Raw genomic sequence first — 72,089 nt, forward strand, 5'->3', positions numbered from 1 at the left:
TAAAGAAATGGTTTTAAAAGTTTAGCTGATGCTGGTTAGTAATGCTGGTTTAGGCCACAAGATGGTGACTTGGGACAATATCAATTGCTTGGCATGAGGTGGAGCTGTAAAGAAAATTCAAAGATAAGAAGAGAGTAGAGAGCCATGCCCATGGCAACAATCTAATCAAGGCTTCTAGACTATCCCATTAGTGAAAGTTGGCTTTTGTCAGAAAGGCTATTTATTTAGGAAGGGGGGAAAGATACAGCTAAGTTTATTATAAATTAAGAGTCTATAACACAATTCATGAACAAAAAGCATGAATCATACTAGTGGGAACTTGAACTCTAGGGGAGGCATAGAAGCAAGAAGGGCCTAGTCACAGTCAAGAGTAAATCATAAGACATCCCCTTCACTCACACAGCCATGAGCCTATGTCTACCACAGAGCCAGGCACAAAGATGTTCAATTCATAATCGTGGGATGAACGAATATGTGAATCAGCACCAAAGCAGGTCAACAAGGAGCCAGAACAATTGTGTTTCATGGTGAATTAGCAAGGGCTAGTGAAATTTCAATTAAGTTTAGCCTCCTGATTCCTTTATTTCTGGTTCCTAGATGGGCTGCTGTGATGTGAGCCCAGATGGAAGAGCATATCCTGACATTGGGTTTACCTAGGAAATGTGATCCAGGTTTTTAGATTCTAACTCCCTCTCTAAACTCCTGTCTTGATGCCTTCCTTACGTTTGTTTTGTTTTGTTTTGCTTAGCGTTGCCTTTGTTTGGCTTTGGAATCTAAAACCTGAAATAAGATGTTTAATGATCACAGGATCTGAAAAGAAGTTCTTTAATAAAGTCTAGCTTATCCACAGTATGATTTATCTGGAAATCTTAAATATCCAGGAGCCAGGAAGTAATTAATTAGTGTGTTGAATTAGTATGATTGTCTCAAAATCCATGCCTTAGTGACCATGCACTTAACTTATAAAAATGAATTTAATATTCAGGTTTATTTGCTCTTAAAAATTAAAAGTGGAAATAATATTAATAGTTTTTGAGCATTTACTGGACATAGCCCATTATTCCATGAAAGAGGTATTATTTTCAGTCCTATTCTACAAATAAAAAGAGGATTGAAAAGATTAGAGTCAAATTCATATGTATCTGACTCCAAATCCAGCAATATTAGTTGTGATAATTATGTTATTTCTGTAGCAGATTAGCAGACTATACTGGCAGTGGATAGGAAGGGATAGCTAATGACCCGATGAGCAGTACATGGCACCTGCTTTCTAGTCTGCTCAGGTAAACTAATAACTGTATTATGATATGGTTTACTGCTATAATAGAGACATAAAGTGCAAAGTGAACTTGTGAAGTAGCCAATCCAAACTGAATTTGGAGATGGAGGGAGGTCATCAGTGGATTCTTAGAGAAGGTGGCACCTAGAGAGACTTGAAAGGCAAATTACTTAGGTAAGAAGGGTAGGAGATAGTTACTCCTGGTAGAACAAAAACACTGGCAAAAGAAAAGTTTGTGGCAAAAAAAAAAAAAAAGAAAAGTTTGTGGCATGTTCAAGAACTGCAGTGGAGTAGAAAACACTGTGCGAGAGGTGAGAAAAGAGGCTGGAGAGACGGACCAAGGTCAAGTCATGGTGGCACTTACCTATTAAATTATATGTGATAAAATAAAGGAGCCACAAAAGCATTTAAAGAAAGTCACATGATTAGATTGCTTTTTGGTTTTTTGAGAGAGAGAGAGAGAGAGAGAGAGAGCGACGGTGGGGGGGGTGGTAAAGGGAGAAGGAGAAAGAGAATCTTAAACCCGCTCCACGTCAAGCATAGAGCCTGACATGGGGCTGGATCTCACAAGACCTAAGATCACAACCTGAGCTGATAGCAAGAGTTGGTGCTTAACCAACTAAGCCAGCCAAGAGCCCTGATTACATTGCATTTTTAAAAGATCACTGGCTAGTGTGAGAAATAAGAGAAGAAAGGGAAGGTAAGAGGCAAGAAAATGACAAAAGGAGCTGTGGTGGCAATGCAGGTGAGAAACTGAAGAGCTAAACTAGGACTCTACCAAGAAGAATGGAGAGATGCAGATGGATTTAAACACTACCAAGAAGGTAGAATTCAAAGTTTAGTGCTTATCTGGATATAGGTGATAAGGGAGAAAAAGGTGTCACGCATGATTCTAAGATTTCTGTCCTGGGCAGTTGAGTATATGACAATGTCCTTAACCAGCATAAAGAACACAGAAGGAACAGTCTCAGAGGGAGAGAAACTGGTTCAGTTTTTGACTTGCTGATTTTAAGGTGCTTTAGTGGTATTCAAGAGAAGGTGATGTACCATGAGTTAGACAAATAGCTCTGGAATAAAGATAATAGATCTTAGCTAAAGATGTATTGATTTGGACCTGTCACAAAAAGAAAAAATGCCAATGGATTATCCAAAGAAAATTAAGAAGAAAGGATATCTTGTAAACCAAAGGATTCTCCAGAGATTCTAGAGGCAAAGTAATGGTTTTATTGTACACTGCACTATAAATTTACAGAGTCCTTACATAAATACTGATTCATTTGACTCACAATTATTCCTTGAGAAAAATAGTGTGCCATCATTCTCATATTACAGATTAAAAAACTGAACTTTAATTCAGTGAAGTGACTTTCCAAAAGTCACCAGACTAATGGGTTGTGGATCCAAGTCCAAATCATAATTTTCAGACCCCAAATTGGGGCCTCTTTTTACTAAACCAAATTGCTATTGTTAATATTTGGTGCAAATTCCAATTTAGAAAGAGCATGAATTTTTACTTGAATTGGTGGAGCTGAAACAGGCAAATGAGCCTGAAATGCATCCAAGTCTAGCAAAATTCCAGAGTTTGTAGCTACCTATTATAGGTGTTAAAGACACTTACCTAGACTTTTAACCTTTCCTACCAGCACCAAAAACTAAAAGTGTATCTATTGTCAGGCTGTCCTTCAAATGAATAGGTCAGCCTGGAATAAAAGCCAAAATTAGCAACCTTCCAGGCTTTGTCACTCGAAAGTCTTTAGATCTTTATAACAAAGACCATTAAAAGGATCTTGAGCCCTTGAGGCTGAAAACAAACGTGACATTCTGCTGCATTCAATAATTATTTGCTTCTGAGCATTTGTTTGCCATTATTTTCTGTGGCCCTTTTGTAGGATTTGTGTTGAGATTTCCCATATTGACATACCAAAATGAATTCATTGTAAATTCCTTTGGTGGATGATTAATACCTTTCTGAGTAAAATTCAAAATAGGGTAAGGGTAAAGATAGGCTTGGAAAAAAAAATAGAGAAGTTAAATTCAATTAATCATTTACTTCATCCTTGTGAAATTGGAAGCACAAGATTACTAAAGCAGAGCTGTCCCAGGTTTAAAAAAGAAAGAAAGAAAGAAAGAAAAAGAAAGAAAGAAAGAAAGAAAGAAAGGTCAGAATATCCTTTTGATTGCCTGGACTTCCATTCAAAACAACACAGATGTAGGTAGCACAATGTTCTAAATGTATAAAATCCTTGAATTTATCTTATTAGAAGGTGAGTTACAAAGTAATTTTGGCTGAGCATATATTGTAATTAATATTCAGAAGTGTCCTAAATAACAACCTTAAACAACAAAGTATTGCAAACTTGGCTAAGCAAATTATCCCCACTTTAGAATTTCTCTCTCCCTGAACCTAATGACAACAACAAAAAGATGCTGGATCAGTTAGCTTTTACTATATAACAAATCACCCTCAAAACATAGTGTCTTAAAACAACAACGAGGGTGGAGTGTTGGATGTCACCAAGATGGTCCTGACCTTCACTCCCCTTCACAATAAAAACAACTGTTCAAGAACAAGACGCCACTGAGAGAATCCTAGAACATGGGTGTGAGGCTAAAGTACTCCCTGTAAAACAGACACCAAGACAGACTGCATCAGAAGGGGGAAAAAAAAATGATTATATGTTGACTGTATTGCCCTCCTCCAGGACAGCACAGAACCATGCAGAGAGGTCTCCTGTGAGTCTCCACCTCTTACAGCGGGGAAAAAAGAACCCAAGAGGGACACTCAGCAGCCCCCAGCACTATGGGTCATTTTGCAAGAACCCCTACTGTGATTTCCCACCATGGGGACAGCTGGGAAATCTGTGGGGCTTGACCACTGGAATTAGACTGTGACAGAGAAGTAGGAGGGGGCTTACAATAACCAGCACATGGATCTTGACCGTCTGAACAGATAACCCGCAGCACCCAAGTCGTAATTCCAACCACTGGTTTTGCTCATCTGCAGAACAAGTCAGGGTGCACTCTGACCAAGGAACTTGGTGGGATGCAGATCTACCCAATTCAGATCCCCAAACAAAGAGTTTGCCAGTCCTACAGTCTAGTTTGCCCAGGCAGGGAGCAGAATCACAGCCCCACCCTAGTGGAGAGTGCAGCCCCACCCTTGTGGAGAGTGCCTTCCAGCCCCATCAGACCAGAAGGGTTGGCAAAAAATGCTGGAAGTAGTGTGGTCCAGTGGTGCTCCAGGCAGTCAGGCAGAGCTGATTGCCACAGAGCAAAGCCAGTACTGGATATGGAGCATTCACATGCTAGGCACAAACATGGGATTAATTTACAGCCAAGGTTGAGAATAGCTCCGGGTACCTCCTACGCTGAGAGTCTGTTCAGAAAATTGAGAGTAGCCCAGAGCTACCCCCCTCCTCCTGCCCGGGCAAAGAGCTGAATCATAGCCCCACCAACCATGGAGAGTGTCTTTTGGCCCCATCTGACAAGTAGGGTTGGTGACAATTTCTGGAAGCTGTGCAGTCTGGCAGTGCTTGAGCTAAGAGGCAGAAAAGTGATGTTGACGGTTTGGAGAACAAAGCTAGTGGCTTTGGACAGGGAATTTGGGGTGTAGCTGGCTTGAGTTAAGACAACAAAGAGCTTTATCAGCTTTACAGCTCCTTCTCCTATTGTGCCCAGGCAGGGAACGTAATTCACAGCCCCACTCATTACTAAATACAGCCTCCAGGCTGACCAACCTAGAAACCTAACCAGAGCACACAGGAACCTGCATAGCATTCAACAGCCCCAAGTACAGTGACACATGAACAGCATCATTCTCTGGAACAACCAATGGATCAGAGAAGAAATTAAATGGGAAATAAAGTTTGAGACAACTGAAAATGGAAACACAACTGAAAATGGAAACACTTGTGGGATATAGCAAAAGCAGTTCTAAGAGGAAAGTTCATAGCAATAAATGCCTACATTAAGAAGCAAGAAAGATCCAAAATAAACAATTTAAGTCTATACCTTAAGAAGCTAGAAAAAGAAGAGCAAATAGAGCCCCAAGTAAGCAGAAGAAAAGAAATAATAGAGAATAAAGCAGAAATAAATGAAGTAGAGAACAGAAAAACAAGAGAAAAGATTAACCAAACTAAGAGTTGATTCTTGTAAAGATAAGCCCTTAGCTAGACAAACCAAGGAAGAAACAAAAAGGACCCAAATCAACAAAATTATAGATTAAAAAAAGAAGCATTACAATTACCACAGAAATTCAACAGACTGTAAGAAGTTACTATGAACAATTATACATTAACAAACTGGACAACTGGGGAAAAAATGGAAAATTCTTAGAAACATACAACTTATCTGGACTGAATCAGGAAGAAATAGAAAATCTGGATAGTCTAATTACTAGTAAAGAGATTGAATCAGTAATCAGAAATCTCCCAGTGAAGAAAAGCCCTGGCAGACAGCTGCACAGATGAATTTTATCAAACATTTAAAGAAGAATTAACAGTAATTCTTCTCAAACTCTAAAAAATCAAAGAGGTGGGAACACCCAAACTCATTTTATAAGGTCAACATTATCTCAATAACTAAACCAGAAAAGGACACTACTAGAAAAGAAAACTGTAGGCCAATATCCCTGATGAAACAGATTCAAAAACTCCCAATAAAATACTGGCAAACTGAATTCAGGAGTACACTAAAAGGATCATTCACCATGATCAAGTGAGATCCATCCCAGGTATCCAAGGATGGTTCAACAAATGCGAATCAATCAATGTGATAAATCACATTAATTGAATGAAAGAAAAGAATCATGATCATCTCAATAGATACAGAAAAAGTATTTGACAAAAAACAACATCCATTCATGAAAAAAACCCTAAATTAGGCATAGAAGGAACGTATCTCAACATAATAAAGGTCATATAAGACAAGCCCACAGCTAACATCATAGTCAATGGTGGAAGGTTGAAAGCTTTTCCTCTAAGATCAAGAACAAGATAAGGATGCCTACTCTCACCACTCCTAATCAGCATGGTACTAGAAGTCCTAGCTAGATCAGTCAGGCAAAAGAAAGAGAGAAAGAAAAAAAGAAAGGGAGGGAGGGAGGGAAGGAGGGAGGAAGGAAGGAAGGAAGGAAGGAAGGAAGGAAGGAAGGAAGGAAGGAAGGAAGGAAGGAAGGAAGGAAGGAAGGAAAAGAGAGAGAAAGAGAAAGAAAGAAAGAAAGAAAGAAAGAAAGAAAGAAAGAAAGAAAGAAAGAAAGAAAGAAAGAAAGAAAGAAAGAAAGAAAGAAAGAAAAGGTATCAGAATTGGAAAGGAAAAAGTAAAACTGTCTTTATTTGCACATTGCATGGTTTTGTATAAAGAAAATCCTAAAGACGGAACCAAAAAGCTGTTAGATCAGTAACTTCACTAAAGTTGCAGGATACAAAATTAACATACAAAAATCAGTGGTGTTTCTATACACTAACAATTAATTTTCTTTTTTTTAAAGATTTTATTTATTTATTTATTTATTTATTTATTTATTTGACAGACAGAGAGAGACAGAGAGAGAGGGAACACAAGGGGGAGTGGGAGAGGGAGAAGCAGGCTTCCCACTGAGCAGAGAGCCTAATGTGGGGCATGATGCCAGAACCCCGGGATCATGGTGTGAGCCAAAGTCAGACACTTAACAACTGAGCCACCCAGGCGCCCCACTAACAATTAATTTTCTGAATAAAAAAGAAAGAAAGAAATCCTATTTATAATAACATCAAAAACAATAAAATACTGAGGAATAAATTTAACAAAAGAGATGATCTCAACACTGAAAAATATGAGACTGATGAAATCAAAGATGACACAAATAAATGGAAAGGCAGCTTATATTGTAGATTGGAAGGATCAATACTGTTAAAATGTCAGTACTACCAAAAGCCATTTATAGATTCAATGCAGTCCCTCTCAAGAGTCCAATGGCATTTTTTACACAAGTAGAAAAGCTCTCCTAAAATTTTATGGAACCACAAAAGACCCTAAATAACCAAAGAAATCCTGAGAAAGAGCAAAGCAGAAGACATTATACTTCTGATTTCAAGCTATACTATAAAGCTATGGTCATCAAAACAGAATGGTACTGGCATAAAAACAAACAAAGAGACCAATGGAACAGAATCAAGAGCCCAGAAATAAACCCAAGCATATATGGTCAACTAATATTTGACAAGGGACCCAAGAATACTCAATGGAGAAAAGATAGTCTCTTCAATAAATGGTGCTGAGATAATTGGATATACTCATGTAAAAGAATGAAATAGACCATATCTTATACCACTCATGAAAATTAGCTCAAAATGGATTAAAGACTTAAATGTAATAAGACCTAAAACCATGAAATTCTTGGAAGAAAATATAGGAAAAAAGCTCTTTGGCATGAGTCTTGATTTTTTGGGTACAACACCTAAAGCATAAGTAACAAAATCAAAAATAAACAAATATGACTACATCAAACTAAAAAGCTTCTGCACAGCAAAAGAAACTATCAACAAAGTGAAAAGAAAGTCTATAGAATGAGGAAAAATATTTGCAAATCTTATATCTGGTAAGGGATTAATGTCCAAATATACAAACTCAACTGGGCAAAACACCTGAATATACAAAGAAGATATACAAAAGGCCAACAAGTACATGAGAAGATGCTCAACATCACTAGTCATTAGGGAAATGCAAATTAAAACCACCGTGAGATAAAACTTCACACCTGTTGGAATGGCCATTATGAAAAGGACAAGAGATAAATGCTGGCATGCAGGTGGAGAAAAAGGAACCCTTGTGCACTGTTGGTGGGACTGGAAATTGATATAGTCCCTATGGAAAACAGTATGGAGGATACTCGAAAAATTAAAAATAGTACTACCATGTAATCTGGAAATTTCATTTCTGGGAATATATAAAAAGGAAATGAAAACACTAACTCTAAAAGTTATCTTCACCCCCATGTTCATAGCAGCATTATTTGCAATAGCCAAGACATGGAAATAACCTGAGTGTCCATCGATGGATGAATGGGAAAATAAGTAGTGGTATATATACAATAAATTATTATTCAGCCATTAAAATATAAGGAAATCCTACATCCATGACAACCTGGATGCACATTGAAGGTATTATGCCAAATGAAATAAGTCAGACAAAGATAAATACTGTGTGATCTCACTTACGTGTGGAATCTTAAAAAAAAAAATCACACTCATAGAAAGACATCAGACTTGCATTTTCCAGAGATGGAAGGTGGGGGAGGGGGAATTGGAGGAAGGTGGTCAAAAGGTACAAACTTCCAATTATAAAATAAATAAGTACTGGGGCGCCTGGGTGGCTCAGTCAGTTAAGCATCTGACTCTTGATTTCAGCTCAGGTCATGATCTCAGGGTCATGAGAGAAAGTCCCTCATCAGACTCCTCGCTGGGTATGAAGCCTGCTTAATATTCTCTCTCTCCTGCTCCCTCTGCCCCTCCCCCCCCACTCTCTCTCAATCTCTCTCTTCCTCTCTAAAAAAAAAAAAAGATAAAGATAAATAAGTACTAGGATGTAATATACAACATGATGACTAGCTAACACTGTTGTATGATACACCGGAAAGTTGTTAAGAAAGTCAATCCAGTAAACCTCTCAGCAGAAGGAGAAAAATTTTTTTCTTCTTCTTTCTTTTCTTTTTATTGTATTTATATGAAAAAATAGATTTACCTGGACCTACTGTCATAATCCTTTCACAATATATGTAAATCAAATCACTGTGCTGTACACCTTAAACATATACAGTAGTGTGTATCGGTTTTTTCTCAATAAAACTGGAAAGCAAAAACAAAAACTAAATAACAACCATTTGTTTAGCTCAAGATTCTGTGGGTCTATGTCATTTTTCAAATCTGGGACAGTTTGGCTGATCTCTCTTGGGCTCTTTTGTGAGTTTGTGCTTAGCTGGTGGGTCTGCTGATGGCTGTGTAATCAAAGATATCTGACTATTGGCAATCATCCAGGATATTGTGACGACCAGGACACATGTTGTTCATCCTCTGGCCAGCTAGCTTTGACTTTTACATATAGTGACCACAGAGTATAGAGAACAGCTAGAAAGAACAGACACTGCTGCTCAATGCTTTTCATGCCTCGGCTTACACTGTAAGCCCATTGACCAAAGCAAGCACATGGCAAGACCCAGATTCAAGGGATAGGAAAATAAATGCCACCTTCTTGACAGGAGGAATTGCAAGTCCACATTGAAAAGAGGTGTGCCTACGGAGATGAAAGAATCTGTGGCAGTCTGCCATGAAGGCAAAGCCTAATACAATATCTTCAAAACCCAGGCACCAAGAAAAGAAACAGAAAATCCTGCTGCAGCACTCAGCAACTGAACCCAGCCATGCCTACCCAAATTCATACTGTTGAAAGATAAAGTTTTGTGAATTTTAACTAATGCCCTGAATCTACATAGAAGGATGTTAAATATATATCCTTTTCTTGTTCCTTTTCCTGAGATGTAGTGAACTGTGCAAAAGGTTAAAAAATGGTTTTGACTTTGCCTCACAGAAGTAAGAGTTCTGCCACTACTCCCAGGTGAGTAGTAATCTGGAAGTTGAGAATATTTCAGCAGAGGGAAGAGAGCCCAGGTGTTGTAACAAAGAATAAATGTTCCCTCTCCTTTCTTCCTCTCCTCCTCGGCTTTCCCTCTCTTCCCCTAGTAGCTTGTACCTTGGAGAACACAAATAATGTTGGAAGAGAGTCAAGAAGTCACAAACTATATAACAGCAAATTGAATATCTAGACAAAGCCACTCAAGCAGGAACAAAATCCTAAGAAACACAGAGAAATTACTAGAAAGAAAAAAGAAAGAGAGAGAAAGAGAAAGATAGGAAGAAAGAAAGAAACAAAGAAACAAAGAAAGAGGAAGAGAAAGGAAAGGAAAAAGAAGGAAGGAAGGAAGCTTGTAAAAAAAAAAAAAAAAGACCAAGGATGTGGACTAGGAGAAAATAATGCAAGAACAGAAGAAAAATTCTTATAATTTAATAAGAAAATAATTCAATATAATACAAGCTTAAAAAGAAGCGATAAAACAATGGAATGACATATGACCTAGAAAGGGAAATTCAATCATAAATATTAAGGGCCCAAAGAAAATAATTTTAGAATTAAAATATTTCAAAGAGCAATCACTTCCACAGGCACCACTGGAAAACCATTACTGTCACGGGGAAAAAGCTTGAGGTAATCACGGAAGATGCACATGAAAAACGACTTAACAGCATTTAGAGAAAAATTAATAAATGAGAAAAGCAAAGATAATCCAGTGAAGGATACTTGTTATTCACAAAGTATTAAGTCCAATAAAGGGAATAAAATTTCTATTCAATGATGTAATAAAAGAAAAATTTTCTAGAATGAAGAAAAAATTGAATTTGCCATGGGAAAAGTAAACACAATATGTTCCAGAAATTACAACACTGATATATATACTAGCCAATTTTTATACTTTAAGAAGGAATAAGGAAGGAATTCTGAAAGTATCCAGGCTTTAAAACAAATCATTGACAAGGGGAAAAAGTCAGGTTGGTCTCAAGCTTTTGCATAACAATATTCTATGCCAGGGGACAACACAGTAATATCTACAAAATTCTGAGGGGAAGAAAGTTTGACCCAAGAACACTGTGTTCAGTTTAGCATTCAGGTATAAAGGCAATAAATAGATAATCATCCTCAAATATGAAAAAATTTGAGGAATATACAAGCCATGAGTCTTCTTTTTTACTTTTTTTAAATTTACTTAAATTCAATTAATCAACATATAGTGTATTACTAGTTTCAGAGGTAGAGTTCAGCGATTCATCAGTTGCACACAACAGCCAGTGCTCGTTACATCAAGTGCCCTCCTTAATGCCCAACACCCAGTTACCCCATCCCCCACCCACCTTCCCTCCAGCAACCTTCAGTTTATGTCCTATGATTAAGAGTTTCTTATGGTTTGTCTCCCTCTCTGATTTCGTTTTATTTTCTTTTTCCCTCCCTTCCCCTATGATCCTGTTTTGTTTCCTAAATTCCACAGATGAGTGAGATTATATGATAATCTTTCTCTGATTGACTTATTTCGCTCAGCATAATACCCTCTAGCTCCACCCATGTCTTTGCAAATGGTAAGATTTCATTTTTTGGATTCCTGAGTAGTATTCCACTGTATATATACATACCACCCACATCTTCTTTAGCCATTCATCTGTTGATGGACATCTGGGCTCTTTCCATAGTTTGGTTATCGTGGACATTGCTGCTATAAACATTGGGGTGCAGATGCCCCTTCAAATCACTATGTTTGTATCCTTTGGGTCAATACCTACTAGTGCAATTGCTGGGTCATAGGGCAGCTCTATTTTTAACTTTTTGAGGAACCTCCATACTGTTTTCCAGAGTGGCTGTACCAGAGCCATGAGCCTTCCAAAAAAACTACTTGGCAAATAGATCTACTCAAAAGAAAACTCAAAGAACTCAGGAATAACAAAGTCCTGGTAGTCATTTAAAATATAGAATTAATTTTTAAAATACTATGAGAAGTCCAGTTACTGTAATAAGAAAAACTAGGGAAGCTGCAGGATCAGTTAACATCCAGCCCTTGTACTACAGGCACTCAATCACCATGAGCTGAAATTTAACTAAGTGGTTAAAAAAATTTTAAAAACACAATGTCTCTAACTTCATATTTTCCATTATCTATTTTCTTTTTCTTAAAGGATATTTTAGGAAAAATATCTTTTGTAATGGAAATAGATAGATGATAGAAAGATAGATGATAGATGATAGATGTTCTGTACATATATCCATATATATGAAGTTTTATGATCCCTCTATATTTCAATTCAGTTTGATTTTGCTTAATTCAATTCAAATTATAAATTTTTATCAGAAATAGTATCAATAACATGATCTCATTTTTATAAAAGTATATCTCTCCATCTTTCTTCTCTACATTTATGTGAATAAAAAGATGTCTCTAATGATATTTCCTAAATGTTAATGATGTTTGTTTCTGGGTGGTGGGAGTGATTGAATGTTTTCATCTTTTTAATTTTACTTTTTCTGCATTGCCTGGAGTCATAGTGTGAGGACATATCAATTTTATTAAAAATGGTAAAGAGATTATACATTAAAACAGAAAACGGGAAGCAAATGCAACAAAATATCAACAGTGGTACATTCTTGCTGGTGGGAAAATGAATGACTATTACATGACACTTTTTTGTTGTGGTACTCTACTCCAATTCTAAAATTTTGTTTTAATTTGGAGGCAAAATGAATGTCAATAGCAAAAACTGATGCCTACAGGGATGTTTTTTTTAAATATTTTTTGGTCCTCGGCCATGTGGTAGCTTACACCTCCAGTAAGAATCTGAGGTCAATCTTTAGATTGTTGCCTCCTCTTTGTTACCTGATATAAGAATGTGTGAATGAAAGCCTATCTGTGACTCACCACGAATCACATCACGGCCTGGAAAAAATCTGCTAAGTAAGTGAAATATGTTCATGGGACAGTCTGATTAATAGGAAAAATCAGGCTGTTTAGCTCCAAACACTGTTAAAGAGACACCTGTTTGAAGGCTGTGAATGATCAATGCAGTGTGGCATAGTACAGAGAAGAGAAGATGAATAATTATGTAAAAGAACGATAACCATAAACCCAACAGTTATTGGGCTGCTATCGAACTGCAAGCCATGGGCAGTAAGTAAACCTTGGAATGAAGTTGAGAACATGGAGCAATAATGGCTAGCATCAGGAGAAAGAGAGAAAGTAATATGGTAAAGAGGCTGCTATTTAAACTTCCTCAATTCTTTCCTCCTTCTGTCTTTGCCTCCATGCTAAAAATCCTTGTAGAGAATCATTGTCTCTAAGAGACAGAAATGCAAATTCAGCCAAGCTCAGAGGCTGAGTCTATGAAACAAGCAGTGCTCTAGATCTTTGAGGAATTCAGCAATCTCTAAGCAAGTCCTGCCTGAAGAGACTATAAAAATACTATTACAGTGAGAACCTAAAAATGTTAAAATACAAACAACCAAAAACATCTCTGTATTGTCAAAAGAAATTAAAATAACACAACTCCTTCCTTGGTTTTGTGTGGTAATAAATATGCAACTGTGTCCTGATAAATGCTCTCTTCTAAGGAATGTGCCTTATGTAGATGGGTTCATACAATCCTCTGAGACAGAAGTTATTGCTAATCGAATTTAATAGAGAAATTACAGAACTTACAGAGAAACTAAGCAATTTGCTCAAAGCAATGAAGAGTCAAGATTCAAACTGAAGTAGCTCTGATTCCAAAGACCACACTCTTCCTAACACCTAACATTAAAAGCCAATGTTACTTAATGATAAGCATAGAAATTGAATTTATTTTATAATGTGATAAAACTGGAAAACCCCAGGGTGGAACTAAAGAAATGCCAAGGATTCTTTTTATTATAATTAATCTGGAATTAATTCCAATTTTTAAGGTGGGTTTTTTAAAGAGATGGTTCAAAAATAATTAAATTGTGGTTCTGAAAAATATTTAATTTAGCCAAAGCAGGAGCAGATCCTGATGACAAAGGAATGATGTCAATGAAATGAATTTCTGAACTTGAAAACAACCTTGGTGAGATCTAGACCGAGTTTGACAAAAGAACTTTAAACACATCTAATGTTTGTTATAGTAGAGTTAAGTATCAACACATTCCCTTTAAACCTCTTCCAGATAGTCTATTAAAAAATACGTATTTTCAAAAGAAAAAAGATCCATTGTACAGCCAAGCTATAAACGACCACATATTGGTCAAATCTATCATGGAAATACTAGAAATTCTTCTGAAAATCACTCCTTTCTGTAGTTGTAAAAGCAATTCATCTACAAAAACATTGTAGATCATATCCTAAAACAAATTTTTTCACTTTTCAATATTCCATATCTAAAAACATGATTTTTTTCAGTATCTATATAGTTTATAGTGACTCCTCCTTGTCTAGGTAATAGTAGGACACACCTTGGTGTCCTTTTTTCTATGCTTTTTAATTGAGAATGCTTTGCTTGACCACTGACCTCTAATTTTGTCTCATATCCTTCATACTTTGTTCTGCCCACTGAGACTCAGTCACAAGGAGCTTGGGGAATGTAGTAGAAAGACTACAGTGTATGGAATTAAAATGACTGGGCTTAAATTTTAAATTAAATTAGTCAGCAGTCAAATGAACAAAGTTGTGTAAATTCCATGTGTTAAGGACTGTTTCCTACCATAATCTCAGTGCCTAGAAGAGTGAGTAGGCATTAATCAGTAGTTGGTGAAAGTGAAAATGATGTCTTAACCACAGTGAAGGATTACTATTAAGATTAATGGAGGAAGTACCTTTTTGTAAATGAGTAAACTTTATTTTTTAGAGTAGTTTCAGGTTCACAGCAAAATTGAGCAGAAAGTCCAGAAAGGTTCAATATTTTCCCTGTCTCCACACACATACAACCTCCACCACTATTGACAACCTGCACTACATTGATACATCTGTTACAGTCAACGAACCTATACTGACACATCATTATCACCTAAAACCTATAGTTGAGATTAGGGTTCACTCTTGTGTTGTACATTTTATGGGTTTTGGCAAATGTATACTGACGTGTATCCCCCATTACAGAATCTTACAGAATAGTTTCAGTGCCTAGAAATCCTCTGGGCCCCACCTATTATCCCTCCCTACCCTGCCTAAACCAAGGCAAGCACTAATCATTTTATTGTCCCCATAGATTTGTCTTTTTCCAGGATGTCATATAGTTGGAATTCATACCATGTGTAACCCTTTCAGTTTGGCTGCTTTCACCTAGGAATAAGCATTTAAGTTTCCTCCATATCTTGTCATGGCTTGATAGCTCATTTCTTTTTAGAGCTAAATAATACTCCATTGTCTGGATATACAGTTCATTCAGAAGTACTTTTTTTTTTTTTTAAGATTTCTTTTATTTACTTGAAAGAGAGCACAAGCAAGGGGAACAGCAGAGGGAGAGGGAGAAACAGGCTCTCTGCTGAGCAGGGAGCCAGACGCAGGGCTTGATCCCAGGACCCTAGGATCATGACCTGAGCCAAAGGCAGACGCGTAACCTACTGAGCCACGCAGGTGCCCCCAGAAGTACTTTTAAACAATAAAACATAACACTAATTATTATTACCATCATCATGATTGTTGAAGTGACATTTCAACCTTGTCAGCTTGACTATGACTCGACTCTTGGTTTTTGAGTCACAAAAACCTATAAATTTCTCATTTTTTCAGAAACAAAAAGAGGTTATAAACACATGTTCAATACATTGGCTGAGGTGTGGTTAAGTATCATACCCATAAAGCCATCAGCTTGCAATTGTTGCTCCATAGAGTGCTAGTGGGACTTGAATTTGATGTCCAATCAAATTGATGCCCCTCTTCCTTTCATAGAGAGACTATGACTAAGAGAATTTCCAGACAGATAAATATTTCTTTTTTTTCTCACCTCCAAAGACGAATTTCAACATCAAATTCAGCCCTAGTACTAAAAATTTGGAAAAGGAAAAAGGAAGAGTCAATTTAGGTCTTCTCTGTTACGGGTCCAAGCCTAAAACTGAATATATCCTAAATTAGCATCAAATCCAGATTTTGAGCCTAGAGTAAATCCGGTTCCCTATGGTCTGCCAAGCCAAGAATGATTGAACATGAGATAAAGGTTCCTCCTTCCTGGATGGTAGAACAGAACCATAGTGTTTCTGAACACTGAAATAAAATTCATTTGCTAATTCACCCTTTAATGTTTTTGTCTGAAGAATTTCTTTAGGTACCATTTTAATGAAATGGAATTGTTTGATATGTTAAACCATTTCATAAGCCAAATTTAACCTGCAGCTGGCAAGCAATCAGGGCACCCTTATTGGAGTAAGCCCCCACTAATACAGAAAGAGAGCAGAGTGCCTCTCCTGGGAGCATGACCTACACTTTTCAAAATTTGACTATATCCAGTTCAAGAAAAGATACTGACGTAGAAAAGGTCAAGAAAGACAGAGAGGTCTTATAGCAAAGTGAAACATGATCCCTCCATGTTCCCTAGGTCTTTTTTCAATGCAGGTGTGAGCACAACTCGCTTAACAAAAATTATTATAGCCACTCTCTCTTGCTGGGATTGACAGTTGCAGATTCCAAGGAACACAGATTTTTCTTTTTTGCTATATTTTGTGTGGAGAATATTTAAAAGAGCTATTTCAAGTGTAACAGGGTTTTACATCTCTTAACCCAATGTGAAGTTGACAAGTGCACCCACTGGAAATGGAAAATATGATTTATGTTCATAGTGACGTATGTGGTCTATCTCCAGAAAGAAGGAGTTCTAATAATTTTTGGAAATAGGAAAAAGGTCCATGTGTTCTTTCAGGTCCTTTGTTTTAGAGGCACAATCTCACTCATTCTTTATCCAATTTTCTAAATATATATCAGAACTTCACAAGGTGAGGCAGGAGAATGTGGTAACAGCTTAAAACTTAGTTCAATAAAAACTATCCTGGGTTCTAAAATATAAATGGCAAGTATGCCTAAACATCTGGGACATAATCCCCCTATATCTAGCCCTACTACATCAAGAAGCTTATAGCTTTATATGAGGACCACCTCAGATAAGGCTCAGTTAATTCTGGCACAAAATCACTGTCTTAAAAGAATAAAATTTGATTTACCTCGTTCTTATCATCATCATTTTGAACATCCACTATTAACCGATTTTAAATCTACTCGAGACCTAATATTCTGGGATTTATGTGCCAAACATTGATTCTCTTATTCTAGAGTTAAATTTAATTACATCAATCTTTCATTTTTATGCATTCTTATATAGAAAAGTCAGAACTAAATTTGAAAGTATTTTTCTTTGTCCCTAAATGAATGTACCTCAGCAATTTCAATTTTCATTTCAAGAGCTGCACTGCAGAATTACAGACCAAGATAGGATAAATGTAGGAAACAGAGGGCTAATTTTATACAGATTTTGCCTTAGATTTTCGATATACCAACATCTAATTTCCTTACTATGTCAGAAGTCCCAAATATTGTACAAAACAGAAAAATAGAATGAGTCCTAGTGCATTAAAATTTCCTCCATAGTTAATTATTCCTAGAAAACAAAGCCTACCCTTTACTCTTGCTCTTTTCAGTTCTGTTACAGAATCATAAATCTTTTCTACTCCTCACATTGCTCTCAGATCCTGCAAAAACATATTTACATGGCTCTAATTCAGCTAGATACTGAACAGAAGTATCTGTGATGCTTTCTATATTGGAACTGACTTGTTGGAATTAATACTGTTAAGTCATTAAAGCATAGTCCCAGTGAAAGCAATTTAGTGGGGTTTCATTATGTATAAGGAAAGGAATTTCTCATGATTAATTTTTTGGTTGTTTAGGCATTTTTTTATTTAGGCTTCTTAGAGAATTTGTTCTAAGCATTATTTTCACTCTTTTTAATAATTATATAGTCAATGAGTATTTTGCTTGGTCTGAAATGCACCCTTGGTCTACAAGGCAACAATATTTTCTCCACAGTAAATAGTGAAGGTCGTACTTAACAGTTTAAAACAAAAAAAGAGAAATGGGTGGGGGAAAGATTGTGAGTAAATAAAAAGTACTGGATCACTGAAGTTTCTTATTTATGTAACATCGTTTTTCTCAAACAAAAATCAGCATGTATTTACTGATCTCATTTCAATATAATAATTTATTTGCTGAGAACGAACAAAAGCTTCAGAAGTCAAAACCCCTTTCTAATAAATTACCTCCTCTAAAAAAGGAGGGTGTTAATAAGCAGCAGTCACTTCTATTAAAGCACAAAACTGCAAAGGGGTTTGATAGGTACCATTTTCATGATTAATGTTGCTAGGTCTTATAATCGATTTCTCATATAGTTTAGTTCTTTGTTTCTAATTTTCTGGTTCAAAGTAATAAAGCAAGTTAGTAAAAAGCTGGAGAAGTGATTTAAAGGGCAGTCGTACAAACAAAACATTCTTGAATCAAAGGAGTTGATTTTTGCCAACATGAGCCAAAAAGCCAAGAACTGTATCCTTTTACTCTAAGGTGTGTAGTTTACTGTGTTTGTTTTCATTTCTGAAGAAGAGCAAAAAGATTAAAAAAAAAAAAAAGTCAATTGTCACTTCAAGAATTTGGAACCATCCAAAACCTTTTCCTTCTCCCCCAAATGCTTGCAGAACTTGGCTCAGAAACCACTCTATCACTGTAAAAATAAATGAGAAGATTGTTCATAATACCATGGAAATCCAAGTTAGTGGTGTATTGAGAGGGATCTGCTTTCCTATTCCCAGATGATTGAATTAAGGCATGAACTGCAGGGAATGCTTTCAAAATAACTCTGTTCATTATAGAAGCTTTTGGAAGAAGAATCCAAAGTGTTCCAAATCCCAAGAGCTACTCTGCTACACTGAGTGGCCTTTGGATTGACATCCATACTAGTCAACTTATAACAAGCTCAAATCCCACAACAGCTCCGCTGGCCAGAATATTTTTATCGTAGAAAGGATCAAGAAAATGGCCTGAAATAAGTTGATCTTGTATGAGAGCTACATTAAAGATGGGTATTTAAAATCCATGAATTAAGTTTCTGTTCTATCAGGAGTGGAATCGTGTCTTTGTTTATTGAGATGATGAGCGTGGACAAGACAGTAATAAAATGGATATATACTCTAGTTCTAAGCTCAGCCCAGCACATAATAGAAGCACAAAAAATACACAACTATTAAGTGAAAAATAAATCCAAAATTTTGTTTCCAGACAAGAAATCAATCGCAACTGAAGTCACTTGTGAATCGTTTGACTTATTGTATAAGATGCACAGTTGGTTTGTGAAAGAAATTATTTCTTTAATTTCTGCATCAAGATATCAAGATATAAGAAAATATGTTTTGCCACAAAGAGAATTTGGAAGTAATGTAATACCACCTGATGGTACTCTTTCTATTCCAGAAACTCAGAATTCACACTTGGTGTTTTTAGCTGTAACTTCTTATCCCACTGTACCTGCCAATAAACAATTTTGTCTCACTTTGACTCCTATTTCCTGTACCATAATTCTACTTTCCTCTTTCCTCACTCAGTATAATAAACAAATACATATTCATCCTTTCAGATTCAGAATAGCATGTAGACTCAATTAGTTCTCTTCTATGATTCACTGATACTTGTTCCAAGAAATAGTTCCTATCAAAAATCAAATCCTTTTATTGAATTCATCAATCACTTACCACAGACTTGAAGGTGACACATTCTTAAGCTATCCTGCCCCAGGGGAATGTAACAATCTAAAGTTATTTCAAGTTTTTCAAGATTTGTTCACATTTTTACCCTTATATAGCCAACATCTGGGTCATATGAGATTGGAAGAACTTGTGGAGAATTCCCTACACGGCTGTCTAAAAAAGCAAAGGGACTTGTTAACAGGAGAGGTAATCCAGTTAGAATAATTTGCATTTGCAAGGCATGGTTATATTATGAAGATTCAGTTTGGCTCTTACCCAACCTCACCTCCTATTGCATAGGCAAGGAATCTGCACTAATATTGAAGAGCCACAAATCTCCATGGAAATAAAGTAAATCTGGGTCATTTCTGAGTGTTACTCTCTTCTATGCATAAAACAAGCCAAATTACTCTAGCTTACTGCATTGAGGGTGAGAAGAGCCTTTTTTTTCCTTTTGTTATCCAAAGGCAGGCGACTGCTTTTCATCTCAAAAATTGTTGGAACTTCATAACTTTCACTGCTATTAAATCATAATTTCCCCCATTGCATGCGAAGAAATTGTGCCATGGCAGTAAAGCAGCTCATACCTGAGATGTAGCCAACAGAGTATTCCAACCTGCCCTACACTGTCTGGCTGATTCAGACCTTGAACTCAGAAAGTTGAGTCTGTTTCTTCTCCTCACTTAACAGAAAGGCAAACATACTGTCAGCACTTGATTAATAAACAATGATACAAAATCCGGGGAGGCAATTTGTGGTCCACTCCTGGACATCCTTCCCCTTGGCATGGCTCACTCTGCAGTGATAGATCTGGCTGCCATTCCCACTGAAATGATGGAAAATATCTGACACTTTACTCAAGTTGTGTGGGGGGTGGTGGGGATGGTGAGCATAAGACCTCTATGTGAGGAATCACCAACTTACCAAGCAGTTATATAGTGATAAAAACAACTTCTTTTCACTGCTTGTCAGAGATAGTAAAATTGTACATAGCTTTTGATGAAACCTTGAGAGATACATTGAGAAGGATTTATGTCATCAGTATTCAAGTGTGTTTCTCCAAGGAATTAGATGTTCCTTGGAAAATTAGAGACTTAAAATTCAATATGGCATCTCATGGTACCCATCAATTATTAACACCTACAATATGAATTATACTGTAAAATTAAACTTTTTTAAAAATACCAGCCACCAAGTACACCAAGTATTTTCAAATAATAGGCAACAGGGACAACTTTTTCTTTCAGAACAAAGACATTTTATTGCCTCTGTTCTTGTCTTGCTCAATGAGATTTAAGGAGCAGGGCTCTGGAAAAGAAATGTGCAAACTCATTGTCTTTTGTTGTCCACATTTTCACTTAGGAAGCAACAGATCATTCTTCCCAGGATAACATATGGTAAACATAGCCAATAAACTGTTAATTCACCAAGATATGACCATTAATTTACCTAAAGTAAGTACTATTTTAGAGGTACCTGCTTCTTGGCCCAGGCCCTCTCCTTTCCTCTGAACTGTCTCTACAACTATGAGTTCATTTGATAGTGTCTCTTGCTGTCCTCTGACTGTAGCTTGGTGGTCCAAGGGTGAGTACCTGTCCTGTTCAGATTTTCTCTTTCATGAATCAAAATGGGAAATATGGAATTCCAGTCAGTCATTTGTTGGCAGTGAGCACAGAGAACGTATCACTACAAAAGTGGTGAAACCATTTCCTGTCATAAATGAAGAGAGAGAATAAGAAGGAGAAATAGAGAGAAACTGATCACACACACACAAAAAAAAGACACAAGAAACCATGTACCTCCTGAAAAAGAGAAGCAAAACATGGTTGCCTTACTTTCTGATGTCTTTCCTCTTTCTCATTTCATGCCCTTTTAATTTCTTGAGATCTATTTCATTATACTAAACTTTTCTTTTTAGACTCATTTGAATGGTTACCTGACATAACCAAAAGAATTTGTCAAATATATTTTTTGATTATTAAGTAGTCATGCTGAAGGGCATTCTGCAAGGCACTGTGAGACAATTGGTAAATGAAAATTTCTACTCTCAAAGCAAATGTATTTTGAAGGAAAATGCAACACAGTTAGTTCTAAGTGCCATAATAAAAAGCACGTGAGGTGCTTGAGTCATAGATGATAGAAGTATCAGTGCTGGAATGAGAAACACTACAGTTGAATCCTACCACTTATCCACTGTGGGTCTGCTAACAAAAAAGTGGTACAATAGTGCCTATCCAGGAATAAATCCCACTTGATTGTGGGCAATGATTTTTTAATGTATTATTGGATTTGGTTTGCTAATATTTTATTGAGAATTTTTGCATCTATGTTTATCAGGGATATTGACCTGTAGTTCTCTTTTTTAGCAGTGTCTTAATCTGGTTTTGGTATCAGTGCAATGCCGGCCTCTTAGAATGAATTTGGAATTTTCCTTCTTTTTCTATTTTTTGGAATATTTTGAGAATAGGTATTAACTCTTCTTTAAATGTTTGGTAGAATTCTCCTGTGAAGCCATATGATCCTGGACTTTTGTTTGTTGGGAATTTTTTTGATTACTGATTTAATTTCTTTGTGAGTTATGAGTCTGTTCAAGTTTTATCGCTCTTCCTGTTTCAGTTTTGGTAATTTATATGTTTCTAGGAAATATTGTTTCTTTCAGGTTGTTCAATTTATTGGCATATAGTTTATCATAATATTCTCTTATAATTGTATTTCTGTAGTGTTGGTTGTTATTTCTCCTCTCTCATTTGTGATTTTATTTATTTGGGTCTTTTTTCTTTTTGATAAGTCTGGCTAGATGTTTATCAATTTTATTAATTTTTTCAAAGAACCAGCATCTGGTTTCATTGATCTGCTCTACTGGTTTGTTTTTTTTTTAATTTCTATGTCATTTATTCTGTACCTAGTTTTTAGTAAGTGTATAGTAAATGCTAGCTGTTGTAACTCCGAAATAGCCAGAGGAGGTGGTAATTGTGACTTGGAAGGGACTCAGGGTCAGAGTGCACAGAGGGTGACACTGAAGCTGAGTACCGAAAGACATATATTTCATTTCAGAAGTAGAAAAAGATATTCTAGGCAGGGAAGCAGAAGCAGCAAAGACACAGAGATGTGAACATATGTGGGCTTACACACATTACTCACAATAGAGAGTTGTAGGAGATGCAAAGCGTAAAAGGAAACAAGCAGTAAAAGCCTTTTAGTGCCAAGTGATGGGAACTGAATATTATTCTGGAGAAAATATAAGATCATCAAAGACTCACCTTTTAAAGTTAGAAAGAAACACTCATGTGTATGTTTAAAGAAAACAAAAATATTAAAATATGATAATATGAGGACAGGATGAAGACAATGAAATCAGTTAAAAAGCTATTGCCATGGCCCAGGAATTTCCTACTACCTACGTGATGGTTCTTACATCAAGAGGAATAGAAAGGTGATTTCTGCATTTGAGGACCAGATGTTTAAAATACCTAGGCTTACCCAAAGGCCATTTTATTCATGAATTTCTACATCTAAAACATATGTTCCACTCTTTAACACCCAGTTCAAGATACCCAGGGGGAAGAAATCATCCAAAACTGAGCTTCCTATATCCAGGCCCTAATAATAGATAACAGATCTACCTTAATGCCCCATATCCAGGATTTACCAGAAGTTCCTTAAACCACACCTGGCATATCAAAGCCTGGTAACTGGAAGGATATTTTATTTATTTATTATTTATACCCTGCTTTCTCCCAAGATGGTTTTCAAGGCAATGCACCCTGAAGTATAAATAAGTACATCCTATAATCCTTTTGTGAATCCAAGGACTACAGTAAAAAATAAAAACCCATACAGGCCCATCCTAGATTCCTGTACTCAGAATGTCACCCTTTGGGAAATTCATCCAGACCTACATTTGTTTGTTCTTTATAATGAGTAATGGCAAAAGAATAAAATGAAGGATTAGATGGGAGCTCAGCTAAACAAAAGATTAAAGAGATTAAGATGGAGTCCAGTGTCCAAGAAAATAGGGGAAGGAGGGAAACAGAATTGAGTTGGTGATCATTTAAAAAAAAAAATTTACAAAGGGGAACCAGTTGAAACCAGTCAGAAGGGAGAATATAAAAAATATATTTTTATAAAACTATAGGTAATATCAGAAACTCAACACAACAAAATTCCCCACAAGTTTTTATTGTAGAAACTAACAAACGGATTCTAGAATTCTTGGTGAAGTACATAGGACTTAAAGTAGACAAAATAAATAATTTTTTTTAATTTTTTAAAGTTAGAAAATTGAGACTATCTGATTTTAAGATTTATTACTATGCACTGTAGGTAGTGTAATATGATTAAAAGATAGCCAAATCATGTATTTTATGTTTATGTATAGTCAATTGATTTTTAACAAAGATGCAAAAGCAATTCAGTGGAGAAAAAAATGATCTTAATCTTTTTAATCAATAGTTCTGAAACAATTGAACACCCAAATTCAAAGATAATCAAAGAATCTCAAACCATACCATGCATCTTTAAAATCTGAACTCAAAATGAATCATAAACTTAAATATAAAACCTAAACTAAAAAACTTATAGAAGGAAACATAACAGAAAATCTTTAGACCTTGAGTTAGGCAATGATTTCTTAGATATGTCTCCAAAATCAGGATCTATAAAAGAAAACTTGATAAATTATACTTTCTCAAAATTTAAGAACATATGCAGAATATGTAAAGAATTCCCAAAACTCAATAATAAAAAAACAAACAACCCAATATTTCCAAGATCAAAAGATTTGAACAGGCATTTCAACAAAAAAAGATGTATGGATAGCAAAGTGTCCATAACTTCATTAATTCAACTTCATTAATTCATTAGGAAATGCAAATTAAAACCACAATAATAAACTAGTACACACTTTTTGAGATGTTTAAAATTTAAAAGACTGAGTATACCAAATATGGGCAAAGATGCAGAGGAACTGGAATTCTCATGCACTGCTGTTAGGAAGGTGACGTGGTATAGCCACTTTGGGAAATAGTTTGGCAGTTTCTTAAACCATTAAACATATACCTACTGTATGGCTCAGCAATCCAGGTCTACATACTTACCCAACAGAAATAGAAGCATGTCTACAAATAAACTTGTTCCTAAATAGCAGCTTTATTTGTAATAGCCAAAAACTGAAAATACCAAATATTTATCACCAGCTAAGTAGGTAAACAAATTTTAGGACATCTATGTAATGGAACACCACTCAGCAATAAAAAGAATAAACTACTAATACATGTAATAACACAGATGAATCTCAAAATAGTTATGCTGAATGAAAGAAGCCAGAAAAAGTAGAATGCACACTTCATGATTCCATTTGTATAAAATTCCAGAACATCATTATTATATGCCAACTACACTTCAATTTTAAAAAAATAGAAATAAAAATATTAAATAATAAAGTAAAATTCTAGAACATCAAACTAATTTACAGTAACAGAAAGCAGATCAGTAGCTTCCTGAGAATGGAGAGGTAGGAAGAAGGCAGGAGAGAGGAATTACAAAAGTGAATCAGAATAATGGGTACATTCATTATCTTGATTATGGTAATGATTTCACAAGTGTATACCTATGTGCACTTTAAATATGTGCAGTTTATACCAATTATACCTCAAAAAGCTATTTAAAAAAATTAAAAACACAAGATACGACTACAAACACACTAGAATGGTTAACACCAAAAAAGCTCACAATACCAATGTTGACAAGTATTCCGAACAATCTGAATCCTCATCTTTAACTGGTGATGGGTATAACATGGTAACAACTTCTTTGGAAAACTCTTTGGCAGTTTCTTATATAGTTAAAAATGCATCATACTACCTAACAATTTCACACGTAAGCACTTACCCAAGACAAATAAAAACATTCACCCCTCAAAAAAACTTGGTGACATATAGCTGATATAACAGCTCTATTGGAACTAAAAACTAGAAAACAAAACAATGGAATACTACTCAGCAATAAAAAAGAAACAATCTACTGATACATATAACAACACGGGTGATTCTTAAAAACATTTTGTTGATCAAGAGAAGCCAGAAACAAATGGGCACACATTTTTTTTACCCATTTACATTTAGTTCAATAATAAGCAAAACTAATCTATGGTGACAGAAATCAGAATATCTACCTTCAGCAAAGGGAAGGGAAAAAGGCAGGAGGAAAATATCTGGGATGATAAAAATGTTCTATCTTCATTGGTTTGGGTTATATGCATTTGTTAAAGTCATAGAGCTATACACTGAAAATATGAGCACTTCACTGCATGTAAATTATGTATGTAAAAAAGAAACATAATTTTAAAGGACTTGGAATGAACTGTATGCCATAATATTAAATAACAGATGAAATAAAACAGATGAAATAAAAAGTCCTAGACAGACACAAAACTATCAAATTTGAGTCAAGAAGAAATAGAAAATTTGAATAGATCTATAACAAATAAAAGGACAAAATCAGTAATTTTAAAACATTATACAATAAAATCTCAGGCCCAGATGGCTTTACTTTTGAATTTTATCAAGCATTTAAAGAATAATTTATACAAATCCTTCACAAACTTCCAAAATATACAGGAAGAAACACTTCCTAATTCATTTTATGTGACCAGTATTAATCTGATACCATAAGATATCATAAGAAAAGAAAATTATAGGCCAATATCTCTTACAAAAAAGATGTAAAAATCCTCAACAATATACTAGAAACTTAAATCTAACAACATACAAAAAGAATTATACAGCATGATCCAGTGAGATTTACTGTAGGAATACAGGGTTGTTTTAGTGTCTGAAAATTAATTAATGTAATACACCATATTAATAGAATTAAGGACAAAAATCACATGATCATCTCAATACATGAAGAAAAAGCATTTGACAAATGTTTTCATGATAAAAATGCTCAACAAACTAGGAATAGAAGAAAACTTCTTCAGCCTGATAAAACATCTAACCAGAGTTAACATTATAGTTTATAGTGAAGACTGAATCCTTTCCCTCTAAGATCAAGAAGATGAGGATGTCCATTTTACCGGTTCTGTTTAACATTGGAGTAGAAATTCTAGCCAAGTCAATTGAGCAAGGGGGAAAAAAAGGCATCCAGATTGTAAAGGAAAAAAGTAAAACTATTTCAAATTTGCAGATAACATAATCTTATATATAAAACAATCCCATGAAACCCACAGAAAAACCAGTACAACTAATAAAGAAGCTTAGCAACGTTGCAGGATATAAGATCAATATGCAAGCATCAATTGTATTTATATATACTAGCAATGAACAATCCCAAAATGCAATTAAAAAAACAATTCCATTCACCATAGCCTCAAAAAAATAAAGCATTTAGAAATAAGTTTAACAAAATACCACATGTCCAGTCTACTGAAAAGTAAACATACTGTTAAAAGGAAACAAATAAAAATCTAAAATAAATGGAAAGATATTCCATGTTCATGTATCAGTAGACTTAATATTGTTATGATTTATAGATTAAACACAAATTTTTATCAAAATGCCAGCTATTTTTTGTGCAAAATTTCACAAGGTGGTCCTAAAATTCACATGGAAATGTAAAGGACTCAAAATAACCAAAACAATCTTGGGGAAGAAGAACAAAGTTGGATAATTCATACTTCCTGACTTCAAACACTGCAAATCTACAGTAGTCAAGAGAGGTACTGGCCTAAAGATATGTGGCAGACAGAATTGTTACCTCCTCAAATATTTCTGTGTCCTAATCCCTGGGAATATGTTACCGTAAACGGCAAGGAGAATTTATAAATATGATTAAATTAAGGATCTTGTTTTGGGGAGATTATTCGGGGTTATTTGGGTAGGCCCAATGTAATCACAACGGTCCTTATATGTGAAAGAAATGAGCAGAAAAGTAAAAGTCAGAGAAGAAGATGTGATGACAAAAGCAGAGGTCAGAGTAATATGAATATTGACTTTGAAGGTAGAAGATGGCCACACATCAAAGAATAAATGAAGTCTCTAGAAGCTAGAAGAGACAAGGCTTTAGAACCTCCAGAAGAAGCACAGCCCTGCAAACAAGTTGCTTTGCCCTAGTGAGACCATTTCAAATTTCTGACCTTCAGAACTGTAAGAGTATAAATTTGTGTTATTTTAAGACACTAAGTTAGTGGTAATTTTTTACAGAAGCAATAGGAAACTCATAACAAACACACTGATAAATGAATAGAATTGAGAATTCAGAAATAAACCCTTAATATTATTGTTTTTCAACAAGGTACCACGACAATTCAATGGGGAAAGAATAGTATTTTCAAAAAAGTGGTGCTTGGACAACTGGATATACACATGACAAAGAAGAAACTTGGACTTCTACCTCACACCAGACACACAAATTAACTCCCAATATATCATAGACCTAAATGTTAAGAGCTAAAACTACAAAATTCTTAGAAGAACACAAAGGAGTAAATTTTGAGTTAATCAGTAGTTTCCTAGATATGACATCAAAAGCACAAACAACAAAAGAAAAAACAAACTGGATTTTTAAAAGTTAAAAGCTTTTGTACTTCAAAGACCACCATCAAGAATGTAAAAAAATTGAGGCGCCTGGGTGGTTCAGTCGTTAAGCGTCTGCCTTCGGCTCAGGTCATGATCCTGGGATCGAGCCCCACATCGGGCTCCCTGCTCCGCGGGAAGCCTGCTTCTCCCTCTCCCACTCCCCCTGCTTGTGTTCCCTCTCTCGCTGTGTCTCTCTCTGTTGATTAAATAAAATATTTTTTAAAAAGGTAAAAAAAAGACGCTCAAAAATTAAAGAACATATTTGCAAATCATATATCTGACAAAGGACTTGTACCCAGAATAGGTACAGAATTTCTGCAATCAATAATAATAAATGACACAACTTTAAAATAAGCAAAGGAGCCAAACAGACATTTTTTCAAGATATACCAAATGGCAAATATATATACATATATATATGAAATGATTCCATACAATTTTAGGATAGTTTGTTCTAGCTCTATGAAAAATGCTGGTGGTATTTTTGTAGGGATTTCATTAAATGTGTAGCTTGCTTTGGGTAGTATAGATATTTTAACAGTGTTTTTCTTCCAATCCATGCGTATGGAATGCTTTTCCATTTCTATGTGTCCTCTTCAATTTCTTTCATAAATGTTCCGTAGTTTTAAGAGTAGGTTTATTCCTAGGTATCTTACTATTTTTGGTGTAACTGCAAATGGGACTGATTCCTTGATTTCTTTTTCTGCCCCTTCATTATGGGTATATAGGGTGCAACAGATTTTTGCACACTGATTTTATATCTGCAACTTTGCTGAATTCATGTGTGAGTTCTAGCAATTTTTTGGTGGAGTTTTTTGGGTTTTCTACATAGAGTATCATGTCGTCTGCAAAATAGTGAAAGTTTGACTTCTTCCTTAACAATTTGGACACCTTTATTTCTTTCTGTTGTCTTATTGCTGAGGCTAGGATTTCTAGTACTATCTCAAATAGTAATGGTGAGAGTGGACATCCTTGTCTTGTTCCTGACCTTAGGGGAAAGACTCTTAGCTTTTCCCCATTGAGGATGATATTAGCTGTGGGTCTTTTGTATATGGGCTTTATGATGTTGAGGTAAGTTCCAACTATCCCTACTTTGTTGAGGGTTTTTATCAAGACAGGAAGCTGTATTTCGTCAAATGCTTTTTCTGCATCTATCGACAGGATCATATGGCTCGTATCCTTTCTTTTATTAATGTGATGTATCACATTGATTGATTTGCAAATATTGAACCACCCCCGCATCCCAGGAATAAATCCCACTTGATCATGGTGAATAATTCTTTTAATATACTGTTGAATTCAATTTGTCTAGTATTTTATTGGGAATTAATGATGTCAGGCAGGAATGATGTCCAAAATCATTAATCATTCAGGAAATGTAAATAAAAATCACAATGAGATACCACTTCATACCCATTAGGAAGACAGAGAATAACAAATAATCAAAAAGACGGATAATAACAAGTGTTGGTATGGATGGGGAGAAATTGGGACCCTCATACATTGCTGGTGGGATTATAAAACAGTTCCGCTGGTTCCTCAAAATGTTAAACATGGAGTTACCATATAAGCCAGCAGTTCCACTATGTCCTTATCCAGCATTCCACATTTCCTCACTCAGCATTAAAAAGGGATGAAATACTGAGACATGCTATAACACGGATGGACCTTGAAAACATTGTGCTAAGTGAAAGAAGCCACTCACAAAAGACCACATAATTCATGATTCCATTTGGCAAATCTAGAAGGGCTTGAAAAAGAAAGCTAATCGAAGGTATGGGAAAAGATTATGCACAGTTCTAAGTACATAAAAATGAGCAAGACAAAACTGCATGGATGTAGGTCTTGAATTAGTATCCTTCAGCAACCAATGTAGAGGTTTCAAGAAATAGAATTATGGCTCTGATTTTGGATCAAGTTACTAAATGCTACTAGAACAGTGGGAGGATAGGGGTATAAGGGAACCAATCAGGTACTTAGTGGGAAAATAGGTCATATGTTCTTCTCCTATTCTCTCTATGGAATGAGGCTGAGTGAGAAAGGTTAAGTGCCCTGGAGGAAGTTAGATGAAGGGAGAAAATGGGAGAAATTCAAAGACTAGGGTGTTCTAAGAACAGCTATAGTAGTAGCAAGGGTAAAGGGAAGTTTAACAGACAAAAGATTTTGGTCAAAGTAAAATGTATGAAATTATGATTTATGAGAAAAATTCATGGTGTAGCTATGGGAATGGATGGTTCCAAGAAAGTGAACACAAAATTAACTGGAGAAAATAAAGGCTAGAATTTAAAAATGATTGTTTTCTACAGGTACACCGAAACTTTCCTCTGACAGGGAAAGGGTAGGGATGACAGTTGTGAAAGCTGTCTCACAGTTGTCAAAGACTTCAACAAGTGAAGGGAAATGGTTAAGAAGTCAGTAAATGACATCAATAAGAAAAGGGAGGAGAATGGGGTAGCCTAACTGCATGAGACCCCAAAGAGAATGGTTTTTTACCAAAGGCTGGAAGGGGGATGCTCTAAAAGCTGCAGTGGGAAGCCAGGTAGTTTGTAGAGGGCCAGCAAGAGCTCTGTTCTTGGGCATGGCATCCTCATGGTGTTCTGACCCTTGGCAGAGCTTTATTATGAAGAGAGATATCTCAAAATTAAAAAAAAAATCCCTACTTTAATAGTATTTTGATAGGGAAGAGAATGTTATTATATAACCAAAAAAACCCTCAGACTTGAGATGAGAAGCAGGTGGTTTGTTTTTTGTTGTTTTGTCTTAAAAAAATTGTGAGATAAGAAATGTTTAGTCATGTCTTTTGCCCATTTCTTGACTGGATTATTTATTTTTTGGGTGTTGAGTTTGACAAGTTCTTTATAGATTTTGGATACTAGTCCTTTATTTGATAAGACATTTGCAAATATCTTCTCCTATTCTGTTGGTTGTCTTTTGGTTTTGTTGACCGTTTCCTTTGTTGTGCAAAAGCTTTTTATCTTGGTGAAGTCCCAATAGTTCATTTTAGTTTTTGTTTCCTTTGCCTTTGAAGACATGTCTAGCAAGAAGATGCTGCAGCCAAGGTCTCAGAGGTTGTTGCCTATATTCTCCTCTAAGATTTTGATGGATTCCTGTCTCACATTAAGGTCTTTCATCATGTTGAGTCTATTTTTGTGTATGGTATAAGAAAATGGTGCCGTTTCATTCTTCTGCATGTGGCTGTCCAATTTTCCCAACATCATTTGTTGAAGAGACTTTTTTTCATTGGATATTCTTTCCTGCTTTGTTAAAGATTAGTTGACCATAGAGTTGAGGGCCCATTTCTGGGCTCTATTCTGTTCCATTGATCTATGGGTCTGTTTTTGTGCCAGTACCATATTGTCTTGATGACTACAGCTTTGTAGTAGAGCTTGAAGTCTGGAATTGTGATGCCACCAGCTTTGGTTTTCTTTTTCAACATTCTTGGGGCTATTCAGGGTCTTTTCTGGTTCCATACAAAGGAGGTATACAAATGGCCAACAGACAATGAAAAAATGCTCGACATCACTCAGCATCAGGGAAATACAGATCAAAACCACAATGAGATACCATCTCACAGCAGTTAGAATGGCTAAAATTAACAAGTCAGGGAACAACAGATGTTGGCAAGGATGCGGAAAAAGGGGAACCCTCTTACACTGCTGGTGGAAATGCAAGTTGGTACGGCCACACTGGAAAAACATTGCACTGCTAGGTATTTACCCAAAAGATACAAACATAGTGATTCAAAGGGGCACATGTGCCCCAACGTTTATAGCAGCAATGTCCACAATAGCCAAAATATGGAAAGAGCCCAGATGTCCATCAACAGATGAATGGATAAAGAAGATGTGGCATATATATACAATGGAGCATTACTCAGCTTCAAAAAAATGAAATCTTACCATTTACAATGATGTGGATGGAACTAAAGAGTATTACACTACAGGAAGTAAGTCAATCAAAGAAAGACAATTATCATAGGACTTCACTCATATGTGGAAATTAAGAAACAAGATAGAGGATCATAAGGGAAGGGAGGGAAAAAGAAAATAAGACAAAATCAGAGAGAGAGACAAACCGTAAGAGACTCTTAACAATAAGAAACAAACTGAGGGTTGCTGGAGAGGAGGTGGATGGGAGGATGGGTATCTGGGTGATGAGCATTAAGGAGGGCACTTGATGTTAAGGAGCACCAGGTATTATACGCAACTGATGAATCACAAAACTTTACCTCTTAAACTAATAATACACTATATGTTAATTAGTTAGTTAAAAAAAAGAAATATGGTTTCTACACAGACTTGTTTCTTGAAGTTAAGTGTGTAGTACTTTCCTTACGCTTCCACACATACATTTGAAAACACTTCTATATCCATGAAAGAACATGTTAGTTGAAGGATGATTTCTACACAGACTTGCTTCTTTGAGTTAAGTATATGGCAATGTCCTTATGCTTTCACACCTATAATTGAAAATGCTTCTAGCTCCATGAATAAAGATCTTAGTTGAAAAAAAAAATAGTGAAAGGAACAACAAAATCAGAGTGAATCTATTATTAGTGATAAACTTGACTGAATAAACTGAGTAAAGCCAAATTTTGGAAGCTCAGCTTTGAAGGCTAATAAGTTTTATTTTATCCTAAGGTCAATAAACTCACTGAAGATTCTTATCAGATAGGTAATATATTGAAATTAGTGTTTAAACTTCGTTAGAATGGAGAGGAGGAGGTAGCAGCAAATCACTTCTCTAACAGTTTCCAAATGTGTTCTAGCTGAACTGGAACAAATATAAAATATCAAAATATTCAGGGCGCCTGGGTGACTCAGTCGTTAAGCGTCTGCCTTCGGCTCAGGTCCTGAGGATCAAGCCCCGCGTCTGGCTCCCTGCTCGGCGGGAAGCCTGCTTCTCCCTCTGCCGCTCCCCCTGCTTGTGTTCCCTCTCTTGCTGTGTCTCTCTCTGTCAAATAAATAAGTAAAATCTTTAATAAAATCTAAAATATATATCAAAATATTCACTAAAATATACTAACATTGTATTTGATTCATTCATTGATCTAGCTGCCGACTATTCAGTACCTATCATGTGCAAGGCTATCTGCTAGATTCATTTTTCCTTTAGCAGGCAAATTACTGGTGACTTAAAATTCTATCTGTTCCTTAACTGCCTACCAAATCCTAATCTCAAAATCCCAGGAGAGAATTGTGGAGGAAACTTTGTATATTTATGACAATCTTAGAAAAAAATTAAGGAGTAACTATTAATGGGTCATCAATTGCTTTTGTTCATAAGGGGAAAAAAGAAAGATGACAGTAGTATCTCATTGTAGATAATCTTCTTCAGTGCATCTATTTTCCTCACTCAATTTTAATCCCTTGATAAATTGCAGAATTTACTCCAAGAAGTTCTCTCAAAACAAAATTGAAAAGGCAGTCTCAAGAATGTTCTTTTAAACTCTTCTTACTCAAAAACTAGTAGGTCTGTCTTATCAAATAGTTTTGCCTCTAGGGAAAAAGTCACCATTGCTGTGTTCTTTTTCATTAAATCATTCCTCAGTAAATAAAAGAAGTGAAATCAAATTGTTTGTTTTGTAACCAAACAAGAAAAAAACACAATCATTAGAATGAAGAATTTATCTTTTAGAATGGAAACTAATCAAATGATTTAGAAAAATTCTTTTGTATTCTAATCATCAAATACAAAAGATACATATTTACAGAGTCAAAAGGCCTCCAATGACTCTATAAATTGTAAATCTGTCTGTCTTCCGTAATACCCATATTCTATTCATATAAACCTTAAATAAATGCTTTAGTGTAGCAAAACCCACTAGAAAAAATCATAAGCTAAGATTCAATTAGTAAGATGAATTTTGCTTCAAAATGCATTTTCCATCCAGAAAGAGAGAAGTTTTCCTTTCAGGGGTTATCCCCCACCTGGACAGGAGTTGGTATTCTAGGGTAAATCTCTTGCTATAGAAACCTTATGTGCTATTTCTTTCACCTTTACCTCATCCTCAAGCAGGAAAATCTACTCTGAATCCAAAGGCTGAAAATCAGAGTACCACATTGGACTTGAAATCAACTTAATGACTGCATCTGTTAAATAGCTAGTGCTAACTTCATCATCACTCACCGTAATTCTTGACCCTGAATGGCTCTCTAGATGCTCACAATTCTGTTTCTAGTATAATATAATGTTTTAGGTAATGAATGGAAATGACAATGAGCTCTCTATTATATGATATAATAAAGAAATGGGATGGTTCACTGATTAAATGATTTAGCTAACCGAGCATTGCAGTATGTACTAAGAAATGCATTGCCATAAAATCTGTGCTAAAAATTAATATTTCTATAAAGATTTAAAGGGCATTTTAAAATCTTTTAGTACATAATTATCATTATTTTACAAAACAGTCAGTTAAAGATAGGCTGCAAGTTCAAAAGAAACAAAACCATTTACGACAGTGTTTGCCTATTGGGAAAAGGCAAATTCTGAGCAATTAGAACTTGGGAGAGTAGAGAGCAAGCAGTCATAATAGTGTGATCGGAGTAAAGGCCAGAAGACTGGGTATATTGCTGATAAATGATCAAGTATCCACAAAAGTTCATTGTATGGCCTTGCCTATACCTACTTCAAGAGAGATCCTAACTCCTTCCTTCTGGGGTGTCGGGAATAGCCAGCACTCCTGTACATAATGGTGGAAACATGACTCCAAACTTTGCTGTGAAAGAGAGGAGAATGCAAGGGGGTCAACGCTCAGAGACAAGACCTTTTGCTCTTCTTTGCTCCACTTTTATGGGTCCTTCAGGATAATCACAAATCCTTATCACTGTTTCTCAAGCATGTGATGTGTGACAAGGGGTCTTACTGGAACTAGGAGAATCTGTTTATGGGAAAGATATGCTAATCTGCATGTTCTAGGAGTTCTGCTAAACATAGCCTAAGGGACAATGCAGACATCTCTTAGATCACAGGGTGGCTGTTTGGGCTGAGAAAGCTTCAGGACGGCCACTCCCGGCAGCATTCCTACGCCAGAGTTGTCACACAGGCCTCGGCATTCCTAAAGCCTATGCCCTTCTCCGAAACCTTCCCTGCCCCCAGTGGCCTCCGTGTTACATTTTAGCAAGCCAGGTATTATGGCTGGTTTCATGCTCTACATTAAGCCCAACACTGCAGAGCATGCTGGGCCAGGTGATGCACCCAAGCATTATAGGGTGATACTCAATGTCATGACTTCTCTGGTAGTGAGGGTAATCGCATCCCTTACTTTAGGCCTGAGGTTTTTTCCTCTCAACATTTTTCCGGGCTAAGGTGAAGCATGGAGTAATAACTGCTTGATTCCTTTGCCAACTTTCTCTAAGCCTCTAAGAAACTTCCACATTTTATGGGGTAGACTATTTGCAAATGATTTCCAAATCAAACATTGACGATAGCTCGGTTAGTGCTGGGTTTGTGGCCCTCTGCTGCATTGAGTTGGAGCCAGGACTTTATATACGCCTTCTCTAAAGACCTGTGCAGTGAATTTCTCTCACTTGCCAGGTTTCTCATCATCACAAGACAACAAATGCCTTAAGTACTTGGAAACCCCAGTAGTCGAGTTCTAGAATAGGGTCACATTTCAGAAAACTTAGTTCTGACTCTAAGAAATTTAAGAAACTCAAAAATTTTAAAATTAGACTAGATCCAAACATATAATACACTTATTAAAATGCTTTTCACTCTCCTCCTTAATTCTCTGCCCTAAAATCTTCTACGGGCTATAATACCCCAAATAGAGAAAATTTATCTACCCCATTTCTTCACTATCCTGGTCTCTGTCATTCATGCCCAGACAAGGCCTTTATCCAGTATGTACTTACTCAGTGTGGCACTCCCTTCCCATGTAGCCCCTGAAAGCCATATTTGGGCCTCCATGAACAGTTATCTTGAGAATCAGTCACAATTTTAACTGTAGTCAGCCCTCTTTTCTCTCCATTCTGGAGTCTGAATAATCAGAACCTAATAATATTTTTCAGTACCTGGATATATTAGTAATGCATTCAATGGTGGCAGACTTTGGCCACAGTGATGAACATAACCCTTTATACCCATTTCTAAGACTCGAGGTTTTTCCCAAACAATTGAATCAGTAATCGGTGATCACCACATTCAGGAACACCAATGTTATTTGCCTATATCCATTTTACCCCAACTGCTTTTCTCTCTAAGATTTATTTCCTTATTTTTAGAGAGAGAGAGCATGCGCAAGCAGGGAGAGGGACAGAGGGAGAGGAAAAGACAATCCCAAGCAGACTCTGTGCTGAGCCAGAGCCTGACACAGGGCTCAATCTTACAACCCCCAGATCATGACCTGAGCTGAAACCAAGAGTCAGTCGCCCAATTGACTGAGCCACCAAGACACCCCCAAAACTACTCTTTTTAATGCTAACTCAGAGGCCACAGGAAAGGAATTTGAGATCTGCTTCATTTAAAATATCTTTTTTTAGGGGCGCCTGGGTGGCTCAGATGGTTAAGCGTCTGCCTTCAGCTCAGGTCACGATCCCAGGGTCCTGGGAACGAGCCCCACATAGGGTTCCTGGCTCAGCGGGGAGCCTGCCTCTCCCTCTCCCTCTGCCCCTCCCCCTGCCAATGCTCTCTCTCTCTGTATCTGTGTGTCTCAAATGAATAAATAAAAAATCTTTTAAAAAAAATCTTTTTTTAAAAATCTTTAAAACATCCCTTTTATTAAACTATATGGGGAAGGAGGGGTCATTTAATCTGTGGCATGGGGAATCCGTCCTGCCGAGAAAATGAAAACAATCTCTGCTTTTCTCAGTATCATCCACGCATGCTGCTGACTGGCCTTCTTCCTGAAAATCGTTGATTTGCATGATGAAGTACTTACTTGGCTTTGGTGGAGTTTTTTTGAAACTCAAAGGATTTCTTATGTTGAAAAGCTATTTTGTTTGCTTTTGCATGGAATGCATTTATTTGAGAGATGTAAACTTCTGGGACTTGTGGTAAATTTGAAATCTTAATTCTGCTGCATGATCTTCAATGGGTTGTTTGGTTGGAGGATTATATTTAGCTTGAGATGAAATCACCTCGATTATAACAATTTTTGGAGTACTAATTTCACATCTAAACTGAGGATGCAGAGTCCAGGTACGTGGACACCTAGGAGGCTGCACATGGGATAACTGATACAAATTCCTTTTTGGAAATAGAAAAGGTTCTTTCACTTCTTGCTTCGAGCTGTTCATTGGCCGTTGTTAGATCCATGGTAGTGATGTCTCTGTGCACTTTAATTTTTGTCAAGTGCTTTTAAATTATTTTTAGCTAACTCATTTACATTGCTAACAGTGTAATATTTCAATATGCTCGTTCATCCTTTAACGATACCCAAATAGATAGCAGAGTCTTTACTGTGTTACTCAGCAAAAGCAGTTTTATCAATGAGCTAATTTAAGATTTCAAAGAACATCATTTGGATGAGCTCAACTTTATCATTTAACATTTATTTCAAGAGAGTCAGTAATAAAATATTTTGTTTGCTTTGGGAATTCTTTAGTATGATACTTGTTGCACCAGATTGACTTTTAAAAAAAACATCTGATTTTCACTAATAAATGTGAACCTCCATTTAGTCCTGTGCTAAAGGACAGGAGGTATGGGCTGGCATGTTATGGGCACAGAATATTCTGAGCTGAATTCTGAATAAGTTTGTTTAACCAAAGGTTATTGATTCCTTGAGTCTATCAAAACCTTATCATGTGTTTTGCCACCTGTTTGTATCCCTACCTTCCAACTGTACCTGCAGCTCACAAACAAAAAGTCTAAGAAAGAGGGTTCAGAAAAGAAAATAAAGAATTTACCTCCACCTGAACCAGACTTGGACACCAAAGGGCAGCTTCTGTGGCATGGGATAGGCAGATCGGAAACACTGAAACTCATCTGCCACTTTTACATCAATGGCCATAAAAGATCTTCCTGTAATTTCCTTATATCAGCATTTCTTAGTATTGTCTGCCGATTTGAGTTCTCACTGTTAACACATTTTTGGATTATCCCATCACCATTTATTGAACAGTCTACCATTGCTCAGTGATCTGTGATAACCTGTCCCATATGGGCAATAACAGGATGGGATCCTGTAGGAACTCTCTATTCTTTTCAACTGGTTAATTGTTTCTTCCTGGCCAGTGCTACACTACCTTAATTACTATTACTGGATAATAAGTTATGGCACCTGACTGAAGTCCCCTTACCTTGCTGTACTACTTCAGCACTGTCTTGACTATTCCTGAGCCTTTGTTCTTCCATACAAATTATAGAATTAAATTGCAAAGTTCTATAAAAACTTATTTTTATCTGAAATACAATTGCATCTATATATTAATTTAAACCTTTTGACATTGAAATTAAATTGTTCTGACCTACAAAGATGACAATTTCTTATGGTTCTACCTAAAAGACTGAAGGGGAAACAAGTAACTCTAATAATTGAGTCTCTACTCATGAATATCATGTATACTATGGCCTGAAAATTTGTTCCCCCCCCAAAAAAATTCATATGTTGAAATCCTAACTCCCAAAGATGACAGCATTAGAAGGTGGGGCCTTTGGTTGGTGCATAAGTCATAAGGATGGAACATTCATAAATGGGGTTAGTGATTCATAAAAGAGACCCCACCGAAGTCCTTAGCCTCTTCCACCATGTAAGGATACAATGAGAAGGTGAACCGAGAAGAAGATCCTCACCAGAATGCAACAATGCTGGCACTTTGATCTTGGACTCACGGCCTCCAAAGCTGTGAGAAATAAATTTCTATTTTTAAGCTACTCAGTCTATGGGTAAGCTACCCAGTCTATTCTGTTATAGCAGCCCAAATGAACTAAGACAATGTATCTCTCCATTTACTTGGGTTTTCTTCAATATCTTTTTTTTCCACAAGGCAAGTTGTTTGTCTATTCTTTAAAAAATATTACATATTACAAGATACTAATGTCTAAGCGGACCTAACCACATTTACATTTTTAAAAAATATGGCATCTATCTTGTAGCAACACTAGTTGACCCAACCTGCAGAAACCTATAAAAGTTAAGACGAATTCAGTTGATCTGGAGGTGAAGTTGTGAAAGTGCTTCCGTAGGAAACTTACTGCAGAGAGAGAACTGCAGGTGGTTCCATCAGAGACACGTGCATGTACTTTGAAGCCTTATACTTCCCCCTAATTTCTTGCTGTGATCGATGGGCTATATCAAGGCATGCTTTATGCAGCTCGCTCAGGCAAGGCACGATTTCATTTAATGAAGAGCCTGTAAATGCAGCAAGGGTTTCTGGCCAGAAGTGTGTGTTCACAGTAGAGTTGGCCAGGCAATAAGCTGCTGCAGCTATCAATGAAGGAAGATATTTCAAGAATGGGTCAGCTTCAGGAAGACTCAGTTCTGCTACATACTTGGCCAGATTCTCAGTTCTGACGCACACTCCTTGTCTCCTTAAGTACTGAAGGAGAAACTGGTTGGTGGTTGGCACTGTGAGATCGAAAGCCAGGACTTTCAGGATCAGATGTTCCATTCTTAGCAGTTGGCGTTTTGTTTAAGTATCATCAGTTATGTAGACAAACTCGTCTACTTCAGGTGGATATATTTCTTCATATTTCGAAGCCAGAAGAATAGCTGCTGTGCCTACAAGCTGCAATTTCCCTCTCAGAATAGACATGCATGAAAGAAACCTGTCCAGGAAGTTGATAGCCAGGTAGAGAGTCTCTGTTCGAAGCTTATACTCTTCGCCGACCTCAACGAGCCAGTCCACCAGAATAGTTCACATGCCTTCTGTGATGTCTGGTTGCTTCCTCATGCAGTGTGCTTCAGGCCTCTGTCTTATTTCAGCTTCTCTAAGGTACTGATGAATTTCTTCAGCATATTCAGTCACATTTATCACATCTGTACCAAAATCTGATGCATCTTCAGACTGGGAATGGAGAGATGAATCTACCACCACTGGGGAAACTGTGTTAAAATCCAGCAGGAAGTGAAGGTCTGACTTGAGTGTGCTGGTGTCTACCTCATACACATCCTCAAATGTCATCTCCTCTTTCCCTGTACAGCTGTCTCTGTCCTTCTGCTCAGACTCATCCAGGTAGATAGCAAATCCTTGCTTGACTGGCTCCTGGACCATGCAGTATCTCATCCATGTAGATATCAAATCCTTGCTTGGCTGGCTCCTGGACTGAGAGCACTTTCTTTCCAGCTGGAGGGAAGACATTTTCTGATCCAGAGAAACACCTGATTGTTGGGATCCCCTGACCACAGGTCCTCCTGTACTGCCCATTATCAGTCAGCACTGTTCTCTGTGGGCGATCCTGGCCGAGCTGGGCTCTGGTTATCATCTGACAGGCATCAGGACCTCGAGGCACTGGAGCTAGGGCTACTCTGCTCTTGGAGCTGCTGCGATGCAGATCCTCAGTCTCTACAGAATGCAGAGCAGACCTCGTTATTCTCAGCCTTGTATCTTTTTATGTCTCGAACAATTAGCAAATGCACTCTTCAATATCTTTTTGAGGACCCCTTATGATTTTTCTATTCAGATCTTAAACATATAAATGTTATAAGATTTACTCCTAGGTATCTTACTTTTCCTTTTTTCACTTTTTTTCTTTCCGCTATTGTAAATGCTACCTTCTTCTTATTATTACACTTTCAGTTTATGCATATGTATGGAATGCAAATTGATATAAACACTTAAATGCTTATAATAGTTAATCTTCAGATTCTTTGTGGCTTTCTTGTAGATAATCATATCATTTGTGAAAAAAATGTATAATGTACCTTTGATTTGAAAATTGATACATGATTTTTTGGGGGAGGAGGAGCAGAGATTATTATTCTTGGTAAAATGACATGACATTTTATCTCCAAATAGGAGCCCTGAAGTTTCAGGATTGTTTTTGTTTAACTTACAATCAACCTCTTTAATGGAACTTCCCAGCTTTTACAAACCAAAGAATTTACAATTGATTGATTTTTAACTAGATCTGATCATCTCTATTTATCATCAGGAAGGTTTAATTGTTTATACTTCTATCTCTTTGGATTTATGTCAACCATCTATTTTGTTTTGCCTGATTAACTTTCGTCTTTCTCCATGGATTACTTCCACTGGATTCATCCAGTCTTCTTTCATCTACCTTTTCTATTGGTTTTGAGTTACATAATCTATTTCTATTTCAAATGCCTTCTTCCAATCAATGCAAGGTCCTTGGAACATTTTCTTTAATGTCTTGATTTTATCACTGCCTCCTCATTTCAAATTATTGTCAATATTTTAGTTTCATTTTTAAAAATCTCCAACTAGGGGCACCTGGGTGGCTCAGTCGTTAAGCGTCTGCCTTCAGCCCAGGTCATGATCCCAGGGTCCTGGGATCAAGCCCCACATCGGCTCCCTGCTCCGCGGGAAGCCTGCTTCTCCCTCTCCCACTCCCCCTGCTTGTGTTCCCTCTCTCACTGTGTCTCTCTCTGTCAAATAAATAAATAAAATCTTTAAAAAATAAATAAATAAAAATCTCCAACTAGTTAGAAATAATTTTGTTATATTTTTGTCAATATTTATTTGAATTATCAATTTCTTTACAAGACATGGTTCTTTGTATTCCACTTCTTAATTGATTTCATTCTGAATGATGAAAATCTTCAGCAGTTTTTCAGGCTTATCTATAACAAAACTTCTCACAAACAAAATTAAATGTGTTTACATTCCATGCAATCCCCATCAAAATACCATCCACTTTTTTCAAAGAAATGGAACAAATAATCCTAAAATTTGTACGGAACCAGAAGAGACCCAGAATAGCCAGAGGAATACTGAAAAAGAAAAGCAAAGCTGGTGGCATCACAATTCCGGACTTCCAGCTCTATTACAAAGCTGTCATCATCAAGACAGTATGGTACTGGCACAAAAACAGACACATAGATCAATGGAACAGAATCGAGAGCCCAGAAATGGACCCTCAACTCTATGGTCAACTTATCTTTGACAAAGCAGGAAAGAATGTCCAATGGCAAAAAGACAGTCTCTTCAACAAATGGTGTTGGGAAAATTGGACAGCCACATGCAGAAGAATGAAACTGAACCATTTCCTTACACCACACACAAAAATAGACTCCAAATGGTTGAAAGACCTAAACGTGAGACAGGAGTCCATCAAAATCCTAAAGGAGAACACAGGTAGCAACCTTTTCGACCTTAGCCGCAGCAACTTCTTCCTAGAAACATCGCCAAAAGCACGGGAAGCCAGGGCAAAAATGAACTATTGGGATTTCATCAAGATAAAAAGCTTTTGCACAGCAAAAGAAACAGTCCACAAAACCAAAAGACAACCGACAGAATGGGAGAAAATATTTGCAAATGACATATCAGATAAAGGGCTAGTATCCAAAATCTATAAAGAACTTATCAAACTCAACACCCAAAGAACAAATAATCCAATCAAGAAATGGGCAGAAGACATGAACAGACATTTCTCCAAAGAAGACATCCAAATGGCCAACAGGCACATGAAAAAGTGCTCAACATCGCTCGGCATCAGGGAAATCCAAATCAAAACCTCAATGAGATACCACCTCACACCCGTCAGAATGGCTAAAATTAACAAGTCAGGGAACGACAGATGTTGGCGGGGATGTGGAGAAAGGGGAACCCTCCTACACTGTTGGTGGGAATGCAAGCTGGTGAACCCCTCTGGAAAACAGTATGGAGGTTCCTCAAACAGTTGAAATTAGAGCTACCGTTCGATCCAGCAATTGCACTACTGGGTATTTACCACAAAGACACAAATGTAGGGACCCGAAGGGGTACGTGTACCCCAATGTTTATAGCGGCAATGTCCACCATAGCCAAACTGTGGAAAGAGCCAAGATGCCCATCGACAGATGAATGGATAAAGAAGATGTGGTATATATACACAATGGAATATTATGCAGCCATCAAAAGGAATGAGATCTTGCCATTTGCAACGACGTGGATGGAACTGGAGGGTGTTATGCTGAGTGAAATAAGTCAATCAGAGAAAGACATGTATCACATGACCTCACTGATATGAGGAATTCTTAATCTCAGGAAACAAACTGAGTGTTACTGGAGTGGTTGGGGGTGGGAGGGATGGGGTGGCTGGGTGATAGACATTGGGGAGGGTATGTGCTACGGTGAGCGCTGTGAATTGTGCAGGACTGTTGAATCACAGTTCTGTACTTCTGAAACAAATAACGCAACATATTTTAAGAAAAAAGAAAAAGAAGAAGATAACAGGAGAGGAAGAAAAGGGGAGTATGTCAGAGGGGGAGACGAACCATGAGAGATGATGGACTCTGAAAAACAAACTGAGGGTTCTAGAGGGGAGGGGGGTAGGGGGATGGGTTAGCCTGGTGATGGGTATTGAGGAGGGCACGTTCTGCATGGAGCACTGGGTGTTATGAACAAACAATGAATCATGGAACACTGCACCAAAAACTAATGATGTAATATATGGTGATTAACATAACAATAAAAAAATCAAAAAAAAAAAATTAAATGTGTTTATTTTGCTCGTGGTCTTAAATGATAGCTTAGTGGGTTTAGAATCCTAGATTGAGGGCACCTGGGTGGCTCAGTCGTTAAGCGTCTGCCTTCAGAACAGAGTCCTGGGACCGAGACCCACATCGGGCTCCCTGCTCAGCAGGAAGCCTGCTTCTCCCTCTCCCACTCCCCCTGCTTATGTTCCCTCTCGCTGTGTCTCTCTCTGTCAAATAAATAAATAAAATCTTAAAAAAAAAAAAGAATCCTAGATTGAGTGTTGCTTTTCCTCAGCACTTTAGACATCTGATTTTAGTCTCATCTAATGTCTATTGGTAGTACTACTATTAATAGGAAGTCTGTTGTCAGCCTAACTATATTCCTCTCTGGAAGAAATCTCTTTTTGTCTCTGGACTTCATTTTTGGGTTGTGGGGGTTTTCTTGGTTTGTTTGTTTGTTTGTTTCACCATAATACATCCTAGTGTGGTTGTGTATTTTTATTTGTTTGTTTGTATCTGGGAGTTCGTTTGGGTTTAGTGTTAGGTACCCATTATGATTTTTGAATTTGAGGGTTCATATCCCTCTTCAATTCTGAAAACTCCCTAGTCATTATCCCCTGGAATACTGTCTCCCCCTCTTTTATTTTCTCTTTCCAAATACCTCATTCTATCCCTTCATTCTATCTTCTGTTTTGTTTTGTAGGCATAAGAACTACTACTGGGGAAGAGGTGAAAGAGGAAAAAATAAGGAGATAAAAGGTAGAAAAGACAAAAAAAACCTTAATGCAAAAGATCTGATTGATAAGACAGAAAGGCTAGAGTCGAAGCAAAGAGAGCGCTCTAAGCACTCTAAGGAGTGAGGTAGAGCCCATCAATCAGGAAGGTCCTGATGGCTTGTGAGACCACAAGGAGATTTTATCCAACAGACAGTATAGAGCCATTGAAAGATGTTAAGCCAAAGGATAATAGCAACAGTGCAGATATTGGATAGGGATAAGGCAGGCGGAACATGAGTGAATTCAATCAGAAATTATCATACTAATCCGGACTGGAACTCACACTGGCCTGGACTATGGTGGTGGCAACAGGTAGAGAGAGAAGTGGATTGCTTCAGAAGAGGTTGAGTGGGAGTTGGAACTCCAAAGTATTTTTTTAGTCTTGTGTCTCATTTCTTCTTTACCAGTTAATGATGTTGTTCAATGTACCCTCGTGCCTGCCTACTCTTTTGGTGTTTTGGGGATCTGTTTTTGAGAATTACTAAATATATTTGTTAAAAGTAGAACTTTCTGATTTCTTATCCATATGACAGGCAGACATATAGATAGAAATGTACATGAGGAGGTAGTTGTGGTGATGTCAATGGACATTTATTTCAGCAGATTGAGTTATCTATCGGAGATCTATCTGATCTCTGCAGACTAAGTCAGGCTGTTCTGTCTGTTCTTCTACCTCTAGGAACAATTACACCCAGGGGATTCCTCAAAAGTTTCAGCAAGAAAGACTTGCACTCTCCTAACTTACGCTCCCCCAGGAAATGAGAGGAGAGGAACCTATAGATTTGTGCCGAACATGTCACCTTATTTTTTTTTTTTAAGATTTTATTTATTTGAGAGGAGAGAAAGAGAGAGCTCATGAGCAGGGGTGGGGCCAGAGGGAGAGGGAGAGGGAGAAGCAGACTTCCCACTGAGCAGGGAGCCTGATGTAGGGCTCAAAAACAGGACCCTGGGATCATGACCTGAGCCGAAGGCCGATGCTTAACCAACTGAGCCACCCAGGCACCCCCGAACAACTCATCTTATTAAAACTGCCTTTCAGGGGTGCCTGGGTGGCTCAGATGGTTAAGCATCGGCCTTCGGCTCAGGTCATGATCCCAGGGTCCTGGGATCGAGTCCCGCATTGGGCTCCCTGCTCCTTGGGAGCCTGCTTCTCCCTCTGCTTCTCTCTCTCTCTCTCTCTCTCTCTCCCTCTGTCTCTCATGAATAAATAAGTAAAATCTTTAAAATAAATAAATAAATAAATAAAAAACGGCCTTTCAGAGTGATCTGAAAAGGTCTGGGTACTTTATTCCCTAGAGATTGCTGTGGGTTCCTCCACTTAGGAGGGAAAGATCTAACAAAAGTTTGTTTCTAAAATTCAGTTTTAGGGATTATGCAATTTCACCACTAAACTTGTACCTTGCCTTTAAAATGCTTCAAACCCTTACTTTTCATTATTTTGAATGACTAAAAATTCTAAACTTTTGATGAGCAAGGTTATTTTTCTTTTTTTCTCACCTTTTAGTTTCCCCTTGACTTATGATAACTCAGAAGAACGTTCTGATTTCTTTTAATTCCCATTAGCTACACTTCCTTCTTTCTGTGAGCTCTGTTAAGATCCCAGGGAAACGGGCATATCTATCTAACTTTTATTTTTTCTTTTATAATGGTACTAATATATCTTCCATATAAGCAAGTAGCCAGAAGTTTTGACCTGATTAAAACATCGAAATGATGGCATCAAGTTTGGTAAACTGAAATAATTTGTTGAATCTTTTAAAGGGGAAAAAAAATCCTTTCTCCAAAGATGATGATCCATTCTTTCCTAAGAAAATCTTTGAGGCAGTTGTCACATCACCAACCCCGCTTTGGTCACGCAGAAAACCTCACAAAAGCTCTGCTCATGTGGTTTTGTAGCTGTTATTGGAAACAAAAGTTCCAAAACCAGTTGGACACAAAGAGAAGAAAGTAAAACTAGCCACTGAGGCCTGAAATGCCAACTTTCACCATATGTAGTCCCACAAGAACCAAAAGGGAAAAATAATCAAAATAAAACACAACAAAGCTAGAATCACAGAATCAGGAAGATAGGATTTGCTAAAGAGTTTCACCCAAAGCTATGAAAATGAAAATCACTTTTACACAGCTGTCTCCCAGACCATAAAGGAATGTATTATTACGATTGGCATTGATCTGATTAGTGTATTTACATATTGCATCCTTCCTTCTGCACCACTCCCAGTCAGCGGGGTGTCCAGTACATTAAGAGTAATACAGTTCTGGAGTTAAAATAAAGTAAACACTCCCAAAAGTCTTTTATCTTCCCCTATGCAATTAAAACAACTTGTAGAATATAGTACAGCATCAAAATGGGTTGGTTTCATTTACAAAATCATAGATTCTATTTGTTTTTTGTGCCCCAAGTTTTAATAGTTTGTATAATAGATTAGTCCTTGAGTACACACACACACACACACACACACACACACACACACAGGTCCTTAATGGTATAAAGGGAAAATTGTAAAGCAATTAGCACCCTATTTAGAAACAATCCAAAATTACAGAGTATTGTTGCCTTGCAACCTCAATTAAAGCTGTTAACTCAAAAGATTATGGTAGAAAAAAGGAGAAATAGTAGAGCAGACATGTAAATTAAAACATGCTCCTGTGTATAAGATCTAATGAAAATCAGTCCAAGTCTAAAGGAAATCCAGCAGAAGACCTAAAAGGAATCAACTAAGCATGGCTTTTCAACTATCTTTTTGGTGGACTATCATGTAGCTTGTTTTTCTTAGGAAACTCTATCTATACAATACTGGCTTGAGTGTGAGGCAGGCTGGAACCTACAATGTGTACTGATAGAGAGAAAGAAGTCTTTCCAGCACAGGCAAAGATGGGGAGCTAAGGGAGTTGCAGGGGCAGTGTTATATGATAGAAATTAACAACAGCTACAATGTGTTGACTTAATACCTTTTTCACAAATTAGAAGATGGAATCTTAAACAGACCAAGAAATTTGCCAAAAAATCCCAATCTAGTAAATGGCAGTCTAGCATATAAACCAGGTCAGTATGACTCCAAAGTCCACATTCTTTCTACTCTACAACACTGTTACTCATCCTGAAGACTTTATCCATGTATTTGACAAACTCTTCTGTTCTGTTCCCCTCTAACTGTTAGGGGCTGACAACAGAATGGTTCTTAAGGACAAAGACCATCAGGAGCTAGGCAGGAAACCGGTACTCCAACCACCAGCTAGGTTATAGTGGGAGGAATGTGCAGTTCAAGACAGTGAAAGGGGGCAGACTAGGGAGTGTGAGATCAAGGCAGAAGTCTGGTTCTTTGACACAGGTGCCTGGGACCCAACTGAGGCGTCTAGGTTCCAGACTGATTGTCTGTAGACACTTGGCAGTGATGGGAAGAGAGAAAAAGAGGCAGCTAATGGCTGAGCACTTACGAATGAGCAGTGTGGTCATGTGAGGATGGTTTATGTACTGCTATCTTAGTGCAGGAATTGGGAGAGTAAGTGGCTCAATCTATGAAGTAAAATAAAGTATGAGGTAAAATGAAGATGACTCCAAGGCAGAGAAGAGTAAATGTATGTGGCCAACATACAATTTTCACAAACTAAAGTACCATATTACATATCATCTCAAAACTTAGTGACCTAAAACAACAATGATGTGTTACTTCCCATGACTCTGTGAGTTGACTAGGCTCACAAAGAAACAGGGCAGTTACTCTGCACAACATTGTGTCACTGAGACACTCACTCGACTGGATTCAGTAGGGAGCCCAGTTGAGTCAAGATGGCCTCTCATCTTCCAAGGTCTCTCTCATTACTCAGTAGTAAAGCCCAGTCTTAAGACTACCTCAATTAATAGAGCTACATAATTGGCTGAATTTCCTGCCAATCAAGATAAATTCTCCAATTTTCCCTCTTACCTAGTATTCTCCCCAACACATCTGCCTGCAGGACATGCCTATCTTTACTCCTGAAGTTTGTTATCATTAAGCGGAGAAATTTTGAGAAGGGACTAGAGGAACTATGTGGTCTGTCACAGCTCCCAAACAGAAAATGTTTCTACAGATCTAACAGCAGGAATCATGATGACTTCCAGGAGCACATCTGCAACTTCTAACTTCTCCATCTAAACAAAAATTTAGAGCATTGACATGCACCTTTTATCAGGGGATGGGATAAATATTAGATATTCATTGACTTAGTGTGCTCTTGTGAGTTTAAATGAAAATCTATAGTATGAGTAAATGACTTGAGTATAATAAAAAATGTATAAAATAATAAAATATGACTTCTAGTTTTACTTCAGCCATTAATTTACTATACAAGCTTAAACACATCATTTGGCCTTTCTGATTCTCTGATCCTTGCTATGGATCGAATGCTCATGTCCCCCCCAAATTTATATGTTGACCCCCAACCATTGTGATGGCATTTGGAAATGGGGCCTGTGGGAGGTAATCAGGATTAGATGAGGTCATGGGGGTGGGACACTCATGATGGTATTATGGCTTTAGGAGAAGAGGAAGAGAGAGAGAGATCTCACCCCCTCCAGCATGTGGGGACATGGCAAGAAGAAAGTTGTCTGCAAACCAGGAAGAGGGTCCTTACCAGACCCTGAATCAGCTGGCACCTTCATCTTGAACTTCTCAGCCTCCAGGACTATAAGAAATAAATGTCTGCTGTTTAAGCCCCCGAGGCTATGGTATTTTGTTATAGCAGCTCAAGCAGACTAAGACAATCCTCTTCCATAAAATGAGCCATAGGAATGAGAGATCTCTAAAATCCTTTCTAGCTAAAATTATATTCTATTGTTTTATTTCCTCTATAAAGGAAATAAATATTGCCAAGTAAATATTGCCTGGCCAATGTTAAAGAGGACAGTCAAAGAAAATCAATGCAAAAGTCATCTAAAGAGTAAAAATAATTTCCATCCCAAAGCAACTACCTGGAAATCATTTCAGAAAATACAGATATTCTGCTTATTAAAACTTCATAGCACGTCTGAGTCCATCACTATTCCAGTAATATGACTTAGAAAAAAAAGTCAAGCCTGCCTACTTAGAGGAATCAGAAATCATTCACCCAGAAAACTACACAGAAACTGGGGCAGAATCTTTGCATTGATAGTTACTGTTACCTCGCCTTGGCAATCCAGTATAAAAAATGTTTGTTGGAAAAAAAAAATAAAGGAGTACTAAAATGCAGACATTTCATCACTTAACCCATAATTGTCATAACCCGCTAATCTTTTAATCTCTCTCTTACACATACATGCACATACATATAAAGCACTTCTCAGCAAAAAGTTGACAAGCCTAAGAATAAAATAAATCTTTTTTCATGATTTCATTAATAAGATGAAAGCCTATTTTTGGTTCTAAAAACTACAAAGACAAAAGTATTTTAACATCCAATTTCTTCTTTAAACAATAATATCCCCATAAGAATACATTAAAAATTAAAATGCATGTTCAAGTCCAGGTCAATGACTTATGAGTTAATTCAGAAGTAGTTACTTTCGACTCTGAAGCCCTTTGTGACTCCCAAATTGTAGTATGGAATTAGAAAGAAAGGACCTGGTGATGACTGAACTTTTTCTCTTTTTGTCATTTTAATGTAGAGATAATGTTTCTGGTATCAAAAAAAAATCAGATTTCCAAATTACCACATCAGCAGCAAATCCCACTGAGATCATAAAAAAATAGACTTTTTCTAAGTCTCTCCAAATTTATCCCCATGGTGTCAATATAATACGCTGTCTTAAGGGTATATTACACCATAAAACACACAAATAAAATTAATTGATTTATCAACATAGAAAGAGCAAGTATTTACATATCAAGGGAGATTGGCAGTTAAAGACCCATAAATCATAAGACAAAGAGGAACCCTGAAAGTCAGCTTTTCAATCCCCTTTCCCCCATCTTGGAAGAGGCATGTCCTTGAGTAATTTTCCACTTGGGTATAAAGTAATTAGCAAGCCTAGCCTGCTCAAATTAAACAATTATAAGAAAAATAGCATTGAAATAATTGGGACAGTTACCACCCTTACCATCTGACTGAGTATATACACAGTACATAACACAGTGATTTACCTAAACCACCCCCAAACGGATTTATGTGGGAGTTTTCATGTAGATAATGAACAAAGAAAATAGGGTTCAGATAAAAGTCTACCATTCCTTCACCAAATATTTGTGCCAGACATTTAGCAAGCACCTGAAGCACAGCAATGTACAAATAAGACACGGACTCTGCCCTTCATGGAGTTTTGAGAGGGAGAAAGGAAGAGAAAACTCAATTTATTTTAACATTAATTTAAAGAGAATATGTGAAACTTTATTATGGTTATTTATTGATTTGCCCTATATTGTGAGCTCCTCAAAGACATGAATAAAAATCTTTCCATATTTTTTATGGACTATGAAAAAATAGAGTTGGTGCCCAATGTATCTTTATATATATATATGAACAAACTGGTCAAAGTTTAAGGAACACTCTTCTTTACCTTTTTCATTTCTAATATGATACACAATCTTCATAGGTAAAGGAGGTAAAAAGTCTTGAATATTTTTTTGTAACCTGCCTTGAAATATATCCAAATACAGCTAGTCCATTTGTTTGCCATGGATATGCACAGGGGAACACCCGGTGCAGTGCTATGAACTTACCAACACTCACAAATGTCAGAATAATAAACTGAAGTATGAATCAACAGAGCAATAGGTAAACATGGGCATGGAATTCCAAAGTATCCATTTCACAACTTTGGTAGCATAAAGAAGAACTTCAGGAAACATGGATCATTAATTAGACTTTGGCCCTCATCTGGCCATCAGTGTATTGGCAAGCTCACTCTCTGTGTAGTGTGTATATGTAAGATATAGGTTTATGTATAATATATTGCATCAATGGTATATATAGTCTCTTGTGAAATTCCTAATTGATAGTCCTTCTTTCTGCTCCACTTGTGATAATTCTTCACATTATAATTTAAAAGACTTCTATGATCTTATCAACCAATCTGTTAAACCACAACTCACCTCCTTTAGGTCTTTGCTTCTTAATAAGGCTTACCCTAACGACTTTATTTAAAATTATACCTCCTCCAGTGCAGCAAACTCTCTCTCCCTTACATTGCTTTATTTTTCTTCAAAGGCCTTATCATCGTCTCTTGACCTATAATCTCTCATTTAGTATGCAGCTTCCATGTAAGAGAAGGATTTCATCTTTGCTATTCATTGCTGTATTCTCAGCACCTAGAACAGTGCTTTTGGCACATAGTAGGTTTTCAAGAACTATTTGCTGACTGAATGATTGCCTGACCCCAAAAAAATCAAAGTCTCCAATTTACTCCAAGGTCATTATAGGGCTGGCTGTCGTACTAATTGTGACAGTTCAATCAGTATTCAGTAAACTTCAGTGACTCTAGCCTTAATTTTTCTTTTGCAGACCAGAAATATGGAACTACTTTGTCTCCCAAAGACACCAGGCTACCTCCCTCCTTTCTATCTTTCCTCCTGTTTTCCTTCTTCCGGGAGTATCCTTTATCACCCAAACCCTACTCTACCTAGATAATTCCTGCTAATTCTTTAAGATACTGTGTGCCCAGGATCTCCTTATCTGAATATTCATGACATGGTCCTTAGGCATCACAGCCCTAAATCCTAAGGTATCACTGCATTTTGCATTGAACTTATTCGTTACTTGTCTCTCTCTTCAACCAAACTGTAATCTCTTATAGGACATAGATTGTCTTATTCCTCTCTGCATTAATCCAACACAATAGGAGCTGAGTGAATAACAGAAACGAACTGAGTTCAGTGCTCTTAGGAGTCAACATCAAGTGATTCCAAAAGAAGCAGGTGGTTTAGAGGGAAATGCAGGAAGTCCAAATACCCAGATTCTAGTACTATCTCTGAACACTGTTTTTAAATCTGTAGAAGAGGATTAAACCAGTGCTAAGGCCACTTTCAAAACCATAGGACTGTATTACATGTAACCTAATGAAAAGTAGTTATTAAAATGTCAGGTTTTCATGCTCCATCTGCTGGTTAAATTGTAGAAAAACCTTGAGGTCATTTTGAAATTGAAAAGTGGAGTTAGAAATATTTGTGACCAACAAGGAAAATAATTTTTTAAAAAAATTGTCTGTACTATTTATAAAAGACTAATAACCTAGAAATCAAATAATTGAGAAAGAAAAATAAACATTGACAATTGCATGATGATAGTGAAAAAAACAAATACCCTGCTACTTATGGCTCACATACATACTGTGGATCCCAGCCTTCAGGGAGCCCCACCTGCTTGTATTCACCCCCTTGTGTAATCCCCCCACCAACACTGGACCAGGGCTGGTCTCTATGAACAACAGCATCCAGGAGAAGTGACGGCATGTCACTTTCCTGACTAAAGTATAAAAACTGAGGTTTTCATCTTAGGTATGCTCTCTCTCTCTCTCTCTCTCTCTCTCCCTCCCCCCCCCACTCCCTTTTCTCTTTATTTCTCCTCTTTTGGACCACTTTCTTTGATGGGGTTACCCAGCTATCATGACATGAGGACACTCGGGCAGCCCATGGAGAGGCCAATGAAGTAAAGCATCCACATACTTTTTAAAAAGAAGTAAAATTGTCTTTGTTTGCAGATAATATGATCTTATATAGAAAAAATCCTAAAGATTCCAATAAAAACCTGTTAGAACTAATCAATGAATTCAAAGATGCAGGATACAAAATCAACATACAGAAATCAGTTGCATTTCTATACACTATAACAAAATATCTAAAAAAGAAAGAAAACAGTCCCATTCACAATGGTATCAAAAGCAATAAAATACTTAGGAATAAATTTAAACAAGGAAGTGAAAGAGCTATACATTGAAAACTACAAGATGTGGGTGAAAGAAATTGAAGAAGACACAAGTAAACGGAAAGATAGCCATACTCATGGATTGGCATAATTAATATTGTTAAAATGTCCATATGACCCAAAGCCACCTTTGATTCAATGCAATCCCTATCAAAATCCCAAAGGTATTTTTCACAGAAATAGAAGAAACAATCCTAAAATTCATATGAAATGACAGAAGATCCTGAATAGCCAAAGCAATCCTAAGAAAGAAGAACAAAGCAGGAGGTGTTACACTTTTTGATTTCAAACTATATTACAAACCTATAATAATCAAAACAGTATGGTACAGCATAAAAATAGACATATAGACCAATGGAACTGAATTGAGAACACAGAAATAAACCTATGCCTGTATGATCAGTTAGTTTACAATAAAGGAGTCAAGAATATACAATGGGGAAAGGGTAGTCTCTTCAAAAAATGGTGCTGAGAAAATTGAATATCATGCAGAAGAATGAAATTGGACCCTGATCTTATACCATTCACAAGAACTAACTTGAAATGAATTAAAGACTTAAACATAGGACCTAAAACCTTAAAACTTCCAGAAGAAAACATAAGGATAAAGCTCCTTGACATTGGTCTTGGCAACAATTTCCTGGATATAACATCAAAAGCATAAGCTACAAAAGCAAAAATAAAAAATGAGCAAGTAGGACCGCATCATACTAAGCTGCCACACACAGCAGAAAAAACAATAAACAGAGTGAAAAGGCAACCTATGAAGTGTGAGAAAATATTTGCAAGTCATATATCTGATAAGGGGTTAACATCCAAAACACATAAGAAACTCGTGCAAGTCAATAGCAAAACAAACAAACAAACAAAACAACCATCAATTCGATTAAAAATTGGGCAGAGGATCTGAATAAACATTTTTCCAAAGAAGGCATCCAAATGGCCAACACATACATGAAAAAATGTGCAATATCACTAATCATCAGAGAAATGCAAATCAAAACCATGATGAAACATCACCTCACACCTGTTAGAATGGCTAGAATAAAAAAGACAGGAAATAAGTGCTGATGAGGATGTGGAGAAAAGAGAGCCCTTGTGCACTGCTGATGGGAATGTAAACTGGCACAGCCACTATGAAAAAGAGAAGAAATTAAAAATAGAATTACTATATGGTCTAGCAATCCCACTTCTGTGTATATATCCAAAGGAGGACATATATGAAATGAGGATCTTGAAGAAATGTCTGTACCCCCATGTTCACTGCAACATTATTCACAATAGCTAAAATATGGAAATGACCCATGTCCTTTTGTGAATGAATGGATGAAAAAAATTGTTTACATATACAATGAAATATTATTCAGCCATGAAAAAGAAGGAAAGGCTGCCATTTGCAACAACATGGGTTGACCTTGAGAGAGTTATACTAAGTGAAATAAGTCAAAGAGAGAAAGACAAGTACTGCCTGATATCACTTATATGTGAAATCTGAAAAAGCACAACTCAGAGTAGTATGGTGGTTGCCACTAGTGGTTGCCAATGATCAGGAGACAGGGGAAGTTGGGAGATGTTGGTCAAATGGTACAAACTTCCAGCTATAAAATTAATAAGTTCTGGAGATCAAATCTATAGCATAGTGATTATAGTTAACAATATTGTACCATGTACTTGAAAGTTACTAAGAGATTAGATCTTAAAAAAGTTCTCACCACAGGGGTGCCTGGATGGCTCGGTTGGTTAAGAGTCTGCCTTTGAACCAGGTCCTGGGATCAAGCCCCAAGACCGGCTCCATGCTCAGCGGGGAGTCTGCTTCTCCCTCTCCCTCTGCCCCTCCCTCCTCACTTGTTCCCTCTCTCAAATAAATAAATAAAAATCTTTTAAAAAAAATTTTTTAAGTTCTCACTACAAAAAAGGAATGGTAATTATGTGAAGTGATAGAAATGTTAGCTAACCTGCTATGGTCATCATTTTGCAATATATGAGTGTATCAAATCATCACATTTTACACCTTAAACTTATACAATGTTATATGTCGATTATATCTCAATAAAGCTGGAATAAAATAAATAAAATAGAATTTTAGTTTCTGGCCACCAGGAGCCAGGGGGCTTGGAAGCAGATCCTCCCCTCATTGAATCTTCAGAGAGACCGACAGCTAGTCAAGCTGTTAGCTTGACCTCATGAGAGACCCTGAACCAGAACCACCCCACTCAGCCATGCCCAATTATTTCCCCCCAAGAAACTGAAAAAAGGCTGGTTTGTTTTTAAGCTGTTAGACTGTGGAGTTATTTGCCACACAGCCATAGATAACTAAGACATACCCATACATCTGAGACTCATTCAAATCTGTGTTGAACACTTACATGTTCAATGAATGTGGCTTGACCTTTTAACATGAAATCCTACACATCCATCTTTCTCAGAAATGTTAATCTTTCTTCACACGTGCATTATGTTTTCAGATACACAGTTTTCACTAGAAGAAGAATTCAGAAGTAGAGAGATGTAAAGACCATGGGATATATTCTGGAGACTTTTTACTAATATCAATACCCAAGGGAAGATTATAGGCCTTAAAAAACATAGTTTGTCATCATTTTGTAGTATGTAAGTAATGTGTATAAACCTCGGTGAAAGTCACAGTGAACTGTAATTATGTGTTTTTTTAACTCCAGTTTAGCAATAATACATCAATTCTGTACTCACTTTTTCAAGTCTACCATCTTACCAAAGAATAAATATCCACAGATTCTTATTTCTCACTTTCTTTATTGCCATTAATGAACTTGCCTACTGATGCTATGTAGGTGAATGAGAAGCCAAAGTGAAAAGAGATACATAGAGGTGATTAAGGCGATAACACAATGTAAAGGTATTGTGTTATCTAGAAACTTTTGATAAAATTTTCCAGTGAGATTTGGATTTAATGTTTAATACCTCAAAAACCTGAGAGATAAAAATAAATTCAAGCTGGCTTAATTAAAGTTTAAGACGCATATAATAGATACAGAGTCCCAATCTAGTTGGTGACTTTTAATGAATTAAAATGGAGAGAGACCATAAAAGCAAACAAAACATCTTAGCCATGTTCAAAAATCATAGAGAATCATGAAAATGATTTTTTTCTGAGACAGGGAAAGGGGAGGCAAATGATTATTCAAATATCCAACTCTCCATTAAAATGTTTGGCAGCACCTTTGACACATTGCAAAATTTGACTAGACCATTATGCAAAGAAATATTTCTTCAAGGGTGACCATCTGTTGCAAAGAAGAGAAAAAAGCAAGGCTGAAGACATAGCTGTCAGGAGAACTTTGAGACGTTCTCTTTAACATTCTTGAAGGGTCTTGATATCCTCTCGTTCTAGAAGTCGCAACTGCATGCCTGCGTCCCCACCTGGGGAAGTGGCCCATCCCAGTGTGCTTACTACACGGCTAAGTAAATCAAAGGTCAGTTTTCAGACTTTCATACTCCATGGGGCTCAGGCTTTTTTTTAATTATTCTTTTTTCTTAGGGGAGCAGTGAGGGGCAGAGAGAGAAGGCGAGAGAGAATCCCAAGCAGGCACCATGCCCAGCACAGAGACCAATGTGGGGCTCCATCTCACAACCCTCATATCATGACCTGAGCCAAAATCAAGAGTCAGATGCTTAAACCGACTGAGCCATCCAGATGCCCCAGTGGGCTCAGGCTTTAAACCTGACTGAACTTTATTTTGACAGGCCTAATAAACTTGGAGAATTATTCTATCCCCTCCCATAAACTTCAAAAAATGAAAGTTTGCCCTTCCAGGCTTGGCCTTTATTTCGAGACCATGTATGCAGTAATGGAGGCAGAACAATAGACTCAATGGTGTGAGAAGTTTCCCTCATTTTAATTTGGGAGAATAGACTACCTATAATTGTCTTGCCTCTTATAAGCCACTTATAATGACCTATAGCTCATTACTTTTTTAAAGATATAATTCCACTGACCTTGGTAATAGGGAATGGGGGTACAGGTGCCATAAATAGAATTTAAAAAGCTAAGCTCCAAGGAGATATTAAGGCAAGGCCGCGTCTTGTCCCCTGTGACATCACCCTGAGATGACTCTCTGCCTGCAGACCCACAATTAGAACACCATTCAAGTATATAGAATCAGACCCCCTACTTATGAATGAATCACATTTGTTTCTTCCACCATAGAATCAGAATCAAAGAGGCATATCTGCCAGAAATACCACACAAATGAATATTTGACAAATAGCAGGAGAGCAAATAATGGGTTACCCATAATTGTCTGCAAATGCCTCAAAGAGCAATGAAACCTCAAAATATCCAACCTAGCACTTATCTACTACATGTTTATGCTAAGGTTAGCACCACCTAAAAATACCCAAAGATCAGATGTTCAGCTCCTGGCAGTACTTAGCACATTTTCTTGTGCATAATAGATGCTCAATAAATATTTGTGAGAGAGGGAAGGAGGAAGGAAAGAGTAAGTTGGCAGGGAGACACAATGCAGCTAACAACTGCACAATAAAACTACTAAGGCAGATTATTCCTTTAAGCTATTCAATCTGACTTGATAAAGATTTATTTACCCCCTTCTCTGGGCTCTGCAGAGTTCAATACCATGTGAATTTACTCAGGTCTGAAATATACTGTCCCAAAACATACCAGTCTTCAAAGTGAAGAATTCTTCATCCCCTTCTGTGGTGGGAGACATGGTAAAGACGGAAGAATAGAAAGGTAAGGCAAAGCTAGTTTTCTGACAAAGAAATCCAAAGCCCTCTCTGTCCTCTCACTTCCAAAGCCCTTCAACTTTAGGCTAATGCTAAAGGCAAAAGAGAGGGAAAGCAGATGAGCGAGCCTGGTCATTTTTGGTACTTTTCAAAAAAACTAAATATTTTCCCCAAATGTTTTACATTCAATAATGCCCAACCACAATGTGCCAAGCCTGTTTTCCCTTAATGTTTCAAACCCATGTGTATTCCAAGAGAAATATAATCCATGTGTCTCTGATTTGCTTACACTTAAATCATTATAAAATGTTAAATTTTTTAAAAGGATGTCCAAGATATCTTTTGGGCCATCCTCACGATCCTCCTTCAGGATTCTTCTTCAGAATGTGGAATTTTGAAGAGCCAATGAAGACGAAGCCCTGGATAATTAATTAGACTGGCTTACTCAGGACTTAAAATCTCTCTGTGCAGAACAGCATGAATTTGTTCAATCATTAAGAATGAAAGAATGACTAGAATTCTTAGAGTAAATTTGCTAAATTGGCCTATTTCCTTAGAATACCCTTTCAGGGCGCCTGGGTGGCTCAGTTGGTTAAGCGACTGCCTTCGGCTCAGGTCATGATCCTGGAGTCCCGGGATCGAGTCCCACATCGGGCTCCCTGCTCAGCAGGGAGTCTGCTTCTCCCTCTGACCCTCTTCCCTCTCGTGCTTTCTATCTCTCATTCTCTCTCTCTCTGAAATAAATAAATAAAATCTTTAAAAAAAAAAAAAAAAATAGAATACCCTTTCAATCTTCATAATTAGGCCTCGCTAACTTGGACTCTTCTTCAGACTACTCAGATAAGATACCTAAAATATTGCATGTAACATAAAACTTTCTTTTTTTAACATAAAACTTTCTTGAGAATATGTTGGAGAGTGTAAAAGTTGGGTGAGCAGCCCAGGCACTGCTGAAAGAATTAAGTTCATTATTTCCTCAGATAATGTCCTCCAAGATGATAAAAGACAAACACTATATGATTGTTTACCCATCATAATGATGTGGCGAACTAAGGTTCTAAAGCATAAAGAATGGGAGAAGTTGACTGTAGAAGCGAAATCGGTTAGGTTTTAGGTGTAGACTTAGGGCTTCTAGCCCAGGACAGTCCCAGCTAATGAGAAATGGATATAGCCCATATTCTGCCATTCCCCAGCTCCTTTACTGCAGGCTCTCTCCACAGTAGTGATGGACTTTAGCAAAGGGAGAAGAGGAGAGGTTCACAGTGAGTCTGAATCTTTAAAAATAATACTTATAAAAATACTTATACTGGGGTGCCTGGTGGCTAGTTGGTTAAGCAATCAACTCTTGATTTCAGCTCAGGTCATAATCTCAGGGTCCTGAGATGGAGCTCTGGGAAGGGCTCCACGCTCAGTGCAGAGTTGGCTTGAGATTCTCTCCCCTCTTTCTCCCTGCTCCTTTGCTCCTCCCTCTGCTCACACACATGCGTGCTCTCTCTCTCTAATAAAATCTTCAAAAAAAACTAAATGCTGTACTTAAATACCATAAATAATAAGTATTTCAAAGAAAAATTTTTTATTCCTTGTTCAAAATGTAGACTAACAAAGCAATAAAGCAAAACCCTGTTGACTGTATCTATAATTTAAGAAACAAACAAAAATAAAGACCTTAAAAGCTATTTTACTTAAAAGCACCCAGAAAGGAGGCTAGCGCCCCCAAAGTGAGAGTAGACAAAGTGATTCTGATATTTTAGAAGGAAGCACAGGAAGGGAAAAAAAAAAAGATGTGTTTAATCAGTACTCCTGTGTTCTGGTCTGTCATTTCACCCTGCCAACGAACCATAAATGTCGTCCATCAGTTTAATCCCAGGTGGTGGCAGTTTCGCCTTTATAAGGTAGTGCTTCCATCTCTCCTTCTCCCTGGCCTGCGAGGATGCAGCACATAATTTGCAAACATCCTTGGAGACCGGAGACCTTGTAAAGTCTCAGTACAACCCAATGGACGGCTGCTCAGGGGAGGGGTGTGGGGAGGGGGAGGAAGCAGTGGGAGGAGCAGCTGAACAGATTGGCAACCATCTGGACCCAGTCGACTGGATTCTGGCGTCTGATATAAAGAGGAAACTGCGGAGACATCCGGGACGCCCTGTCATAAACTTAGTTCCTGACCCAGACTTGTGACTCTGAATTTATTTCACTGGGAAAAAGAAGGTCTTAATTTGTTCAATTATGTTTATCCCTATCAGGAAAAGCGTCACATACCCTGCTGCTTCTTTGGAGGAGCCCACAATCAGGAATCATAAAAGTTAGGCAAAATATTTGTGATAAAACAAGAGAGCACTGCATCTATTGAGATTATTTAGCACTGCTGGATGTGGTCCAGCCCAAGGTCCAGCCAAATGTTCATCATAGTCCAGGAGAACCTGAAAGAATAGGATACTTCACTTGAACGTGACTTTCATTTTGCACTTGAAGTTAAAGAAACTAAAAATTCTATGGGCAGGAAATTGATTTTAACAAGGCAAAAATTGTTTCCTTTAAAAAATACAAAAAGAACTAACAAAAGCTCTTTTCATGATCAGTTGCACTAGTATCCTTTGTGTTTTTTTGTAACGGTGATGAGTCTTGGCTCCAGGGACACAGTGTTCTTCAACTTCCCTTGTTTCTCTTGTCAAGCTCTTTATCCTCACAACACCCCCACTGCCATTGCCTCTCCCACTCTACAGAGATTCGTGCAGATTAATAAGAAAGATCCCAACAGACTCAGACAAGGACCCCTTGTATCCACTCCTTAAAAAATTCATTTTGTTTTCTTAGTTTTGATAGTTTGGGGTATTACATCAGATCTATATTTCTAGCACCACAGTTTGGGGGTCCAGTGTTTGCATTGTTGAGACCAAAGGCTTTCTAAACTAGCGTTGTGATTTTGGAAGGAATTCCCTCAAAGACTCAGTGGACTTCTAATCACTTTGCCTCCAGTCAGTTCCACGCTGTGTGTACCAGTAACCACACCCAAAATTATTTTCTAGATATAGTAAGATGTGGCATTTAAAAGGACTTTGAAGAAAAAAAAAAAGTCCCAGTAAAATTTCTTTGTTGAATGAAGTGATTCAGGGGAAAGATCAAATTAAGGGTGTGGACCTCTCATTCAAGCCAGTTAACTTCAAGGTAGCCAACATTGAGTTGAGAGACAGAGAGAGGCATGAAGGTAAGAAAGCAAATAAATAAAAGGCCAGCTTGAGATTTAATTAACTCAAGCTGCTTTAACAAATATTTTTTTTTTTTACCTAAAATAGCCACCTTTCCTTTCTTCAGATTTATTTTGTGGGAACACCTGTCTCTTCAACACCCTTACTAAATAAACATACAAGTTAGGCTTTTTCTCAAATGGCAAAAGTTATTAAATATATACTTGCAGTTCTTGGAGTGAACTATTCAAGTATGTCAAGGTATGTCAAGCATCTGTGTGGAATCTTTTCTTTTGTCATGTCATGGTTGAAAGTTGGCTCCACAGATCTAAGAACATCCACACTCATGTAAGGAAAGAGTAGAAGGTGTGGCATCAGCAATATGTCCCTTTAATCAGGAAGTCATTTAGCATTCGAATCTTGTATTTCCCCCTCTGCCTGTATTCTACACAGTTTAAGACAGGCAGTAGTGCTAAACATCTAAGTTTTAAAAAAGTAAGGTGGACCTATTAATTAAAATATTAGAATCAGAGCAAAAAATGCATAGTATTTAATATTTAACAAAATCTTATAACTTGAAAAATTGGAAAGTGGGGAATGTTAAACAAACTGCCGTACATTGCAATATGGAATAAGGGAAATAATTTTTAATTTAAAGAACAACTGGGGCAAACTAATTTCTTTTTTATCTATGAGTTTTTGAAATGGACTGAAATTTTTTTTAATGCCAAAAATAAAGTCACTTATAATGATAAACTGATTTGGTGCAATCAGCCATGGGTAAGACAAATGTGGGTGACTGAATTAGTTCCTGATATATAAGGAAAGGAAAGGGAAGGGAAGGGAAGGGAAGGGAGGAAGGAAGCAACGGAAGAAGGAAAGAAGGAAGGGTGGGAGAAAGAGAGAAGGAAAGAATAAAAGAAAAGGAGGAAAGGAGGGAGGGAGGGAGGGAAGAAGGGTGAATTGCAAAATGGAAGATAGTTTCATTAAAGACTCTCTATGGTTAACCATATTCAAGCTGGATTAAAACAGGATTCATGGAGGGAAATTATGCACATCAACTGTTCAAAAGCATCTTGACCATAAGGTTTGTTTCAAATTTACACTTGCTGGGTGGAGGAGAAAATGCCAACTACAGTGACAGGAAAGCATAGTGAAGGCCAGACATTTTTCTAGGTACTATTATTTTAACTAATAGGGTAATTATACCTCATTTAAACTTAGATATTAAATGATACTGCCCAACTCAAATTTTGCAGAACACTGGCAGAAGAGGAACAAGAGAGAATTCAAACATTAAGCCAAGAAATTATAATAAAAGTACTACTGGGACATGAATGAGGAAATACCTTTTTATTTAGGGGACAGTCATGGGGGCTCTCAAATGGTTTCAAGAGGTCATTTAAAGCTACTGAAGTAAGCTTTATAAGATGAACTGGATCCATCAGGCAGACACAGTGGAGAAGAGGAGCCCATGAAACTGGAACAAGAGCATACGTGGAGGCATGAGCCCATGAAAGAATATGAAAGGTCAGTGAGATGGTGGATAGCAGTGGCAAGAGTTGGAGCCTGAAAAAATAAGTGATTGGTAAGATCACAAATTACTCTGGGTGATTTGTAAACTACTGAAAAGTGTTTTGTCTCTAACCAGGGGACAAGAGAGACTCATGATGAGGGATTTTAACCAGATGAATAGTTTCTCTAAAAATAATTCAGATAAAACTGTAGATGTGTAGGAGAAAGTGAGACTGGAAGGAAGCAGGGAGACCACTTAATTGCTATTTTGTGGGCAAGAGAAGATGAATGCCTGAAATAAATGAGTAGTGGTGGGAATAGAGGAGAGGAAAGAGACTCAAGACATATTCAGGGGGTAGGAAAAAGTCCACCTTAAATAAAAACTGAATATGAGTACTAAACTCAAGGAAGACCCAAGGCTCTGACTGTGATGACTGGTGGATGACAGTAGCATTAATTGAGGTGTGGAATATTGAAGAAAACAGACTTGAAGGGGGCAAATAACAGATGTGTTTAGAACAAGTTACAGTGATGATGTGGCCAGCCAGTAGAGGTATCTCTTAGATATTCAGAAATGAGCACCCAGAGCTCCAGAAAGAGATATGCTAAAAGCAAAAGGTTTGGGATCCAGCAGTGTGGTGGAATCCAATGAAGATGAAACCCTTCTCAGACTAGAGAAAAGCAAGTATCAAAGAAGTAAATGAGGGGTGCCTGGGTGGCTCAGTCATTAAGCATCTGCCTTCGGCTCAGGTCATGATCCCAGGGTCCTGGGATTGAGCCCCGCATCGGACTCCCTGCTCAGCAGAAGCCTGCTTCTCCCTCTCCCACTCCCCCTGCTTGTGTTCCCTCTCTCGCTATGTCTCTCTGTCAAATAAATAAATAAAATCTTTAAAAAAAAAAAAAAAGAAGTAAATGAAACTTCTGGGACATTAGATAAGAACTGGTATTTTGATGCTTTGGGTTGCAAGTAATTGCTTGGCTGGGTCCCTTGATCTTCATTCTTCTTCTGTTATCTGTCTTCCTGTTCTCACATGGTGCCTTTTGCACCCACACCACATGATAGGCAAGAAAGGGAGAAAAACTGAATCAGTCCCCTTGAGACAACTTAGCAGCTCTGTTAGGAATTTGATAAGAGAGAAAACTGACACTATTGATTAAATTCATGCACAACAGTTAACTGTAAGATTCAATTATGCATATATGGATGATTGAGACTTGCTTATGTGAAAAAAAAAAAGTTTAAAGATTCACTAAAATCCTAGGAAGATATCCAAATTTCTAATTTCCCAGAATGGAAGAATGAATTATTCTCTATTTTCATAACATACTTCATGATCACTAGATTGAGGCAACCCCAATACCAATTTCTTTCAGCCAAGAAATGCAAAGTAGGGGATAAAATTCTCAGTATCTGTCAAGTCTCAGAAAACACAATGGCCATCAATGAGAGACCAACTCTCTTTACTCCAAACCCTGAATCACACACTACACCTCCCCACAGACTGTGACTGTTTTCTATCCCTAGTGTCTGGCATACTGCAGAAGATATGCAATTAAAACTGCCTTTCCTTCTCCCTTAGGAAAAGACCACTCTTGTAGTGAAGTAAGACAGCCCCACCTTCTTTGTTATTCCTCATTTCTCTCTCTTCCTCTTGGATACGGGCTGTCTTTATGACTGCTCTGACCAGTAGGATGCTAGAGAAGTGATGCTGAGCTTTAAGAGATCGGGGCTTATGTTTTTTCTCCTTGGATTGCTCCTTCTTGGAAGGTAGCCATTATGTAAGAAGTCCAACTTCTCAGACAGGAAGAGAAGGCCACATGAGGAGGTACCTGAAGCTAGACTGGATGCTCCAGCCCCACCCCCTCCAAGGTCCAAGCAGAAGAACCACCCAACTAAGGCTCAGCCAATCCACAGAATGGTAAGGAGTAATAAATTTTTGCTTTATGCTATTAAATTTTGGGGTGATCTGTAACAAATAACTCATAACTAAGAAAACTTTTTTGGGTCTAAAGGCTGTGTTAAAAACAAAATGCTCCCACACAAGAGGAGTAAGTAAAATTGCATTATAAGTTATTTACTTGGATGCTGGTTTAAACTTTAATATTTTTTAATGGAAGTACTGGTACTCATTGATTCATCCATTCTACAAGAAATTATGAAGAGCTATAACACAACAGCCTTCCAGATGCCTGGGTACCCAGCTTTAAACAAGATGAGAAAGATCCCTGCCCTCATGATGCAGCTTACATTCAAGTGAAGGGTGGGAAAAGCTGATAATAGATTAGTAAATAGATAAATAAACAAAAAATTGGGGGGGTTGCTAAAAATACAACAGGGTCATGCAAAAGAGAAAGAATGGGAGAGGAACCTTCTTGAGATTGGAGAATTGAAAATGATTGTCTAAGAATAGGGTTATTTGAGCTGAGACCAGAATAACAAGAAATAACCAACTACAAGAAGATCTGCAAGGGAAAAGGAAGAGAAGAAAGCTGTCCAGAGGAAACCACTGGCGCCAATGCACTGCTCAGAAAGGCGTTAGGCTTATTGGAGGACTAGAAAGGCCACTGTGGCCAGAGCAGAGTAAGCACAAGGGGGAGAGGTATAAGATGAATGGAAGAGCAGGCAGAGGCCAGAGAACTCATGGAGGGTCCCTGTGGATCACAGGGAATCATCTGAGCTTTATTCCATAGGAGATGGAACCCACTGGAGAGCGTTAACTACGGCTGTTGTTAATTAGCTTAAAGAGTAGACCCTTGAAAAAACTTTTCAATTCAGAGGCTGAGGACATATTTCAAAGATTACCTCAATCCACGTGAAAGGAAGGTTACACTGGTGCCAACCAAGAGAAGGAACATGCCATGAAGGAGGCCTGGAACACACGCAAAACTCAGCTTCTTCAACCACCACAGCCATTGTTGCAACAACGCAGCAGAGCAGATCGAACGCTGAGGTAAGCAAAAAACCACAAAGAGAAAGGCCAAATCTACCAGTTCTATATTACCAATGATAACAGTGACTTAAAATTTTCACACTTCAGAACCTGAAGAGAAGCCACATCATCTCACTTGATCCTTACAGCTGCTCAGTGAGACAAGCTGGGAAGGCTTCACCACCATCTTAGAGATGGGAATCAAAACTCAAGGAGGCTACACCACCCCACCGAAACCACACAACCCAGGATAAAATGCGGATCCTGTGTCCTAGTCGCTTGTTCCCTTCATTAAGTCACACCACCTGATCAGATCCCAAATAAAGTACTCCCCAAACATGTGGACAATTACACAACATGGGAAACGGTTTAAAAACTCATCACAGACAATATTCTGAAAAACAGGCCCTTGTTCATCTGCATAGGATCCCAGTTGGGTTGTGGTGCCTGGTGATTCAAGAATGGATATGCCCTGGAGCGCCCGGGTGGCTCAGCCGGTTAAGCGTCTGCCTTGGGCTCAGGTCATGATCCCGGGGTCCTGGGATGGAGCTCCGCATTGGGGTCCCTGCTCAGCACGGAGTCTGCTTCTCCCTCTCCCTCTGCTTGCTCTCTTAGGAGTGCTCGCTCTCTCACTCACTCTCTCTCAAATAAATGATGTTTTTTTAAAAAATCTTAAAAAAATAAAGAATGGATATGCCCTTCCGAACTGGGTATGGTAAACCTCATCCACTGACTTGATGAGGTCTATATCCTCAACAAATGTGAAAAAGAGAATTTCATGTCATGTTAGTGGCTTAAATTTGAAATTTAGCTCTGCAACTTAAATTTCAAAAGCAGTTCCTTAACTCATCCAGCAGTCTTTTACAGATTTTCTCGAAGTTCTCAGGAAACATGGGAAATAACTACTGAGAAAGGCACTGACAGTAACTCTTTCTTGTTCTGGCGTATTCTCCATTTTCTTTTACATTTTCCTCAAACAGAATAGAATCATGTGACTAAGGAGCCTGAAATTATCAGAATAGTTCTGCAGCAAATGAGTAAGTCCACCAAGTTTACAAATAACTGAATATTATATATAAAAGTTCACAAAGGAAATACAAGCAAACACACAGTAAATAGCTTTCAATGAATCAGAAGAGCCTTTATCATGGATTATAGTGACTTTTTTCCTAGAGTGCTTGTGGATGATCTGGGAGGCAATTCCTAGACCAGTGTTTGTCCTCAAGGAATGCCTTAATTAGTGTCTACATCTTGACAAAGGCTGAAAGTACAAACATTCCATGTACCAAAACATTTTTAATTAACTATTTAATAATCATATATGCTGTGAGGAAACTTATATATTGGTTTTGATTTATTATGTATTTTAAAGCAATAAATCTTAAAATAGTATTTTGTGTTGTACAATAGATTATTCGATTCATAATCTGACAACCTAGTGTAAAAATTCCAATCTATGGGTCACTGAGTCATTTTCATAATGTATTTTTCAAAGCTGAGGGACTCAAAGCTACAAAAATGTTTTGGGGTTTCTACATCACAAACTTTGCTTCCCTGGTGGTACTTAAGCAGCCCCTACAGAATTCACAAAGTGATATGCCCCTCTAATTTTTAAATTATATCCAGAAAGAACATTATGCTTGCATTATCCCTGTGGACTACTTGCTTTTGACATGACTCAACTTGTTTTGTTTTTCTAGTGTTGAAGGGGGTGGAAAAATTGATCTGTTTAATGAACATTTCTGAAAAACATTAACACACAACAAGTGAAAAGGGACGTGCTTTTCAAAGTTTAGAACTTAGGAGAAACAAAGCCAGCTGTTAGGCAGGAAAAAAAAATAAGTCTACTGAAAAAATGGACACAGTTTTATTTTCAAGCATAGTCCCAAGGACGATTAATGTTTTCAGTCTGAGTGAGCAATAAAGGCCACTTTGGTAAACATCCATCCAGTAACAGCACTGCTTTGAAACATTAAGAAAATAAGTTCCTGTGGAAGAGGATTCAAACAGAGTAACCAACCATAGTAATAATAATTATCCTCACCACCTAGAAGCCTGATGTGTAAGGTACTCTGTGCAGAGTGTGTTTGTGTGAACCCAAGCAATGAGTAGGTCACCAGCAGTGAACACATTTAAGGGACCTGGTAGGACAGAGAAAAGATTTCAGAGCTCAACACAACTGAGTTCTCCCAGGTCTTTTGCTAATTAACAAAAAAACACTAGGGCCTCCATTCCTTAACTCCAGAATGAAGGAGGGGCAGCATTGGGTGACCCCTATGGTGCTTTATAACTCATCCTATCATATCATGAGAAAATACACACAGAACTAATTATAAGGATAAAATAGTGATACACCTACTACCACAGGTAATGATTTGGAGAACTTTTTAGTTGAAAAGATGGCAAATTCCCTAGCAATACCATAGCCACACATTATGCCTCATCCTGTAATAACTCAGGGAATTATCAGAATTTGAGTCCCTATCTCTTTCTAGCCGTTACTATTCTGTCACCAGAAACTTTGTTCCCCATCACTAGAGTATCCAAAAACGTGTGCTACCACCCAGTCAAGATGTAGCAAAGAGGATTCCCATATCAGCAGGTAGGTGCTGGCACTTTTCCACACACTATCACTTTCAACAATCCTGCATAGAAAGTATTATCAGCCCTGTAATGCAGATGAAGGAACTGAAGCTCAGAAATTCACTCTATTCATGAGCTGAGATTCATACGTAGCTTTAAAAATGGGCACATTTGGGGCACCTGGGTGGCTCAGTTGTTAAGCGTCTGCCTTCAGCTCAGGTCATGACGCCAGAGTCCCGGGATCGAGCCCTGCATCGGGCTCCCTGCTCTGCGGGAAGCCCACTTCTCCCTCTCCCACTCCCCCTGCCTGTGTTCCCTCTCTCGCCATGTCTCTGTCAAATAAATAAATAAAATCTTGGGGGGAAAATTATAAATAAATAAATAAAAATGGTACATTTTCCCCATACCCTCATTTGATGCCATCACAAAAACTAGGAAAATATTGATTGACGAAAATACAGTTTATGCTACATGCATGTAAATCACTGCATCTTTAAAAACATTTAAGAAAATCTAATTTCAAACTCTTTCAATTCATGCTCATTTGCTTATGGCCCGTTGGCGGCTGCTCCCCAACAAAACGAAACCAGCTGTGTGTATATCTGCTCCACTGGATCGAAAGATCATCAAGTACAAGAGTTGATTCATTTACATATTTCCAATCTAGCACTCTACCTGCCAAATAGTAGTGTTTAATAAATGCAGACCTAAGTTGAAACATTTGAGATAAATTTAGGGGATAAAACAGTAATACTGAGAGAATTCTAACCATGGTATCAGTTTTCTTCACATATTTTCCCTTAATACTACTTTTGTTAATTTATGAACTAAGGAAAACACCTTTGTTAACTTCTAGTGACAAATCAAGTTGACTGCACCATCAGCATTCTCTGTAAGCACAGTTTGGGAAAGACTGGTCAAAGATAGAAATAGAATCTGGGTTGACATCCTCCCTCAAGATCTAATGAGTCCTGCCTCTGGGGAAATCAGTGAAGCCATGCCAGTCTCTACTTTTTATTGTTTGTTTGGTTGGTTGGTTTTGATTTACACATCATAATGTAAGCAACTCAAACAGATCTCCAGAAATGGCTTCTCCCATTTCCCATTCTTCCCCATAGTCATCCCCACCCCCACCCAAAGACAGGAGGAAATTAGCTCTTTGGCTGACTATCCAATCTCATGTCCACTGAGACACATTAGTAATTCTCAATGGGGCAACGGTAGTGAATCTGGCTGATGATAGCTGAGCTGAGTAGTTAGTTGACCTACCTGCTGATGAGCTCATACCCAAAGCCATTCACGACTCTAGCAGATGTTTAGACTTCACATAGTTGCAGCCTTCTTTTTCAGTGTCCAAAGCCAACCAGGAGCCCATGCAAATCTGCTAAGCAATGTGGCACACACAGCGAGACCACGGAGAACAAGGAGAAAGACATCCACAGGACCTGCTACTGTACTACTTCCTCACACCCAAAATCATACTACTGTAACTGCAAATGACTTTGCTATAGGTCACAGCTGTGTGAGCTGTCTACTGGAAAAAGAATGAAGAGAGAAGAATTTACACTGAGATCAAAATTTGCCTGCTTACATGAAGGGAAAAATCTCACTATAGCAAACAAATCATAGTGATTCTGAAAAAGCTAAATTGACAGCTTCAAAAACCGTCACCTCTTCTTAATCCACGTGAAAAGCATTATACAGGAAGCTAACTGTCAAAAAAAAATTGTTAAAACTTCTCTGGTACAATTCTTTCTCTCACCAGAAATAAGTAGATAGCTTGCATATCCTGAAGCACAGACCCCAAATGTTTCATAGGAATTAAGGTACACTACCAGGCTTTAGTAATATGGGATTGGAGCTTGTAAACACCTTGTCAAGATGGGCCGGCATATACCAATACTTAGTGATAGTTTGATATTATTGCTGAATTTGAATGTGTATGCCTACACAAATGCATATATATATATATATATATATATATGCATACACATATACATATTCATTTTAAATGTGGCATTGAAAACTAAAAAGCTCTCTGCAAAATCCCAATTTCTGGCCGAACTTAAAAGGAAGTCACATGCATCTTAGATTTTACATTTATCTTCAAAGAATATTTTTCAAATGCATGGTATCAATGTTTTCAAACCAAAGAACAATTGTTGCCCTATTGCAATATGCGACTTAGAGATTGTACAACCGAAAATTCTATATAATTCTAGCTGAATAGATCGCTTTTGATAGATACCATAAATGAGACACAAATCAATTGCAAACATACAGCCAGGCTTGTTTTAACAATGCAAGAAACTCCTCAACAAAAATGATTAGGCAGTCTTGCTTTGGGGTTAAATTCCAATGATTTCCAGTCTTGGTTTTTCCACATCCCAGTGAGTTTCTGAAATTTTGAAGTGTGTTACAAATCTTTCAAATAAAATATGAAATTAAATTTGGAAAACCACTCATGCTTTTTAGTGTTAAAATGGAACATGTTCACTACAGATTGTAGTGTGGGCGGTTTGTAAAGTCAACCATTCCTAGAGGGCTAGAAATAGGGGACCAGAGGCTAAGGGCATGTACACTTTAAGTCTTCACAAGTAAAACAATAATAAAAAAAATCCATCAATGGGATTGCAGCCTCGTCCAAACAAAAGCTTATTATTTTAGGTATAAAATACTTTCAATTTTGAATATTACTCCTAATACATTCTCCATTTTCTTTAAGTAGAGCAATTTCCTTTTAAGTGAAAGTAGCTGCATCTTCACATCTATTTGAAAATGCAATTAGATGGAAATCTAATACACTACAGCTGGAAAATGAACAATCCATTTTTCCTCTTCCTAGACAAGGTCACACTCCTGAGCACACTCAAGTTAAGCGTGATACAGAAGTTAAGCCATAAATCCAATGAAATGGAAGACTCTGGCACCCAAGCCACAGCCAGGCCCAGTGTCAAAAGGGTTCACACTCGATTCTGTCTGTAGCATTTAAAAACTCTCAGTTCTTATTAACAAATAACTCCTCTCTTAGAAAAAAAAAAGTGTAGTATTTTATAGACCAGATAAACAAAAGACACTGTCATTTTTAAACCAAAACATATTAAGGGAAAAAATGTAAGTGAAACTAATTTGCTACATATGTTTTATACATACAGTACATAAGGGGGTTTCTCCGACGCCATATGGAAAGCATCTGAACTTGTAAGACAATGACCTTCATAAATCACTCTAGGCTCCAACTCCAAATTATGTCTTGTTCCCTCACTCATGGGATAGTCACTATATCTCATATAAATTCATTATGTTATATGTGCACAATAATCTATCTCTACCTTTATATGGAATGATGTCATAACACACAGGCGAGGTTTTTTTAAAAAGGGAACAAGTTCTCCTACCAGATGGGTCAACCTATAGCACTGCTTCTCCAAACACATTATGCTTCACAATGCAGAGTATCCATGTTGCTCAAAGGAAAAGCAAGTCGATGTAGAAAGAAATGAACATTCTGAGGACAAAATGTTTTCTGAGCCTTCCTGATTTCTTCTTCTTCCAAGGTAAATGTAAAATAAAATAGTCTTATAGCTTTTCACATACTTTCCTTTTATATATTTCCCATTTATATCCATCAAAGGGAGTCTATCTTCTGCCCAGTAACTTTTTTCCATACTGGATCACTAACTATGGTACTAGCAGGTTTTTCTCTAAACAAATGTCTGGACATGACAAAGGTTCAAATTAAGGGAGCAGCAAGCTTTTGCCTCTGGTTGACAAAGGAAAAAAAAAATAGATATTCTCTACCTCTAGCCTCTTTTTCCATAGA

At 37.3% G+C, this 72,089-nt stretch overlaps 1 protein-coding gene across 1 annotated transcript; it reads right to left on the bottom strand.

Moving 5' to 3' along the window:
* Positions 1–39,287: 39,287 nt before the first annotated feature.
* On the bottom strand, positions 39,288–41,436 carry LOC113925370 (cyclin-A1-like). Its single transcript, XM_027600057.1, is given in 3 exon segments — positions 39,288–40,271; positions 40,327–40,579; positions 41,426–41,436. Coding segments are annotated over 3 exon segments (1,248 nt in total).
* Positions 41,437–72,089: the final 30,653 nt, after the last annotated feature.

This window comes from Zalophus californianus, chromosome 2, assembly GCF_009762305.2.
Source record: "Zalophus californianus isolate mZalCal1 chromosome 2, mZalCal1.pri.v2, whole genome shotgun sequence".
NCBI classification, from domain to species: domain Eukaryota; kingdom Metazoa; phylum Chordata; class Mammalia; order Carnivora; family Otariidae; genus Zalophus; species Zalophus californianus.